Raw genomic sequence first — 61,811 nt, forward strand, 5'->3', positions numbered from 1 at the left:
AACTCAGAACACATTATGTCCATTCATGAGATATCATGTAATGGTTAAATCTGTGTCTCTTACCCCCCTGGAAGGTTGTCTGTCTTCTTTACTGACTTGTTATCAAATATCCAAAGACAGAACTTGAGAATTTCCCAACTTGAGTTCAGATCCTACTTGACCTATGATTTTCTGGGTGTGGACAAAATGTACCAGCTGATCTTTCAGTGAAAAATTCAAGATATTGTTAGAATGGTGTCTTAAATACATTCCAATGTAAATTTAATTCTGTACATAGCAGTAATCTTGAAAAATTTCTTAATTGCTTTGACTTCTGATAACATGCAAACATTGTCGCTAGAAATGGCATATGCTATATTTTGAGTAGAAAAAAAAATTGTCTCCTATCTTTGCACATGTTTTTGTGCTGTTAATCATGGGCTTTTTAAAAGCTCAGCTTGTTCTTCTGTAAGACTGCTCCTTCAGGATTTGTTAGATTTGCGTTTATGAGTAAATTTTAGACACTACTGATACTTTTTTTTATTGCATGGGGAGAAAGCTAAGAATGTAGGGGAATTTTAATTTTTTCAGGTTTTGTAATTAATTGAAGAATTAGTTAATTTTTAAGTGAGAATTCATGTTATCTTGAATTCTAGAACTGTTGCACTGAAATTTCATGGAAACCAGTAAATCTGTACTCTGTCAAACTTTGCAAGCACACAAATCATTGAGACTCTGTTCTCTCATTCTCATCTTAATCAAAAGTAAATTCCCCTTCATAATCTCTAGTCTACAATAGTAAGCTAAATAGCAGATCATTAGAATAATTAGAATTCTAGTGGCAAACAAACAAGCTCTCATTATTGTTGCATGTGAAGTAAAGCTCTCAACTCATAATTCACTTAAAATTCTTCAGATTTAAACAGAATATCATGATGTTTTCATGAACAAGAGAACAAATGAAGCCTGACCTCTCAGCTATACAACCTTTATCTTCTCTGTTCACCACACCATGGCTGGGCAGGGTCTGGCAGTGCTGGGAGTAGATGGGAGCTGACTGGCCAGCTGACTTCTGCTAAATGGAGGAAAGTATTGTGTCTGCCTTTTCTGCACATAGTAGAGATGCTATAGAGGTCTTTCTTCATACAGCTAATTTTCATGAAATCTGTATTGCTATAATTACCTCTAATTATGCTGTGTCACATAGGGCAATGAATCCAAAAGTGATTAGGGAGAAAAGGAAGGTTGGGCAGTTAACATAGGCTATAATTTCATTCAGTTTTCATCTTCAGAATTACTACTTTCTTGCTTCTCATTTTACCTCTGTTTCTCTTACAACACTCTACCAATTTCCAGCTACGTTTATGTTTTTGTTCTTAATAGTCTTTTTTTCCCATGTACCATTTTCAACACTTTTTGTGTTTGGAAGGTCCCATCCCAGATTGGATTCCTGATCCTCCTAATCCTCCAGCTCTATGATCCTAAACCCTCTTTATTGTTTTAACAAGCCATGAAAAACTAAGTTGCTTTTTCGTTAGCTTTTTCATTCCTCTGCACTTAATTTTTTAAAAATAATTTCTCCCCATCTTTACTGTCATTCTTACCAAGAAAAGTTTCCTGCCAGCAGTACTCTATTAGGCACTGCTCTGGTCATAGAGGTTGGAATATGCCATTAGTGAAAAAGGGCTCCCATTGCGGGATGCAGTCATAGAAGAGGAATTTATCTTCTCCCTGGCTGATCTGATCCAAACTTCCTGTGTTTACTGTGCTACAGCTGCAGCTCTCGGTCCAAGAAGGGTGGCTCTGAAGAAGAAGATGAGGTACACTATTTCTCTGCGTACTTTGCAAATGTCAGGGCTTGACCAGAGGAAGATTTACTGATGCTCTTTATCCTTCTGTCATCTTGTGAGTTCTCTGATACTGCCTGTCCTCATTTCTGCTGTGTGAGAGGACTGTGACTGAAAAGTGTTTCTTTTATGAAATACTCTTGTCTTGCACTTATGTGTTCTGATGTCCCTCTTGCCAGGAGCAGGGAATGGTTGGGTGGCCTTGCTCTTCAGAGAGGAAGGGAATGTTGGAATTCAGGACTTTGAGAAAGGTGCTCTAAACCACAGAAATGCTTGGCCTAAATGTACAAACTTCTTACTGTCAAGTATAAACAAGCTGCATTGCCTTGCAATGAGAGCATGCTGATGATCATGTAGTCCTGCATATAATGACGTTCCTAGGGCAGCCTGGTCCATTAGGAGAATTTAAATAAAAAACACAACAAACAACAGGAAACATTTACATACAAGCCAGCACATATTAGTCAAGACGTGTTCAGAATACATTAGAAATCCCAGTTTACTGGAGTCAGCATACAGCAGTGAAAATTCACTCCTAGGTACTATTTTCACACAGCCCCTTTGTTATAGCAGCCAGCTCAGGCTGGGCACAAGGCTCGTGCCACAGCCCCCCTGACTGGGGTGGGGCATCTGGAATGTTTCAGGTTTGTCCAGATTTAATACATCCATTGACCCTCTTACAGCTATCATTTGGTGCAAAATACTTCAAGACAAGGAATGTAAACACAGACTGTTCTGGTCATGTTCTGCTTCAAAGTACCTGAGAAACAGAGGCTGCTCCCATAGCATCAGCCTGTAACTGTGGAAAAAAATATGCACAGAAAATCTGGGGCCCTTGTTCATACCTGGATAAAGAATCCTACCTCTGGGTTGGCAAATGCAGTGCTAAAAGCTACAAAAGAATATGGACTGTGTCTTTCCCTATGAGATTCAAGGAAAAATGAACTGAAAATGAAAATAAAAAGTCTTTTGGCCCTCATTTGTTATCTGTGGCACCTTTTCCAGGCCTAGCATCCAGCAGCTCCTCTTCTTAGCCAAGGACACTTGCTGTTCACAACAGGGCAGTGTTTCTGCCATGACTCTCCAATCCTGGCAATAGGGAAAAAGGAGGTTAAAATGGGTTAGAAAGGGTCTAGTGGCATCCAGTGTGGTGTCAGGTTGCTGTCTGTGGTTTTAGCTATCTGACTACTCCCTCCCAGTGAATCTGCATGTCTGGGTACCAAAGGGAGAAAACCCAACTCCCTGTGCTTCTAAAGGTTCCCCTTGTTTTCTCTGAGTTGCTAGAAGGCCTGTTTTGGTGTCTTAGGTCACTATAAAAGGTCCAAAAAACCAGATCCACATCCTGCCTTCTTATAAATATTTCTTAAAGTAAAAGAGAATGACACTGGCAGGGGGGATATCACCAGGAAATGTTTTGGATCAAGCCCTGTAGTCTTGTGAGCCCAGGGTGATTTTGGATGTTCAAAGTCCTTCAGAGGGCATGTAAGGATTCCTAGGCTGTCTTGAGTCTTCCTAATGATTCTTCCACCACTGGTGATGCTTCAGACCCCTGTGGATAGGAAACATGAACTGCTGAGGGATTTTTTTTTTCCTTTAGTAAGTTAAGACAATGTAGATGCAAGACTTGTTACAGCTTCCAGGGAGAACGGGGAGGAAGGAACTATCTAAACTGAGGAAAAACTGCAGTAGCTAAAAGGAAACCATTTTAACAGATAGTGAGGAATGGAGTGCCTACTCCTAGCATTGTGAGCAGGAAAGAAAGGATCTCCGATTTGATGATTAGTGACAAATTTGTGTGAGTTGGCAATTCTTTGAAAATGAAATTTATTAAACTTGAAATAAAATGTTCACCCCTGAATGAACACCTCCTTTTGTGAGGTTCTAAGATTTTGCTCATGGGCTTTCTTACTGCTATTCTCTTGTTTGAATGAGTGTACCCTTAAGGCCAAAATCCATATTGCTGAGTTATTATGAAATACAGACTTTGTCTCCATGTGCTCCTTGACTTTACATAGCTCAACAAATGACACCTGTGTGGTAATTTTGAAGAGAAAGGCTGAGGAAAGACAAAAAGAGAAGAAAGATATAGCTGGTGGGCTGATGTTGTGATCATTTGAAGGCACTGCAGCTTTTTGTGTATTCCAGTACATGTGCACCTGTAGGTGTTTTTTGTTCCTGCCATTATCTATGTTGATGTGGATAGCAATAGTAGTTTACTTACAATTTTAGGGATTGTATGTACTTAAACACTTTGACCAACAGATTTTACGTGTGTTTTTAAAATCTGTTAAGGAGAAATGTGATTAGGAAAAAGCAAATTTTCTCACATGGTGAATTTTTTAATCCTAAAGGTTAAGTTCAAGCTTTCTCAGCATATTGACGCGAGGAATTACCCATTAATTAAATAACATGAGTCATATTCTACCATTGATTTTTTTATATATTTCTTGCTGTTTGATTTTAATTAATGGGAGTTCTGTACATAGAGGATTCAAGAAAAGGTCCAGTGTTTAGAATCAGAACTATAAAGTAAAACATGAATATGGTTGTGTGGTTTGCTAATTGCAGTAACGATTGCCATCAGAGCCTCCCACGCTGTCTGTGCTCAGGCAAGATTGCCATATGTCACAGGAAGCCTTGCCTGAGCAAGGACAATCAACCTCAGAGATGATTCACTGTTATTAAAATGAAACACAGCTTTTAATGTCTTTGGAGAGTATTGAAAACTTGAAGGTAGGAAAAAGTAAGGTGTATTTACCTCCAAATTCAACCTGTATTTTAATCAATAGGTTTGGCATTTTCATGGAGGACTGCAACAGCCAGCAGCATCAGGAAAGTTTGAAAGAAGGCTCCTGCTCCTCATCATCAGGGCTTGATGCACTAAGCTTTGCTGATTTCTCACAGCCAAGGCAGGTAAATGTATTTAAAGTAATGTCTGCAGCCCTGGATCAGAAGCAGGGCTGCACTCTGCTACATATAATTTCAATGGAAATAAGGCAGTGTTCTCTCCAAAGATCACACACACAGTCTAAAATAGTGTCAGTGCTGAATGTTTGTCTGTGTGTGGAGGCTTTTTCATGAGACAGAACTGTGCAGTATGGTTCTTTTCATAACACAATGAACTTTGCTGCTCTGAGAAAGTACCTTCAGTGCTCAAGAATCAGGAAAGAAAATTTAGACTGGCAGGGTAACAAACAGGCATAGTCAACATACAGTGCTTAAAAAGATACTTGAAAGGAAGTTCATAACTGCTGCTTTGCTTATTTTATTGTATTCTCCTGCTCCACTCTGCAGTTCTTTATCTGGGTATACAGAACAGTTGACCTTATTAGAAAACAAGAACAGCATATTTTATGGCATCAAGAGGCCACAGAGACCAAAACCTGAGATGCCATCTCCCAGAAAACTGTGATCCTCCCAGGATGACTCCTTGGCTGGTGTATGCAAGGAGCAGCCTCCAGTCAGCCAGCCTGTGGGACCAGTCATTAACTCACTCTGACCAACCTTCTGTCTTAAAAAGGATCAGGATAGCTGGGCTATATCTGCCACAGTGCCTGCATTTTTTTCTTTCCCTAGTTCTGTTTGTCTTGCAGGATCGAGTCCTAGTTGCATAATTACGCTTTCCAGAATTAAACAGATAAATTTGCCTTAAAGAGATAATGTTAACATTGGGAGCAGCATCAGGTTCTTAATAAATTGAAGGGCATCAAAAGTGGTGATTTTCTAAACATTAATTTCCATAATTGTAATTTTTTAATGAATTTTCAAAACAGACTGTACATTCAGCTGAAAGTCAGCAGCTTCCCTCTGCAAAGGCTGGTTCCCTCTGTCTCTGCATGCTGCAAACATGCACATTACAAGCTGTGGGTAAATTTCCTTCCAGCCCGTGTCACAGCACGCTCTCCATATCTTTGTATTGCTCCCCTCAGTATATTTGGGATTAACTTACACCACAAACACATCCCACTGTATCGGGGAATCTTACGTGTATGATCTGCTCTGGTACGGTATCGCACAATGCAGTCACCGCGTAAGGCAGAAGCAACAATTAAAATTGATGTTATCCATTTAAATATAAATGATTTTAATAAGATTTACTTTGAAAGTGTAATGTGACTGACAACCAGTGATTATTTTAAATAACTTTTGAAGCTAACAGCAGTGGACACTGTGTGTGTGTGTATGCAGGGGTCTTTTGTAATGCTTGGAGGTTGCTTAGCTGACACCCCAAATCAGGGAGCATTGTTTTTCAAACTAATTTTTATTGTCATCCAGTTTATTCTTTTTCTCATGCCATGTGTCCCTTGTATCAATTCTAGACTAAAATAGTGCAAAAACAAAAAAAGGTAATGGCACTTTCCACAGTATTTCAAAAGGTTTTTAAGTGGAAAAAGGTATTTAGTATTTTTAATAAGCATCTTCAATACTATTGAGTTGGTTTCTTTGTTCATATCACAAGATTAATTATGCTGTCAAGCACTTTCAAGGCCTGCTTAACAAAGATTCAGTGATATAATGGTTTGCTTCGCATTGCCTTTTTTCTGCATAGCAATCACAATCAGCATTAGACAATTTAAAACCCTTTCACAAGCCGGAAGTTCTGAAGAGCCTTTTAATCAACAAAAGTAATTTTGCAAACAACTAGATACAGCGTTTTTCATATTAACTAACTTGTATTAAACTCTGCTATGTGCTTGAATCTCTGTTTCTGGTAATGGATTATTCAGATTTGCGAGAGACTAAAAGTGGGGAACACAATTAGCACAATATGCAGTTTGTACCCCATGAAAATTGTAATCTCATGCCATTCTCCAGCTTAATATAAGCATTGTATTAGTACTTCACTGCAGTTCCATATATTTTAATTTTCTCTTAATATGTTGTCCTTGTATAATTACTTATTTTTTCTGAATGCCTGGAAATGTAACCCTTGTTTTAAGGGAGACCACTATTTCTATAGGACAGTTAGAAATCAAATCCTAATACACTACAAGATTCTGAAATTCAAGTTACAATAGGGAAATCTGTTTAGAAATACTTGTCTTCTAAAATCATCGAGCTCAAGAATGCTTTATTCAGTAATTTTATTGCCATATAGCATTGAAAGAAATCCCACATGATTTAAAAACACTTATTTGATGGAGAGATTGTAAAAGCAAAAACACACTACGATCACTTTTTTTTTGTCAAGCACATATATAAATGAAACTAACCTGTTAATGACACCTTTAAAACACTCTTTTTTTTTTTTCTTTTTTTTTTTTTTTTCCCTAAACTGCTAGAAGCACTAATTTGTACCGTTGCTGCATGTGGTAATTAGCAACTTCAGCAGTGATTTTCTCTGCCCTAAACCTTTCGTGTTTGACACTATTCCAGCCCGGGAGAGGAGTGACCCTGGGATACAGTGCTACAGGACAAGTGGAGCAAATCCTGTCACAAGAAATAACAGGGTCAGAAGACATTGCTAATGAAGTCATAGCAACTGGTTTAAAGAGCCAATCAGAGAAGGCAACAATCTGTAAATGAGGATATAATTAGCAGAAAAAATAACATGCTTTGGTTGGATTCTAGGGGAGCCAGTAATGAAGGCAATGACTGGATATTGAGAGAGATTCCAAAAGATTAGAGCAAACATTGTGCAACAAAGAATACCTAATTAGCAAAAAAGTGAATATGCCTTAATTAGAAGAAAAATGTATGATTGAAAGACATGGAGTTGGCTTTTAATATGAATATAATAATGACTATTAGCCCAAATATCCAGGATGAAAAAAAAAGTCCAATCTTCACTTTTTTTGCCTTTACCATTTTGATAAATGGCTGTGAAGAAGATGGACTGTAAATTCATATCATGGCTGGGACATTAATACTATTAAAACAGACAATTTTGAGACAGTAATTTAATGGGTTTCCACCCAATTTACACATTTACTACCCCTAACACAGCACTGCAGACAAAGCAGAGCTGTGTCTTTTGGCTGGCCTTAATGTTCTTCTGGTGTGAGGAAGTAATTAAGGAAAGAATTTCAGGTGGGTGTCCTGTGGCATGTGAGCTAATGCTTGGTCCAGATATCTGCTAATAGGAAGGAACCCTGGGTGGCTCCTCATACAGAAAAAGAATCAATGGTGCTGAGGCCTTGATTGTGTGTGCATAACCACTACACTGCTGCAACTTGCATTTATTTGTTGCTGTTTGGTTAATTTTTCTTTGGTTTAGTTGGTTTTTTTTACTTTTTTTTTTCTTAAAGTGGGGACTGATCCAAAATTCATTAAATGCAAAGGAAAAGCTTCCAATAAGTTCACAGGCTTCTAGATGAGAGTCAGAGTGAGCAGAAACCCTGGAAATTTTATTAGTAAAAATTAAACATGTTATTATCCTGAACATAATAGATCCAAATAGAAGAATCCCATAATGGATTGTGCCAGTACAGTATATGCACAGTATTTATGGCTAGCAGTGATGAAAAGTATAATGTTCTACTGCTTATCATTTTATTACAATAGAAAAATCAGGACTCTAACTTGTTAATAATTTTTCACCTTTATAGACATCTAAATGATATTATATTTCCTCCCTTTTTTCTTTTTACAAAATGGTTCTAGGATATTGATTGTCATTTATTTTTACTCATGATATTTAATTGTCATAATTAGCAATCCATGTCTCATTCTCTATCTTAAAAATATCCTGTCAATTTTATAGCATATTTATAGATTAATTTAAATGTATAATTTAATTTATTACTGCATACCTTTGGTTTGTCTGTAACATTAAAATACTTATGGTACAGAATATTTTAATTAAAACTATTCATCAAATGAAGTCCAGGTAGCATCCTTATCCTTGTTTGCAGTAGGGGGTTCTGGCAGTGAAAGCAAGCAAAATAATGGGTCAATTAAAAAAAAAATCTAAATATAGCTTTTTCAGAGATCTGATTGCTTAACTCAAGGTTAAAAAATAAAAAGAAAGAAAAAAATAAAGAAAGAAAAATGTGTTTGCCAGTGGATTTCACAGATTAAATAATGATTATTTTTTTCTTCTTGCAGACATCAAATCTGCTAATGTCATGGCCAAAGCAGAAGTAAAACAATACAAGAAATGGGCTTGAATTTTCATGTGTGACATATCTCAATTTGACAGTGTCTGCAGGAAATTGGGATATTGTTTTCAGAGGGTTCTTCTTGTGAAAGGAGCTGTACTATTAATTTTTTTCTAACATAGAGCAATTCACCCTCTATTTATGAGAATCAAACTATTTACCCTTTTGGGTCAAGTGTTTCTTCGTATTTAAAAAAGGAAAACTTTTAATGATATTTCTAATAAACTAAGAGTTATTGGTTTGCTGTGCTAGGGAAAAAATACAGCATAACACTGTGATGAAAATCCCACCTCCAGCACAACTGAATGAAGGTTTTACTGCAGCTCTCAGTTGACAGAAGGTCTACCATTCTTTTGCCATGTATGCTATTAATTCACTTTCCAGAACTGTCAGATACTCGGAAAGTAAGAGAAATATACTAAAAATATCAATGTATTTCTCTTCTTCCTTTTGCTAATGTATCTCCACCTATGCTATTTTAAATTAAGCAACGAAATAGTGTTGAAAGTTCTGACTGGCTCTGATAACAAAATAGATTAAAAAATTAACCAGTTAAACAAGAAAAATAAGAAGAAATAGAATCAGCTGACAACTTAATTGTTCAGCTTGTATGCAAATATTCTGACAATAATTTGCCAATGCTTTTGAATATAAGTTTAGAAACACATAATTATAACATTAATTGTTTCTTCTGCTTTAATTCTAGGTTTCTGTCACAAAATAGAAGGCTTAACTGTAATTCATGAGGAAATATAAAAAGTATATTCATTTTGTATTCAATTAGCTTTAAGCATATTCTAGTGCAGTGCAGTATTACAAAAATTATTTATGTTAATCTACAGAGGAAGATACAGTATGTTGGCATAATAAATTGTCTTTATGCTGTGTAGCAATGCCTTTTGAATCACCTTCTGTACTCACAAACAAGAGCATCTACCTGAATGGAGTAGTTGTCAGATTGTAGGATAAAGACAATGAATTAGTGGCATGTAGGGAAGATACAGCCCTACAAAATCCACCATTCATATCAATATTTAATTTTTAAACTGTGTTATAGTAAAATTGAATGTCTGAATGTGAGTCTGAAGTGAGAGGAGAGGACATGATGCTGGAAGGCTGGATTGGAATTTGGCCTGGGTTTCTTATTCTTATTCCAGCTCTGAATGCTAAATTAATCACTGAGATTTATATGAAGATGAAAGCTGCACAACATCTTCATCAAGGAAAAATAGTGTTACAATTCAATAAATTGTGTGGTAATACTTTATTGACTAATGAATATACAGCTCCTTCTAACTGCAGTATTTTACTTTTGGGGACTGTAACAGCGTTGCAATTACATTACTAGTATTTGCTAAAAATATGTCTGTCTCCTCTCCTGATCTTAAAACATGCTTTGAAAAAGGGAGTAAAAGAAGACCCAGAGAGCAGGTTATGCACCATCCCAGAGTCTTGTGGGGAAATAAGCCATGCACAGATAATAACAGTGCAAACAAGTTGATGCTGCTATTTTTAAACAAGCTATTATTATTGACTAGCAGAGGTTGCTGGAGGTGGGATGCTGTTAATGACAAAAGCTCTGGAACAGTGGAATTGCTACTAATCCATGTGCTAGAGAGCCTGATAATGAGAAACACCTAAGAGCAGAATTAAATGGTCCTCTAAAATAATTTCTGCTACATACTTGATAAGGAGTCATAGCATCCTAAGCAGACCCTTTTCTTTTTCAGAAATCTCTATCCACAGAGATCCCATATTACTCCATTCACAAATTAGAGAGATGAGGAAATCTTCAGGGGGTTATTAGTGAAGCTTTCAAAAAGAGAGGAACCAAATCACTTTGAAACAGAAGAGAAACATTCTGGGGAAACCTATTTTAGGGCCCACCCAGGGAAAAAAATGTCATGACACAGAAAAAATTGGTGACCAGTGATAGGACCTGAGGGAATGGCCTGAAGGTGTGTCAGGGCAGGGTTAGGTTGGATATTAGAGAAAGGCTCTTCCCCCAGAGGGTGGGCACTGCCCAGGCTCCCAGGCAATGGGCACAGCCCCGAGGCTGCCAGAGCTCCAGGAGCCTTTGGACAGCAGGGATGCACAGGGGGATTGCTGGGGGTCTGCAGGGACAGCATTGGACTCTCGACCCTTGTGGGTCTCTTCCCACCCAGAATGTTCTGTGATTCTCTGCTATATCCTAAAGCACATCCATAAGTGTGCAGCCTGAAGTGCTGCAGCTGATGGAACCCAAGTGTTGTGGGACACTTGGCATTTTGCAGGTGAATGGTCTGAGCTGAGCAGCTTTCGTCTTCTTGTTCTCAGATCCCATTTTGTTTTTCCTGGTGGCTGTCCTAGCCCACAGAGGCATGAAGTAAGAAGAACAGCCTGCTCTGAGATTCTGAGTGAATTTGCTGGATCCTGGAGTCATTTGGAAGCTGGCAGGGGAGCTGTGATTGTTATTTCCTGCATCTGGTTCTGAACTTGTGCCTGCTGACCACATCTGCCTTAACAGGAGGTGAAAAATGCAATCATAGAAGGGTAAGAGCTTGGAATAGACCTTAAAAATCATCTAATCCCAACCCTCCTGCCATGGGCAGGGACACCACCCACCAAACCAGGTTGCTGGAGGCCTTATCCAACCTGGCCTTGAGCACTGCCAGGCTTGGAGCATCCAGAGCCTCCATCCAGAGGGCAACCTCTCCAGTGTCCCACCACCCTCACAGGGAAAAATTTCTTCCTACCATCAGAGGCAAAGGAACTGTGATGTGTTTATACCTACATAAATTCAGGTTATAGACATCTTGAGTTTTGGCCCATGGGTTTCTGCAGTTCTCTCTTTCTGTATGTATTTGATATATTTAATGACTAGAAACAATTTGGCCACAGAAATTACTCCAGAAATAGGCAAAATGCGTCAGTTTTATATTATCAGATTTCCTTAAAAAGAACTTGCAACAGTTTGACATGAGTTTGGGATCTAAATTGGTTTTTAAAACAATTTTTGAAAATTTGTGACATTAATTTATGTGCTTCTTTAAATCATAAATATCTCCAAATCAGAATTTTCCAGAATTTGAAATCAAATTAATAAATCAGTCTACATCAACTCAGCCTTGGGTTTCTGAAAAGATTTGTGAACTTTAACAGCTCTTTCAACAGGCCTGTTCTGCATTTTGATTTTCTAGTGCAATGCAATCCAAGTGAGATTTATATGACTACACATTTTGTTGCAAACATTCACAGCTCAAAGCTATTACCTGACTGTCTTCCATATCAGGCCATTTATGTATCTAAGAAAACACTGGCATCTGTTTAATATTTTATTGCTTTAAAAATATCTTTGTTGTTCAGATACAATCTCGCTCTAACATTTTCATGAATAGAGCCTTTATTCTTTCTGTAGAGCAGAGGACATTTACCTTCATATAAATAATATTAACTATGAGTTGACCCATAATCTGCATTGGAGGAAAATCATATAGTAAGATTTTTTCCTTCAGAATGGGTTGTGACTTTATTTGTTTTTTTATTTTTTCTTAAATTTTCCAATATTTTCCTTGATTGCAAACAGGAAACATGCAATGCTTTGTGACGCTTTGTATTGAACTTCAAAAAAATACATTAAAAACATCCATAACTGCTTTCAGCTTTAGACCCTAACAGTTTATAATATTAAAGATACATTAATTCTTAAGAAGCTTGAAATGTGTACAGGTCTATCCCCTCGTTATTAAAAATGCATAACTTATGTACCCTAGCAATCCATATATTGTAGATCACCTTATCAAGGAAGAAAATGTAATTATACCTATTTTACAGACAAGTTAATGCCACAGTGAACAGTCATAGAGCAAACAGAGCTCCTATAAAAAGAAGACTGACAAAATCAAAATTCTCTTGCCTTTTCCATTTTGATTTGTCTCAAATTACCACATGGCTAATTTTTTTTTTTTATTATTCTTTCAACACAGGGCTGCCAAAACAGGAGAAAATTAAGTGGAATCAAACACAAGGTGAACATCTGCAAATCAAACCTCTTTCAAGCAAGCTCTGAATCAGAGAGAGAGGGATGACCTTAAAGCAAAACCTTACAGCGTAGGACAGAACAGTTTTTCATGATCCAGCACTACACAGAATAGAAATAATACACAGATAAGAGAGAGACAGAGATTGCTCTCTTTCCACAGAGGGATGGCTCAGTCAAATAGGTAAGAGGTTCATGGCACCTGTCTGTCTGTGGGTGTGAAGTGGATCTGAACACAGCAAATTGCTTAGTTCCCCCTAGGAGAAAAAAGTTACTGACACCATTGGAGCACCTGGAGCTCAGGAGAATTTCTCTGACTTCCTCTCACTTGGATATGGGCTTTGTAGTGCTGTCTAGCACTGATAAGCAGCATTTAACAAATGAACACTTTCCAGGGCTGAAATAACCAAGGACAGCTTGAGGAGGCTCAAGGTTTCTAGTCTGCACCTGCTTATGTCAAGGCTCAAGATGAGCAGGAGGGAGGTGGATGAAGCATAGCTTAAACCTTTCCTTTTCATGGTTTTATCAACTCCAGCACTCTAAACCTTGTGCTTTGTGCCCAGGGTCTAATCCAGATCTGTGTGTCCTTGTGTAACCTCTGCTGGGAGATGTATTACAACTTGTGTGAGGTCTTCTCTGCTTCACAAGCTCTGGAGAAGGCAAACTCAGCTCTCCCTTCCCAGATCTCTGCGGCCCCCAGAGCTGCAACCTGGCTGCCAGCACAGGGGGAGCAACAGCTCAACATTAGGGACAGATTTTCATCTCTGCCTGAACCAACATCTACCATGTGATGTCTTTTCTTTACATCAGGAGTGGAGGAGGAGAGGGAAGAGAATGAGAATGAAATGGGTAATTGCTGAGAATGAAATGGGTAATTGCTGGCAAAGCAGTAAAAGCCATCAGCTAACACAGGTGTAAATGATAAAGAAAAAGGAGCTCCTGACTCTGTAAGACTGGGGGAATCTTCTCCAGTAATCACTGCTGTTTTCTGCCTTTCACCAAACATTTGGTCTTCTGGGTGTTGCTTTAGGCAGAGCTTTTAACAGACAAACCCACAGTGTGAGAAGAGGCTGGATTCAAGTGTGACTTCAAGTGACTCCATTGGACCAGTCAGAGACAATATGCACCCAACTAGGAAAGAAGTCATAGGGAATTGTGTGATAGAAATGGAATTACATGGCAATTGAATACAAAGGGAAATGCAGAACAAATGAACAGCTGAAATGAAAAATTTGAAAGGGGACTCAATCAAAAACAAGATTAAAAATTTGTTGTAAAATGCTAATTTGTGAAATACTAAAATAGAAGTAACTTATTAATTTTAAGATAGAAAATATTTTGGTTTCAAATATAATTTTTATTCATAATTTGAAAATGATAAATTGCCTAATAATTGTGTGCATTGAAAGTGCAGTGAAGATGTTTTGGGAAAATTTTAGGGTGAGGAATGCAAGGGAAATTTTATGAAAATTCACAAAAATATGTTGAAAATAAGATCACAAGAATAATTGATATAAAAAATTAACCGTCTCTGGTACCATGGTTATAAGTATTGACACTGTAAAAACAAAAATGGTTGAAATACAATCTAATTGTCTGTTTCCCAGGAACACAGACCTTTACAATAATACTTGGGGATACTCTTTCTTAAAAAGAAATCAGATCTGTGTGGCTGAACTGCCAGTGCTCCTAGATGAAGAAAATAAGAAAGATTTGTGTAAAACAGAAAGAATTCCTGTGTCTAGTTTTTGAACATGACCGTAGGAAACACCAGCACCATGTGCCTATTTCTTCAGGACAGCACAGTTCACATTTTTTAGAATACACAGTGAGTGAAAAGGTGCTCAGATGCACAGTCAGTAGAGAACTCTCCATTCCTAACTGCTTATCTGCATGTGCTTTTACACATCCTTCAGCTAAATCAGAGATCCAAATGGAAAATTAATTACTTACAGACATCAAGTGAATTTGTGACACTCCCTGGAGACTTTGTGCCCATAAAACATCTAGGTAGTCTTTCTTTTCTGACAGATATAAGATATAATTTAAATTTAATGTATACTTCAAGTATTGTTAAGTAATGAATCAATTATTAAATGTAAGTTTATAATATATTGCAATATTTTGTATTTTCTTTTTTCTATTGTACATCTGTGATTAACTAATATAGAAAATACTGGGGCAAAAACAACATATAGAGTGTATGCAAATTTGTACACATTGCCCATACAGTTGTGCCAAGCTGCTTATTTTAGAGATGGAAATCTTATAGAAAAAAATGTTTTCTATTTGCTGTTATAAGTCATGAAAACTTCAAATAGCAATAAGCATACAGGTGTAAAGGGAAGCAGAGATGGCAGCATTGAAAGGAAGAGACTAAAAAATATTGTGGTGTCTAAATTAAAACCATAAAATGTTTCCACAGTTAGAATGTAAATCTATGTGGATGAATGCCTTCACTCCTGGTCTTTGTTTCTGCTGAATTTCCATCCTCCTACAGAGATGTGATGGAGGGCAGGTGGCAGCTCTGTTCTGGATAGCAAGAATAAGTAGGCAAACATCCTTTCTTTTACTTTTAACATCATTTAGTGAAGGAGAGGAGGTGAGAAAAAAGAATTATTGGTAGGATGAACTTAAATGAGAAAAACAAAAAGAAATATTTCCCTGTAACTGTTACAGGAAAATTATTTTATTTTAAGCAACTATTGGCCGAAATTGAAATAAAAAACCTGCCCTTATTAAAGATCATTTCAATGCATATAAGTCTTTCAATAATTGCATTATTATCAGCAAATTTCTACTTTAATGCCTGGAAGAATATTTTGTATGCATATTGATTTAAAAATACTATGTGATGTCATATTGAAGGAAGTTGTCTGCATTTGGTTTTTTACCAGTGTATCACCTGTATCCTTGTTTGTTGGAAAAGAATGGATTGATGTCTGTATTCCCAAATCCATCTTTTAATTTTTACAATTCCTATTAATTCTTATTAATTGATAAGGTGGTTTTACACAATAGCTGGGAAAAGACTGTTGACTTTTCTTCTACATTGTCATTTGGACCAGACTGACTTTTCTTAGACAATAGTACATGAGGAATCAGGCAGCTCCTCATGTTTTTTTCTTAGTTGATGGAAAAGAACAGATAAAATATTTATAATTCTTTCCAAACATTCCTTAAATAAACATTTTTATAGATAATTCCCTTCTGTTCTTTTTTAACAGAATGTCAGTGCTGCCCATTTGCAGGATTTAAAGAGGAAATGGATGGAGAAAATCGAGTCCCCAAGCTTTGGGAAATTCTAGCCCAGGATCTTATTCAGTGGATGAACTTGCTGTGAGCTGCACCAGGTAAAACAATTCCTGTTACAGTGAAAGGGACCAGCATTTTTATTGTTCACACATTCCACTTGAGGTTTTACTTTGTGCATCGCTGTTATTACAGCAGTTATGAGAAAATTTTTGTTGTACCAGTTAAGCTCTACAAATAAATTTTTGTGATGTGTGAAATAGTTAAGTCCAAGCAATCCTAAATTTTGAGATCTGACTTCAAATTCAGCTCTGAACTTATTTATTTGCTCAAGTATAAAATGATAAAGGTGCCTGTCCAAGGCTCTTAAATCATAACTTTTTTAATTATATGGTCAATTAAATTAGCTTTAACCTTAACAGAACTGAACTCAGTTCCAAAGGAATTTACCATTGCTTTTCATCCCTTCACATCTCAGAGTCCCTCATCAAACAGATGAGGCCCTTAGTGTGGGATATTTTGAATTATAAGGGGGAAGTTCTAGTCTAATAGGCTCCAAAGAGAAAGCCATAGACTATCCTGTTCCATGCAATGAGGAAATTAGTCTAATTGTTTCAGCTAATTGCAGCTGTTATAGGGTGGCAGAGAGAAAGAAATGATGGCTGGTCTCAGTTTTCTTGGATATCTTCTTGGTTATGCATCATATCTCACCCCAGGTGAGTGTGCAGGGGGTCAGTGAGAGGGAGATGAGACATTCTTACACTGCTCTTAGCAAACTGTTGAAGTTCTGTGAACAAATGTCTGATTGTACCATGATGGACCTACTGATATTAAGGTGTCACCTGGGAGAAGTGGCTCAAATCTCTTATGTGCAGACACAACACCTGCTAATGGTGACCTGTGGCCAGGGGTGGTGAGCATTGTGCATTTCCATGATGTCCATGGGAACCACTGGGTTCTGAACTCAGTTATTTATACAAATTCCCTGTGTTTCCTGTGCTTACTCCTATCCAGAGCAGTGGCATTTCTCTGAAGATTCAAAGGCTTTATGCTCTATCTGCTGATCTAATTAGCTTGCCTGAGAAGCAAAACAGATTAGCTGTCTTGAGCCAGAGGCACATGCTAATGGAGCTAGGAGATGGCTTTATACCACACAGCTATATCCTCAGAGCTAATCCAAAGGTCTTGAACACCCACAGAATGATTCCCATTTACTTCAGCAGAAGAGGGCTAAGGCCCTGAGCTTTGAAACTGTTTATCTCAGGATGTAATGTACATTGGTGTCAAGCATGGCTATGCCCTAAGAGCAAAATATTAACCTATAGTAACAGTACTTTGCACTTACCTAACAGCTCTCAAATAATCATTTCTGTTCACTTTAATTAATTAACCTTTACAACAACATGTCTTTGAGGGTTAGCTAAGGATCAGAACTGAGTGACAAGTTTAAAAAGTCTCCAGTTATTCATTTATGCTGAGACTATTTTTGATTGGAGTATATTTTTGTCTTTTTTCAGATTTTCTTTCTCATAGCACTGTTTTTAAAAGCATGTTTTAATCATAAGCACTTAAATATTCGTCAAGTAAAAATGAGTGTTCGTACTTCTACTGGCATCTATTGGGTAACAGTTCACTGCTTCTGCCTTTTACTGCTTCTCCTTTCACTGCACCTGCTGCCTCTTTCCCCATATCCCTTAATCATTTTCTGGTGTGTCCTCACCAGTCCCTATTAAAGCAATGCTGATTCTTAAACCTCTTTGTTCCAGTGTGAAATCCAAAATAGTAAGACAGGCGGAATCCTTTATGTGCTGTATTGAGCTGGTGGGCTAAGATAGACAATTAGAGGAAAACACACCAGACCTCCCAACTCACTGCATTGAGGAAGGCTCCGAGTGTCATTAGCAGCTCTTTAGGAAGTTGGTCTTAAAGAGATGACAACTCAAAGACATTTGTGAATATTTTTCCATAATCAATATATTTCATTTTCTGGTGAGTTTTAAATTCCTTGGATGTTATATGAATAGTAGATATGTACAGAGTGAAAAAGTCCTGATAGTTGTTTTCTACTCTTTAAATGGGACTGTCTCTCTTACCCATGGGCTAAAACAATGCAATATGTAGACTTTTCCAGAAGAAAAAAATCCTTACTCATGTTTGTTAAAAGTTAGGTAATGTCTAAATATTCTGCTGGAGACTAAAATTTGGAGTGAAAAGAGTACAGAAATACCAGACTAAATGGGCTCTGTTGGATCTAAACCAGTAACTAGTCAAAAAAAAAAATGAAAAATGATCTTGATTCTCCGTCTCCCTTTTCTGTGACCTAGAATGAGGAAGTTCCTTTCCCTCATGAGTATATTGTTATTAAGTTTGTCAAAAAATTAAAAAATTCTTTGGGTTTCTTTCATTTGCAATGCTTGCTTCCTGGGAATCATTAGTTAATGCATCTTGAGCTACATTAGCTCATTCAGGTTTGTGGTTGATCTGATAGCTATGTTCCATGAATCCCATGTGCCATCTGGCTGCAGTTCCATTTGGATCATGTTTAGTGATTAGCTGCTAAAACGATCTCTGGTCATTTAGTGTAGTGAATCAGAACTGGAGTTTAGCATTATTTTCATATGATACAGAAAGTCTTTTTTTCAGAGATATATTTTTTAAGTTGGCTTATTGTATTTTTTAATTCACTTTCAGGGTAATATTTTTAATTGCTAGGTTACATAGATTCCATGTTGTTTGTTTGTTTATACTGAGTCATTATATAATGACCGTGTGCTAGGATTTCTCTTGAAGCCTAAATGTTCCTTATTGTTCTATTGTTTCATTTAAAAGAACAATCATTGGTGACACGTAAATGAGTAAAGTTTTATAAAAATAACTTGGAATAAATTTTTAATAAGACGTATTATTATCCTTTGACTCATAGCAAGTCATTCATAAACACCATTAAATCCTGATAATTATAGCTGTAGCTGCAGGGTTACTACCTTTACAGTCCTTATGCAGACTTCATTTAGAGGTCCAGTGGGGACATGCACACAACTGCTACAAAATGTTGCTATTAATGGTTTCCTTTGGAACAGTATTGTGCTAGATTAAACATTCACTCATGAAACAAAAATGTTTATAGGTCATCTAATAGCTAAGCATTCTGTGGCTTAAAGTAAATCCTTTCGCATTGGATTCCAGATTTTAGGGCTTGCACAATTTTCTTTTTTTTTCTTCTGTACATAACAAGAAATATAGAGATTTTGTAGTGGAGCAAAAAGCTCTGTAATTTTCTCTGAATAATGTAGCAATCACCATTTTCCCCAAAGTATATTGGATTATTTTGGTCTATAAAGCTGCCTAATAACTTTTGCAGTACCTCCTTTTCTTTTTTGCCCTCTTGTTGCTCAGTTTCAGAGTTACCTTCTGGGATAGAAGGGATGCAGGTACTTACTGGATATTGCTTTCAGCTTCATGTCTTATGAAATACATGCTAATATATTTCCAGGAAATTTTGGGTTTAGACATAAACATCACAGGTCTCATTGTTCTAGAAAATAATCTAGATGTCGATTTTGGAGCTGCATAGGATCTTTTGAGTATCTAATAATGTAAATCCCTTACAGGAACATTCAGCAGAAAGGATTTTTAGCAACGTCAGTAGTGTTACATCTCAAAACTCTGCTCTGTCCTAAAACAAAAATCTCCCAAGATATTTTTAAACACCAGTGTGCAGTAGAATTTGCACCAGCTCCTTTTGCTAGTTGCCATTTTCCTTTTCCCAGTGCAGTTCACTCTTCATTCTGCCCAGTGGGACAAGGTAAGCACAAAGCAGAGTGAGACAGTTCTCAGGACATGCTCAGCTCTGATGACCTTTCCCCACCTGCTCCATGCCAGGGATATCAAATATCAGAGATATCAGGGATATCTATGAGGAACTGGCTGATGTCAGCAAGCTGCTGTTGTGGTACCACACCCTTAGAAACTGCTTCCACCTTGGACTGATTTCACTTGAACACCACCTTCTTGCAGTCTTCTCACCACTGTTTGGCTTCCTTCAATGGGCTTTACTCACTGAAGACCTCAGAGCTGACATTTTGCATTGTGTCTTAAAAAACAAGAAGGAAAGGAAAGGAAATTGGTTCATCAATGCTTTAATTGAAGGCTAAGCCAGCCTTTTGCATTCTGACAGGTGTTAATACTGTCCTACAATATTGCAAATAATCTTCCATAGCTGGGGGACCCCAGATGGACAATATGACTTTTACAAATTATATGGCAATTAAAGATATCCCAGCATATCACGAGATATGAAGAAATGTTTGTTAAACAGAAAAGGTGTTTTGAAATGCTGTGATGATCTGATATACAAAACAGCTTCTAATTTGTTCTCCTGGTACTAATTGCCAGTAGTCACTAGATAAGATTAGACTGATGGTAATTCACTGTATTAGGCAGCAGAGAGTTATCTTTGCAGGTATATTTCTCATGGCCATCAAAGTACTTTAATAAAAAAGGTGAATATTGTTAAAGAGCAATATCAAACCAAGGGCTAAACCCTTTTTTTTTCCTCCTTTACTGCTGACCCTCACTTTTTCCAGAAGGGTGAAACACTGCTAGATATTTTAGGCATTAACACAGGAAATCTTGCTATAACCCCAGTTCCTCAGTCTAGGAAGATTTTTCCTTTTTCTATGTAATGAAGATTCCTAAAATCATACCTCAAGTACTCCCCACTCATCTTTTAAAAAAACATTACCTGGAAAACAGCATTAAAATATTATTTCATAAAAGTTATTGAAAATATTTATTGTGGAAATTTTAGAAACTATGAGTGGGAAAGGAGAAAAAATTAAGGCTAAGGAACATAGGACCAATTACATGTATTCCTTAAGGCTTCTTTAAGGTCTCATGCTGGATACCCAGGGAGCTAGAATATAAGTTTCTGTCTTAGTAAATCAGCATAATGATTCTTTTTAGTGTTTTGGTGTGACTTTTAGAATTTTTGGGTATTAATAGAAAATAATTCCTCTACATCCTTTAGGGAAAGTTGCCTACTTTTAAGCCTTTTGCATGGGCATATATTGCTAAATTTGTGGCTTTTTGGTTTTTTTACTTGTGCGGATTTTCAGAACTTTTGAAGGAATCTCTCTCAGGATTCATAACAATGGAAACAGTGGTGACTGGAGACTTCCCAGTAAAATTTCCTATTGTTGTCAATTGCCCTTAAGAACATCTCATCACTTTATTTAAATGTACATGCTGGTTTATGGTGTATTTATAGTTGCTGGCAAATCCACTAATAACAGGCTCCTGAAATCTTGGGGAATGGAAGGAAGTTTAAGAATAAATACCAAGTCTACTCTACTTCAATTCTCCCTGCTTTTTACTTATTAAATAGCAACACAGTGGTCAGCCAGTATGAATTACAAATAAACATTGGCCATTCAATTCTTCACCAATAAAGCAGGTGTTGCTAACACAAGTGACATAATGGAAATGTTAGGATCTTGCCCTAATTACAGAGAACCCCATACCAGAAAGGCATAGCAAAACATAGCTGTAACATTGTCTGTAACCTGCCAACCCTTTCCTTTTCTGACCAGACTCCACTGATACTTGCTCTGCTCTGAATTTTAATTAGTGATGGGGTATTTTGGAGATGATACATCCAGAAGTGCTGATAAAGCAGAGAGATGAGCAAATGAGTGCTGCACATCTACACAGTGACCTAACATTTGGTGGGTGTCGTACAATTATTTTCCTCATGACAGGGAGTTTGAAAACCTGCAGGTAATTCAGTGTTGTTCAGCATTTCTATGTGACTTGGATTTGTTGTGGTTTTATGTTTCTGTTCTTGGTTGATCTTTCTGGCTTTTTCTCAATGGTTATTGAAAAGGGTTTTTTTGAAATCTGGAATCTGAAACACATAGTGGTTCACCACAATTTTCTTAGTGCTGCTTTTGACATGTAGAATCTGCTTAGGCTAAAAAAATAATAATTTATAGTCTCAGTAAACAGTGTTCAGTGGTGACCTTTCTGCACAAAGGCTGTCTGCTCCAGACACCCTATTAAAGACTTCGGGATGCCTGAGACAGTCCCTGTGTGCCTTGGTACTACAGCAGGTCAAGGAACTCCTTTTAGTCAGTATGGAGATTCACTTTGCAGTGGCATTTCAAAAAGGCTGGGAGAGTTGCCCTGTCCTTTGTAATTGCTAATTTCAGGTCTTTTCAGGGTAACTGATTCTGTAATGTAAATAAAAAATTAGGGTTGTGTTTTTAAACCAAGGCATAACAGAGAAAGTGGAAAATTTACATTGTACTCACAGAAGATATTTATTAAGACTGAACAACAACACAGAATTTCTGAAATGGGCTGATTTTTATTCTTGAAAAAATTAAAATTTATATTTAAAAAAAACCAAGAACCCTTGAGTTGTATTTAAGAATGCAAATATCAAGGGGATTTTTAAAATTTTACAAGTAGTTAAACCTTAATTTCTTTATATAACAGAAATCATAGCAGAAAATACATGTAAATTGATAAATAATTTGCATCCTTAGATTTTAAAAATAATAATTGCCATGAAAATAACCATTTTAGTAACTTTTTAAATATACATTTATATTATATATAGATAACTATTTAATACACTTTACACAAAATTTTGGATGGGTTTATACATTGTATACAAAATAACCATTTTAACAACCATTTCATATTTTTACATACGTGTAAATCTAAAACACCAATTAAGTGCAGGGAGAATTCTCCTGAAGAGATTTTGAAATGTTTAAATTATCATTGTCAAGTAGGCTCATTGAAAATTTCACCAGCAGCCATGGAGGCAGAGCAGGAGCGCATTGTGTGATGTCTGTGAATCACAAAATAAATCTCACTCATAAGCACATGCGTGGAGCCCTGCAAGACACAGAGCACTTTGTGTCTGAGCCACTTAAATCCCTGCTCACCTTAAAAGCAGGGCAGGTGAGTGAGTGCTCTGCTGGCTCGGGGCCAGCACCTGCAGGAGTGACCTCAGAGGGCTGGGATCCCCTCCTGCCTCTGGTGCGATGATGCCCTTGCTCCCAGCAGAGTCCCATGAAGCAGCACTTCCTCAGCAATGCCCAGCCTTCAGGTACCATGGCAAGCTTAGAATACTTTGAGTTTTTCCCCCATGTCTTTCTGGAGGAGAAGGTGGAGTGCTTGAGTCTTGAGGAAAAGGTGTGATGTACACAAAGGATTGTGCAGCATTTTGCTTCAGAGTATAGGTTTCACTGTTTTCCATTGTTCTGGATTTTTAGTGGTTTATTCAGGTTAGGTGAAATGAAAAAAAATATTTTATGAGGACTAGAAAAATTTATAGGAGCCTTGTGTTCTAAGCATGTTTCAATACCAATTAAGAAACATAGGACAGGGTCTGTACTTGGTCCTTTTGCTAAAGAAATATATCACATTCTTGTTTTTATTTTAATTTGTCTGAGACAGAAGATACTGATTACATAGTGGGTCATTTCAGCTTAGTTGTATGCATCAGGTAATTTAGGTTTCAATCTTTCCAGTTCATATTTCCAAAATGTTTCCATTTCTAGGAGAACATTGGCCAGTTGCAGACCTCTTAAACTGAACAACAGTTCTCAGCACAGCTCAGAGATACAGGAAGAAGTGTTCCAGCTTTTGCACAGAATTGCATATTATCCCCATGGCCTTCTTCATATACATCATCATTTGTAAAACTAGAAAAGAAAAAGTGGCCAAAAATACTCAGATTTAATTGCACCACTGAGAGAATAGAATTTAACTCATTTTTTTGTCCCAAATTTTGTGGTTTATATTTGCACTCGAGGCTTTTTTTCTGCATATAGTTCAGTTGGTGTGTGGAGCTTGCTGACTCATATAAAATAGAGTTTATTATACAAAAATACAGTAAATATATCTCAAGGCAACAGGAAAAGCTCACTGTGCATTGTGTCTAATTGTTATTTATTGACGTGGGGGCCACAGCAGGCCTTACCGTTTTAAAAATTGTCTTCAGGAAAATATCTTCTTTTAATTTTTGCAAATCACATTTTCAGCTCTACATTGTGAAGTATGCAAAGCTTTAGATGATACCCGAAGACTTGACAGTATATTATGCCAGGGAGTGACAATTTAAAAAAAAAAAAATCCAGTTCCAAGTGTAAGTTTAAAAATGTAACTAAAAGCCTTCATCAAAGTTTAAAGAGCTTCTTGCGCTTTTAGCATCTGCTTATTCTGATTTATTGACAATGACACACCTAGCAACAGTCATTCCTGCTGAAGCAGTGAAGTAATGGACTTCAGGAGAAAAGGGGAAAAACAAGTAGGTGCTGCACACAGGAGAGAGGCCGCTGATTACAGACCACTAATTTGTTATGCACTCTGGCAAATCAGCAGTGATTCATATGACAAATAAGGAGAAAAAATTAACAGCTGTCATGTTGTGATGTGTTAATTTCCTGACAGTCTCTGCACTGAAGCCAATTACTGATTTAAGGGCAGGGAGAGAGAGCCCTGTTCAAGCTTCTAATTAGGCTTCTTCAAGACTAAAAGGATAAAAGCAAAAATAAGAGCAAGAGAATGAAGCAGGTAGCCCCAGCTTCATAAAGCATACATGCTTTTAAATCCTCAATTAAATAGCTTTAAGCTTAAGTGTGTTTAAGATAAGAATTTAGAAACATTTATTCACTTTTATCCACGACCCTGTGTTTTAGTCCTTTGTGTAGTAATTGGGAGATTCAGCAAGCCCAGGGGTCTGCCTTGCCCTCCTGCTGCAGCCGTGCAGGTTCTGGATGTGACCTGCCACTAAAACCTTTGTTTAGCAATGGCAGCACCTGCACATCAGCTTCAGAGCCAGCCAGTGCAAAGGGACATCAACAAGTTCTTGCCCTTTTGGCCCTGAGAAGGGTCCTTGTAACTTAAGGGAGCCATAATTGCTGGTTAAGGGCCTGGCTCTGACTCCTACCCTTGCATAAGCAGCCCTGACACTCATGGGAGGGCTGAGGAGCCTCTGGGCCACGCAGGAAGCTGAGCTCATTCTGTGAGTGCCTTCACTGGGAAGGCACTAATTGGAAAGGAGAGCAATCAGCATCCAGCCTGATGGAGTCCAGTGAGAGGCAGGAGCTGCAAAGAAAGAGCCGAGCTGAGGAAATACCGAGGCACCAGGTGATTCATGCTATGCTTGGGAAAGGAGCCTGACTCAGTCCTGTAATATGATGTACAGTCCCCAGCTGTCCCTAAAACAGGCAAATAAACTGGGTATGGCATGAGGCATTCCAGTAAAGTAGCTGATTTTGTAAGAAATATTTTATTTTCTTAATGTAACACTTAAAAATTAAACCCAGGTTTCCTGTCGACCTGCAATTTAAACCTAGGGTATAAAACTACCAACTGACTGTAAAGAGCCTTTGCCTCTTTTTTTTGGCATTTACTCAAAAGTGACGTGTGATATAAAAATCAGGAATTAGTCACTGAAAGGGAAGCATGGATTTGTTCCAAAAGGAAGGAGCATTTTCATCCACATAATATTTTAAAATTTTTATCTGATATTCAGATGGTCATGAGGAGTGACTTTTACAAGTTGTTACCAAACTTTTTCTGGACTCTTTTCTGCTTTATAAAAAACAATTATAGTAAAAAAAAATTTAAAAATCCACTTATGTTTTAAAATTGGCATCCATGTCTTATATTTACATTATGGCTCCCTTCATTTGGGTTTAAAATGCTTCCTTGCTTCAGGAATGGGAAGAAGCAGAACTTTACAGAAGAAATTCAGCAGCAAATATGATGTGAATTCCTAAAATCACTGAATTTGCACTGAGAAAGAAAGAAATATTTCTAATAGAGTTCTGCAGCCTGCATGGTAGGCCAGGCTTTCCAAAGAAAGTATGATCAGCCCCAGCTTAGGCACCTGGTTGAAGCTGAGCTGCAACTCTACAGAGTTTAGGATATCTAAATAATCCCCGACCAAAATTTCTGTGTGTTATTTGCATGAGACTTCAATCACTGCTCTAGATATAAAATAGCAGTTCTGATGAGTAGATGGGATCAACTAGAGAACCAAGTGCTGGTGGGAAAAAAAAATTAAAATATGTGTGTGACACATGCCCTAAATTTAACACTATCAAATAGAAATAAACACATATGAAGTCAATGTGGTAAATAAGTGACAGTGGAACAATACACAAGAGACTGGCTTTACTGGGGGAATCAGCTCAGAGGCATTTGAAATTCACTGCCTGCAATTCTTTCCACCTTTATTTGGCAACTTTAATTAAATAATAATTTTTGATGGTTTTGAGAAATTATGTAAAATAGACTTTGTGCTTTTATTCTTTGTGTTTGAAGGATTTAGTGATCTAAATTGATGTCATTGGTTCTTAACCTACTGTAAGTTTTCATGCTAGTAGGATGGATGTCCATTTGTAATAGTTATTAATAATTTTTGTATATTTCAATATAAGTGATAGTAGTTTGCTGTTGTAAGAGCCAGTAAGACCTTTCTGACATTGATTTTGCTTGCAAGTTCATCCTTATTCTTGCTGGGATGGATAAAGGTAATTCAGTCTCTAGGCTTGCTCAATCCAGATCTACTATCAATTCAATTGAAATATGTCTACATTGAATGTATTATCTTTTTCAGAAGGATAGCTAAGTGAATTAAGCACATGCAATACTTATCTTATCACTGTACAGGCTAACTTATACTTTATTGATTTATAGTGCCCTTCATAAGCACAAAGGTGTTCTGCTCTATTTTATGCCCATGGACTTCTTCAAGCACCTTTGAAATGCAGCCCCTTCTGTCATTAATTTGCTTTCATGGTTAATTGTGCCCAGAGTCAACTCCTGGCTCAAAGCACAGTCTTCAAACCCTTTTCAGGATTCCCTATTACAGACTGGACAGGTGATGCCTTTGTTGGGCTTACCTAAAACCAGAGGCCAGACAGAATAAAGAGAATAAAAGTGGATATATTTAATGAAGGGCCTTCAGGTACATTAAAGGCAGATGAAGTCTCCCCTAGGGGCTACATCCAAAACGGATGATGGTCACAAGTTTTTCAGACAATTATCAATTTGGTCCATTTACATATCAGGGGTTAATCCTCCAATTACAGCTTCTGGTAATGAAGTCATATTCCCTCAGTTTGCTCCTCCCACAATTCATTTTTGTTTATATTTCCAGGGTCTGAGGCTGTAGGGTATCCTTGAGCTTCATGTCTATAGGGTGTGTTTTGTCTGACCAAAATGTGAAGATAGTAACTAACACTCTAGGTGGAGTTTAGAGTTACACCCGAAAGCAGTACAAGATTTGAAAAATATAAAAGCTAAAATCCTAAGGCATCACAGATTATAAGAGGTCGAATCCTGGAGTCCTTCCCAAGCATTGCTGGACTTGGGGAGCCCTGCAGCCCTGCACAGAAGCACGATGAGTGTTCAGTCCTGGTGTGACTCTGGCTCAGAGTCACTCTCTGCTCTGACTTGTTCCTCGCCAGGTGGTTTTAGATTGCACAGGGGCAGTGGTGGAGCCAGGAGAAGGAGACCTGTATAATCCCCCACAGGCTCCACACAGATGCAGGAGGGGCTCAGATTCCTGCATGATCTTCCCAATTTCTGCTTCTGTAGAAAAGAGAGGGGCAATCTGACTCCTGGGGCATATTTAGTCCTCATCCCAGGAAATCTATCACTGAAGTCAGTGGGTGTTTTGCCTGAATAAGTATTGAGTAAAGACTGAAGGCTTTGGCCTAACATTTATATCAAATATGGCCTTCCCAAATTCATTAATTTCAGTTTTAAAATTATATTGTCCATATCTCTTTTTACTGTCCCTGACCCCTTTTGCACACTCTCACCATTAACACTCCCAGCCACAGATATCTGGGAATGTATTCCATCATCAGTAATACATTCAACCTGACTCATATTCATAACCCACTCCAAGTTACTGGTATGAAGAGCATGGCCATGGGTTACTAAACACCGGATTTATAAAATGTGAAGAAAGAAATATGCTGCACTTAAAAGTATCAGAGCACATTTTGCAGTGTGCTTGATCTCTTACACGTGGTCTCGTGCCACAGTCTGCATTAAAAGCAATTAATAATATCAACTCCTATGTGAGAAGCACTGGTGGATTTTACCTATTCTATATATTTTACTTTTCATGTGATGATGAATAAATTAATCCCATTAATATTTAATTAACTTTAAGTTGAAAGGTGACATCTAACTTAGCCAACTTACTGTTCTGTAGCTAGTTTAACTTTGGGTCATGTGATTTTAATTCTTTCAGTATGACCAGGTGACTAAAGGGAAAAAGAAAAAAAAAAAAAGAAAGAAAGGGAAATGCACAGATTAATTTCATTCTTTAACCTTCCTAATGCATCTGCTTGCTTGCATCGAGTTGCAGACAGCAGATCATCACATGATTTATAGTAGTGACCGCTGCCTGCATCTCTCAGGCTAATGACACATACACTAAAGTCATTGATTTGTATGAATAGCCTCCGCTCTTCATTTATCACAATTTAATGTAAGAGTTTGCAATGCAGAAAAAAATTTCACATGGGAAGCATGGCCCCACAGGCCTGACCGCTAAGCAGTTATGAATCATTTGCTGCCTTTTAATATATAGACTGTTCCATTCCTGAAAATGCCCTGTAAGGTCGTGTTTCTTTACAGAACACCACTACAATTAAAAACCAAAAGTAGATGTTTGAAGATAAAGTGGGTATGAAGCATGGCAAATTTAAACCTTTGTCAGCCTCTCTGTTTTCTCTTTTCTTAAATGCAACCTAAAAAGCCAATTTTATCATTGATGTAAGCAGGGACAATCCATTTAACTTTAGAAGAGTTGTACCTGGTTTTGTTAATCCAAATTTGGCCCATAAAGTTTATTGATCTGCCTGTGTAGTACATAAAACTCCAATAAGAATACTGACCTAAAATCAGAAAAGCACCATGAACAAGTAGGATTCGGTAAATTGTTTTTTCCTCAAGATAAAAAAAAAATCAAGTTTAAGTTAGATGAGAATTCATAGTTTTGCAAATATATTCATTAGGGAAACTTAAAATAGTTTTTTTGTTTGGTGAGGTTTTTTGGGTTTTTTTGTCTTTTAATAGAAGCTGAAAATCCCCATTAATTCCAGTTCCTACATTGTTTGGTATCATAATTTTAAACAGACATGACAGGTCAAATGTAAATTAAATAAAATCTCTTTTTAAATTATTTGTTATATTTAATAGTATAGGTATCATCAAACCATTATTTCAAAATTATAAGTAAGAATGAAGAAATAGTTAATTCTTTAGTAGTGTTCTCAAAGCAAAAATGAAGTACCAGATGTTGATTTCTGATTTATCTGTAATTGAACGAAAAATAACTGAGAGGATTTAACTGTTTTCCTTATAGAAGAATAAGTATAACATAAATAATCAAGTCTGGTATTTGAAAGTTAGAAAAAAATCTGCTTTTTTTAGTTTTACACATATGCTTGTATACATATGATCATTGTTGACTTTAAAAGGTGTTGTGTCTTCCTGGGGACAGCTCCTCTTTGTACAAAAATTAAAGGTTTAGCTGTTGGTTTAGGGGTTTTTTCTTTCTTTTTTTTTTTTTCTTTCAAACATGAGTTCAAAAGCCTATCAGTGTTTTGGAGTTCTGAATGCAATTTTGCTGGTCACAAAATCACTGTTTTTACTGGAGAAGAAAACTGAAGGAGTTTTTGTGGTTCCAGAAATAGGTGCTTAACAAACAATGACAATAACTTCTGAGGGAAATATGTGCCTTATGTTCCAGTACTTGCAGGGGTCTCAGTCCACATGACATATTTTCATTTTTCTCAGGTAAAAAAATCATGAAATGAAAGGAAAATATATGCAGTATCATAAGACAAGGGAGCCAGGTATCCCAAGCAATTTAAACTTTTGCCTTTATTTCGTAAATGTTAAATACTGTTAAATTCTAAAGAGTTTGGCAATGTTTTTAGATGTGCAGAAAAAGTGTGATAAAGCTTCTATTGTGTCAGCCACTGACACTGCCAAGTTATTTTCCCTTAAAGATACACTTTGTATGCAAATGTATTTCAAAGATTGAAAACTAGGAATTTTCTGAATTTTCTTCCTCTTGTATTGCTTGACAGGGACCATGTGTTAGGCTGCCAATATTTAAAGAAAGAAAAAAGGAGTATTTTAATGATGAGACTGAAAATTTTCCATTTTGCCTCTAGATATTTTGTACAACCAATCTTAATTTTTTTTTTTTGTTAAACATATTATTCAACCAATTCCCAGCACAGCATGGGGTGAAATATAGAAAAAAAATCCAAAGTAAAAATTGAAGAACTTCAGCTATTGATAAAGCAGGTAAGCATAATGACAAAGCCTCACATCTCCCAAACTTCAGACATTTTTAGCAGGGATCAGTTATCAGAATAAATCACCCCATGGTGGACATCTCATAGTTGGGATGAATCAGTGCAATCCAAGAACATCGGTCAGCCTTGAATATTCCACAACAGCTGGGTTTGTACAGTCTGTCATGCAATAGAACATGCAATTTTTTGTATGTGGAAGAGGTCAAGTAGTCCTGGTGCAAGGTTGGCTCCTGGTGAGGGTGTCCCCTGGCTTTTCCAGGAGCTCCAAAACCCAATCCTTACACCCAAAGCAGTGGCAGAGGTTTTCACTCCAGAGCTGAAGCTGGGCCATGATAAGGTTCTACAGCTCCTCAAGAGGAACAAAATGTTCCTCTTCTCATTTCTGGTAGGAAGATGATATTTATCTAACAGGGATATTGGATATTTAATGTTCTGACATGTTAAGCTGCCATGTCAGCAGTACTTTTATACATGGCTACAATCTGTGTAGTTATTTATTGTCTTTGTTTAAAATATGTCTGCAATTTTAAAGCCTGCATTCAGTATTTTTCAGATGCAAACCAATCTGGTTTTTGTTTCAGGATGTGGCAGTACTTTGCACAGACTGTTTAGCTGCTGTAGGTGTAATGTATTAAATTGTGTATGTACACAGTTTATACACACATATTCATAGCAGACTGAAAATTATGTTAGAAAATTGTAGAAGAAAATATTGAATTTTGCTGTAGTGTTAGGGAAGTACTGACAAAGGCCCCAACATTTATTCATGTTTTATATACCTTTTTACTCTGCCATCACTGCAATAATATAGTTCCAGTCCATTAGTACCTGCCACATCATGTATTTTACCTATAACTTCTTGGCAAACAATTCAAGAAAAAACCCTAAAATTAGAGATAACCTATCACAGCCTGCAGGGTCTTACTTGCATGTGTAAATATATAAACAAATCTTGTTTTACTGCAAGGGAATATGCTTCAAAATGGAACTGATGTGTCTGCAAGAAAATATAAATATAAGAACTGGGGAAGTGAAGGTATTTTGACTTCATGCATGAGTTTGATATGAGACACCTGCTTAGTTCCTAAACTATCTAAAAGGCAGTGTGGAAGCAGGATAAGCCTTCCATGTTTTTTCAAGATTATGGCCTTTTATCTATATGGGGAGGTAGCTGGCACATTTCTCAGGCTTCTGAAAAACAAAATAATGACATAATGTAGAGTCCTGGGATTTGGGAGATCCAAGCAGGCAGTCTGATCTTATTGTTGCAGAAACAAGTGCCAAAATTCCCTACAGATTTCTCTTAGAGCAGAGTCTGCATTTGAAGTTAAATTTGGGTGGATGGTTGTTTCCTGGAAGATTTTATTATTTCAAAGTGCAGTTGTGTTCTGGCTTCCAGGAAATAAATAAGTATCTGTAATTGTTTTTTAATATAATTATGTGTATCATCTACATATTCTTAGGGAGTGGAGATCTAATGAAATGTGGGTGTCATGCTCCAAAATGGTTTCTCCAGTCTGCTGTGAAGCAGCCCTGAAGGAGGTGAAGCCAAGGGGCTCCTCCAGCTCTCCACTAGCCTGGCACAAGGCTGTCTGGAAACTGGGGGAGCAAATTTCAAGGCAGCCAGTGAGATGTGACCTAGAGCAGTGAGTATAGCAAATGGTTATGTTTAAAAATAATTTTAAATTGCATTGAAGATCTGTAATCCAGATTCTGGGCTGCATCTGACTTGAGAGAGGGGCTGCTGGAAGGAGCTGTGGGCTGAGGGTGACCTCAAAGGCACCAGGCAGCCCAGTCACCTGTGCCTGCTGGTTGCACAGGCAAGGGAAGAGTCTTCTGTCACAGCCTTTCCAGAAGGAACAACTGCACCAGTTGGATCCAAGTGAATCCTTTAGTTTGGAAAAGACATTTAAGATCTTAAGGTGTGGTTACTTTTAAGTTATTTTCTGGACAATCAATAATGCAAGTTTTAGTTTGTTTGTCCTATGTGTAGTGGAGCAAGATGTGAGAAAAGGAGAGGGTTTGTTGTAGTTACTGCTGACACTGCATTCATTCAGGCTGCTGGATAAAAATGTGGTCATGTTGTAACATTCCCATGTAGCCTCCATGAAATGAGATATGCTTCACTTCCTAGTCTGAACTGCAGTCCCTTCTTGTCACCCTTCACTTTGGAGGTGGCTGGAGTTCATTGTAGGTTTGTGACTCAAGATGATGCATAAATGTGGTGCTGTGAAAGATGAGTTCAGTTCTTGGTAAAAAATATTAACAGAACAAGGGAAAGTGTAGAAAAGGTTAAAAACCTAGAAAACCTTCTTTGATTTTAATTCCTTGGGATCTTTAGAGCAAAAGCACAGCAGTGTATAGCACTTCATCTTTAAAGTCATAAAATGATCTGGCTGAGATGAACATTCCCTTTGAGTTCAGGTTCATGATGCTACTTGTGAAAGGATTTCCAGAGCTGCAGAATGGCTATTAGACATTGCTGTTAATACTAATGAGGATAATAGGTCTGTTAAATGAGGTCCACCAGCATTAACTTCGAATTTTCTGGAGTTTGGTATGATGTTTAAAATGTTCTTATCACCTTGGTATCTGAGCATCGTGCCACAATTATCAATTCATTTTAATTTTCTGTTTAAAATATTTTATATAAATCTAAACAAAGCATTGTTTAGCCAGGAGATTGGAATGTTTTCTTTTTTATCAATTGCATTCTCTTGGGTGCATCTGTCTCAAAAGTCTCTCCTGAGAATGAGCACCAGAGGGTTTGGGTTTATGTTAATTATTTGAGACTTTCAGAAACCTCTATTATTTACTTGCTAAATGTGTATTTCCCTAAGATTATAATCACTTTTTTTTTCCCTCCTTCTTTCTGGGTTTTGTTCATAACATTATAATTATTCCTGTCATAGGTGCTTATTACTTTATGTCTGGGTGCCATTGGTTCCCTAAAGCACTTGTTCTAAAAAAAACCCAAGTGTTTTTTTGAACAAAAGAGCCCAAATTTTAGCCCTGATTCAGTGGGGCAAGCAGCCATTTGGCTGTTTGCAGGCACATCCTGCCAGCTGGACTAACCACATGATGCCCATGGGCAGCTCTGCCATGCTCAGTCTTGTGCTGCTGTGGAGATGCAGCTTCCAAGCTGCTGCTGGCTGGGTTCCAGCTGTGTGGCTGCACAGGAGGCACAGCTGGCGTGCAGCTGGCTGCACCTGGCTACCTGGGCATGCCCTGAGGCACAGCTGCACTGCTGCAGCCTGGGCTGCTCCTCAGAAAGCTGTCCTGACCCACCTCAATGGACAGCTGACAGCTGGTCCCAGGTAAGCAGTGCCATGCCCTGGCTGCCCTTGGGACAGTCTGGGCAGGACATTTCACACAATGAAAGATGCCAGAGACATCTAGAAGTGAGCTCTGTCCTACTCCACATCAGGTTCTGCAGGGCACTGTGTGGACATGCATCACACAAGCTGTACAGGGAATAGAAGAGCTCCTTACCTGTGTCCAGAGCAAAGAGGGAGATGTGATTTGTAACAGGAACCTGTCTTCATTCTGTTTCCTTTCTCTGCTCCTACAGCTCACAGGATTCCCTCTAGCAGTATGAGTAGGGACATACAAAAACTGATATTTTTCTGTGTTGTAGAAGAGGAACATAGGAAAGTATCACGGGCCACGCCTATTTTGCTGTTTCCTTAAAGCAAATACTCATTGCAAAATATCTAAATTTTACTTAATTTAATCAGGCATCTACTTCATACAGGTTTTGGGGCTTTTTTGTTCAGTGCCCAGTTCTCTTTCCTGTAGTCCATAGCTGTGTGAAGAAATAAGTTCCCAAAAATATTCAGGATAATCTTTACAAAGACAATTTCTTTCTACACAGTCATATTTTTTTCTCAAAAATATGATAGAACTCTCTGATGGAAAAGTATCATGCCTTTCTTCACTTTATTTGTACACTGTCCTCTAATAGACATTCTTATCTGTTGTAAATTTTTTTACTAAAATAGTTAACTTTGTCATTTTTTTCTTGTAGAAAAGTGTTAGCCACAGCAGAACTTTCTCCCTTACATTTAGCTATATCAGAAACCTATTTCTAGAAAAAATGTTGAATCTGTGCATTAATTTCCAAATTCTAAAGATCAACCAAAATCAGTGTGTGTTTTTCCAACAACTTTTATAAACAGTCTACAGATTCAATTTGCCATTATAATTATACGGTTGATTAATCCTTGTCTGAAAAAAAAAATCCACTTGGAAGCTTTTCACATTTTAGCATGGGGTAGTGTTGTCCAAGAAGCCGGGTAGAGGAATTTCTATTGAGAAGGTGTTACTCTGGAGCAGTGAGGTGTTTCAGGGGTGCAAGTAGGAAGCAGAACACAAACCCTCCCAGCCTTGGGAGCAGGAACAGTTCCAGGCAGCTCCATCTCATCCCATCGTGCCCCCAGCCCTCCTTTCCCCTCATATTTGCCAGCACTGGCTCTTGGGTAGCCACGTGGTCACTAGATCACAACATTTGCTCAGCTGAAATGCTTGCCCTCCTTTTCCCTCCCCAGCTTGTCTCTATACCAATCCTCCCTTCACTATTTCCTCCCTGCTACAATTTTGCCCCAGTCTCCTCTTTTCCCCAAAAAACCTCTGCAAATGCTTAAAAACTGTGAATGTATAATAGACTTCAGTATATGTTCATAAATTACCTATGAAAATAAAAACACATGGGCTGAATCAGCAATTGTTACTTGCAGCTATTTGATCCTCTGTAGTTGTGATTATTATACATAACCATCATAAAGGAAATAAAAAACATTTGATGTTCCTTTTCCAAATTCACTATCTGTATACCTTGCTTGCTGAAAAAAACTCTAAAAATCCCAATCTGCTGTAATATTAAAACAATTGCTGGGCAAGTACTACAGAAACAACCATTGTGGTACACTATCAGTTGTTTTTATAGCCCCTGCTCAGAATATTTCCTAAAGGTTCAGAGTCCCAGTCTGGAGTCTGGAAATACTTCATGGAAAATAAGAAGAGAACCAAAATACAAACCAAACTGAAACAACAAGAAAAAAGAGTAAAAATATATTCTGCTATCTAGTGATTAGTACTAGAAGATCTGATTGACACCTGGTCTGTTGAGTTCTTAGAAAAATCAGCAAAGGCAGCTGTAGCAAAGATGTACAGAAAAAAATTTCATTCTTTCTCAAAATATGAACACTGCTATGAAATCAGAATCTGTCAAACCTCAGCCTATCCCCCTAAACTGTTTGGAATGCTACCTGAGGTAAGTTACTCAGCAAGATACATTTTTAGAGAGATAATGATATATTTTTCTTACATCTTTGGGTTCATATTTTTTTACAGTTTCTCTTCTGTAGTCTGATACCTGACTACAGCAGGTCACCCTAGGCCCTACCAATAATCTCTTCACCAATCCCTTCCTGCTGCAGTTTTTGTCAATGCTGCCCATAAATCCACATAATCTCATCTCCTCTTTTATACTTGACTGTCTTTTCAGCTATCCTAAAACAATCTTTGCTGAGCCCATGTTCAGTGACTAACTTGGCCTCATTTCCTCCAAAAGCAGTAATGGGACAGGACAGCTTCATTTCCATTTTTCAGGAGCATTATGACATGGTGATCACCCAGGTAAGAATAACAAGTATCAAGATTTTGAAACTATTGAAGGCTGTGGTCATTCTCTCTGAGGAGAAAGCAAGCTCCTCTTTCTCTTGACACCAAGCATAGCATGGGGAAGCAGGGATGCAATTCCCAATATCCTTCTGCCTGTTTTGATGAGGTTGCATAAGAATCCATCATGGTTTATTTTGCTAGTGATCGAACCTTGTCTAAGACCTGTACAGACAGACTTATGTGTAGCAAAATTAAACACTTTGAAGATTTTCTTAATTAACTTCCCCCCTTCCCCCAAGAGACTCATCTTTCTTCATCTCCTCAATGAAGAGAATAAAAGAATAGGTTTTCTGGCCCCTAGCTCTTTCTCTTACCTACCTGAAGACAAGAAACTCAGGTGCCATTTTACTGTCCAATATTAACTGTGAGGAAAGTGCTGAGAAGGTGAATTAATTGAGTGTGGGCTGCAGATGAGTTGAATAACATCACACACTGACACATACTGTTCATTAGATTTCTTGATGCAAAGGTGGTTTCTGCAATAATGGTACCCATGTTTTAATCTTATCTCTCAGGCTTGGGGAAGGAAGATAAAGCGCTCTGCTGTGTAACTAAACTGCTTCATAGGTGCTAGAGTCCTGAGAAATGTTCTTAATACCCTTCCCAATGGCTCTAGCACATCTTAAATTGCGTTACGAGAAATTCAGCTTAAATTTCATCACTCCCAAGGCACCTGGTCATTTGCAAAACCAGGTTGGTGTACATCTATTATATAGATTAAAAAACAACAACCAAAAAAGACTAAGTAAGTTTAGGTGTATATAATTAACTACAAGGATATTGCTCATTTGCATTTCCCTTACAAACACTTCCTATATTTTCTTTGCTTTAAATGCAGAACCCCTTGAAGAGGTGGAGAAAAAAAAACAGTTCTCACCCACTGTTCTGAAAAATGGATCCTGTTCTGTTCCCGTGGCACTGGCTGATGCTTGTTTCAGTTACTCAGCATGATGCTGTAATGGAAGAACTGTTTAGACTGAAGCTCCATCTGCTTATCAGCGAGAGGCTGCAAGCCTGATGCCACACTCCACTGCGTCTATTGGTGTGGAGAGAAGGCTCTGCAATGGTGTGTGGGAGGAGCAAGAGTCATGGCAATGAAAGGAATGCGAGGTAGAGCCCTCTCTGTGGTGCTCTGGTAGGCAGACTGGAGTAGCAGCCCCTCTGAGCAGGTGTGGAGGGAAGCAGTGGCTGCTTCTCACTGTACCAGGCAGCAATCAGACTTAAGTTTGTGTGGAGGTGAGGCAGGATGAGAGAGAGTTATAGGGGATGAGATAGGATCTGGTATTACCTGAGGATAAAGAGAGTTTGGCAAGACAACGTACATATATGGAATACAGCAATGCAAGGCCTATGACTTTACAGAAATTCAAGTAAAGCAGTTTAGTAAGATGAGACCACATTAAGCTGACTCATATGGGACCTGGGGAGAGAATAGCCTGTCAGAGGCAGTGAAGGCACAGCAAGGTTCCATGGGAAAATATGGAACATATTGGAGAGTGCAAGGTGTGAAGGAGGGAGATGGAGTGTGCCAGTCAGCTGTGCTGAGTCTGGAAGAACAAAGACAGCTTTGGAACAAAGGGAGTGGATGAGGAACAGTGAGCAGGGGAAAAGCATCCCTGGCACGTGGGGTTGACCATGTGCCCCCTCTGGGTGCAAAGGATGAGCACAGTGGTTTTATAGCTGCTCAGGAAAGGGAGAGAAGCAATACAAACATGTGGCATAGGCTTTAGTTGGGCTTTTCCACATTTTTGGCAGTGAAAGGCTTTGCCAATTGCCCAAATAGGCATGACACAGAGATGTGTCTTCAAGGTACCAGTGATGAAAGGAAAACTGAGTTTCAGCTGTAAAAGATGGCAACAGGAGGAGCTGGGTGCTTTTAGAGAGCTCACAACTCAGAGATCAAATTTGTCCTTACAAAGGACCCAAAACTGCAAGCAACCAGAACCTTGTAACATTACCTTGTGGATATTCTTAAGATGCAAGTCTTAAGGCTGTAATTCTTGTGTAATGAATCTAACTCAGACTGGGAGATTTTTTTTTTCTGGTTTTTTTGATATTTGAGGTGAGAGGAAAAATATTTTAATCTTTATTTACAAGCAATGCTGTAAACTAAAATTTAAATTTTAATTCTACAAAGTTAAGGCATCACCATTTGTGCAGAATTTTCTGCTGTTACCCTATTCGTCCTTATTTAACAGGAGTGCATTTGGTAACAAAGATAAAACTTGCACAGCCTTCATACTCCTTGTCTTGTCTCCACCAATTTCATGGCATTGCCATAGGCACTACTATCCTGTGTGTCACTCCACCTCATTCTGTGCTTTCCCACTCTGCAGATAACAACTGGTCTCTACTGGGATTGATTTACATATTAAACATTAATTATTTTCCTGTCCTTAGTTATGCAACATCTCTGTGCCTGGCCAGCAGCAAGATGTGGTGAAAACTTCAGTGCTCGGGCCTGGCGTATTTCTGCTGCTCGTGTCAGCCCTCCTGGGTAGTGCAGGAAACAGTATCTCCCAAACCTGTCAAATCTATCACTCTTCTAGTTCAAATGTTGACAGGCCTTGGTAAAGCACTCTTTAAACAGATCTGTTCTCTGTCACTGCCATGACAGTAATACATGAATCCACAATCACAATGATTTTAGAAACAGACAGACAACATGAACTATAAAAGCCTGATCCTGTTAGAGCTTTCTTGGATGAGTATTTTAAAGACAATATTTTTGTGCTAACATTTTTGAGAGTAGTGCATGTCTCTGATCCTGAATCTCTTGTTTCTTTTTGATATCTTGATTCCTTATCTTGACTCTTTAAATATTCTTCATTTTTCTTGTGGCTACCTCAATCTATTTGCTAGATATTTTCAAAGCCTTTTACTGCAGATGTTACCATGTTGTATCTAGATATCCAATAATGTGGTCAATGACTACTCCCACTGAGCTGAATGCCAAAGTCACAGCAGATGTTGTTTGACAGAAGGAGGCATTTATTATCTCATTGGACATTAAAGATAGAACCATATTTTCTGTAAGAAGAATCTGATGGCAGAAGAAGCCTCCGAGTGCTAAAAACATCCCATAACAAAACTGGGCTGGAGATTAGTGATGCCAACAACATCTGTGACCATGGATGGCCAATGGTATGTGGAATTTCTGATTTGACTGTGTAGAAATTCACTTGAAGCACTAGCTAAGTCAAAAAATATGGGGTTTTAAACCCTCTGGTCCATCGTACACTTCTCCTAGTAGGTACAGTCTAAACTTCTGTACTGTTTTTTGATCCAGGCTCTTGAATATTTTTAGTGTAGATATTGTTAACATATGTTGCAAAATGAAATTTCTGACTCATGAATGACCAAAGGGAATAAGTTTCTGTTTGGGTAAGGAAGAACTGTTTTGACACCCACCATCTCATGATCTGAGTGTTTACCAACTGGGCCTTAGTGATCTACCATTTTAGGTTAGTAAATACTAATATTTATCTTTAACAGACCTGATACTAAAGCTTCATGAGTAGGAACAATGTGTCATTATGATTAAGCTATGTTTTCTGAATTTTCACAGTTCTGTGAACTGTGAACTGTTTCTGATGTTGTTGAGGACTTGTTACCTTGAATTGGATGTGTTCAATATGGGCACCCTAATGGCCAGATTTAATGTTCTCATTTTTCTGAAAGAGTTTCTTAAAGTTTGAACATCAAGAGCACAATGCTTCAAATACAGAGATAATTTTGGTCTGAGGATAATATGTTCAGAGGAATATTGGTTTGAAAAAAGTTGTGGATTTGTCTAAAAGTTCAAAGGATCCTTTAAATTGCTATTGTTTGCATTCTGAAGCTTTTAGGGGTTTTTTTGTGTGACTGACTATGCACCAAGTTTGAAATTCATCCTGGCCATAGCAATGGGCAGACTAATGTCCGAATTGAAATATATGACATTATGGTGTCATTGTTAATAGCATTACAATTGTTACCAAAACGTTCGTTGATTCCTTGTATCTATTGTATCTCAGGCTCTGTGCAGATGCTGCACATTTCTCTCTTCATGTATAATGCTAACTTTTCACAAAAAAGATTAAAACAGGAATAGAGGAGCATTTCTTTGCCATTTTCTCCAAATTACTTTAAAATTTTAGGTATTTGAAATATAATTACCAAAAGAGTATCAGTAGCATTTCTAGTGGGTAAGCAAATCTAGCTGTTCCATAATGTTCAGGTGCATAGCTGTTATGAGATGAAGGCATAAGTAAGTTGTCAGTTCCTTTGATACCATAATGTTTCCCTAATGGAACCATGGAACAACATTAGACAGGTTTCCCAGCACCTCCCATCCAGAAGGGTGGATAAAATACAGTTTCTCATGATAGTCTTCTCTGTGTTTTAATATGAACTCTTTTTCCTGTAGTACCAGTAGCCTATATGCAGTGTTTTCACCCCTTTACAGACTGATAATGAGTGAATGTTCATGTGGTCTGTTGCACAACACTAAGCTCTTATTTCACTGTCTGCAGTTATGTTCAGTAAGTACAATATGAACATCATCTCAATTAACAGAGTACCTTCAGGGCTTTTCTTAGCCAACTATTCTAGCACGCTTGTCCATACTGTCATCAGCACCTAATCAACTAATGATGGCTGAAAATGAGGAAGGCCAATCCCAATAAATCCAAAGGATAGTAATTTTTCTCTTTTAATGCCCTTCTCCCTCCTTCTTCCTTCTTCCTACGGCACATTGCAGTAAATTAATGTCACAGTGGTTATTACAGTAGCGCTGCTATGGCAAGTATTCAAGCAACGGTCCTCGAATATTTTACCTCAGCATTTATTTGTCCATAAAATAAAATAGGATTTATTGCAGTACTCTCTGGTTTGAGGACTGCATGGACAGCAGCTGTGACAACTCCTTATCTCCACTGCAGGTAAAGATATAGGGGATGTTTCCCCGAAGCTAAAGAGAAACAGGGAACATGAAAGTCAGTCAACTGCACAAGCACAGTGTCACACAAATTGGTAAAATAAATAAATATAAGCATTAAAAAAATCCTTATTTGTACCTAATAAGAACTCTAAGAAAAATAATTCAGTAATTTTGTCCTTTAAAGGTCTCAGTAAATTAAAAGGGTAATCATTGCTATGAAGATTGCTGTGTCCAGATCAGTTATAGGATTTTGGGACTGAAAGATGGAAAGGTAAATGTGAGGAATTATTGTGGCAAGCCTTATTCAGAGAAGGAATTACAAATAGAAAAAAAGATCTCAGTCAATACAATTTTACAGTGGTTTATTGTTAGTGTTGTTCACTTAAAAAATAGATGGTTTTGACTACTTAAAAGTCTCCACCTTAAAGAAAAAAAAGCTCCCAGATTATAAAACATAGGTTCTGAAGCCAGCCCTGTGGAGATGTGACTGCTGGCTTAGAGATATTCATATTTTCAGCTGCATGTAAATTTCTGTGTGTCATTAACATCTCTGAGCTCTGTAATTAGGTCTCTCCTGATCTGGTTATAGTTTCTGTACATTATGAGTGTGTAAGTCTCTCCAGGGAAGCACAAGGCCAGCCTTACAGGGTTTCCCCTTTCTGTGCCACAATTTTGCTCTTATCTTTAGCAAGTACATCCTAGCAACTGCTTGCTTGGAGGTTACAGTGAGATCCCAGGGAAGGGCTATAAAATATTATCAGTCTTTGCCAGCACGAGTCTCTACCACTACACCAAGGCTAGAGCACCTCCTTCCTTCACAGACTCTCTACTTTTCCCTACCTGGCACTCCTCATTTTAAACATATTCTCTTAGTTTTTTGGTTTTTTTATTCCCCAAATTGCTCTCCAATTTCCAATTATAGTTATGATCCTATTTTTGTATCTCTTCTTTTTTTAAAAAGATTTTCCTACAATGTGAAATGTGTATCCAAAAATCTAGCAGTGTTTGAAAGAATGTTCCTTCTGAATAAATAATGTCTCAGGAAATGAAATATAACATATAAACCAAACTGTTTGTCTTTCTGTTCTGCTTCTCACTGGGAAGCACCAGAGAGTTCAAGTACAAAGAGAAAAGTGGTTTATTAAAGGATGCTTGCATTTGGATTAGTTTGTTCTGAAAGCCTTTTCTTGTAGCATTATATCCAGGAAATGCTGCTCTCAATATAAGGAAGTGCTCATTCCATGGGCCTGACTCTTTTTTGATTTTTCTTGAATGAGGTTTCTGCTTAGGTATAACAAAATATTGGATAATGAAGATAGAAAACCGATAAAGAGTAAAAAAAATTATAGAGAATTGCTTAGAATGAATTCTGTGTGTAATTACTTGCATTTTTGCTAACTACTGTATAAACAACACTTTTAACAAGGCAAATTGGAAACGTGAAGACAAATCAGCTTAGGGATAGAGCTTCAATTTATTACACAATGATAACTGAAAACTTTGTTTCTGCTGCGTTGCAGTCAATTTCTACTGAGCTCACACTCTGAATGTGTGATTAATCATATGAGCACTGGGGTTGCCAATAAATACCAAAACCTTAAAACTATAACAACTTGCTCATTTTGTGCGGTCATTCCAAATAGCTAAACAACCAGAAATTGTCAATGTACACCAAGATCAATGCTCTGGGGTCTCTACATAAGATTGATTTCCCTCTCTGAGGATTTTTATCTCTCTCATCAACAAAAACATTTTGTCCTCCCTAAATAATCCAATCGAATGCCATCCTCCTGTGGAACAGTGAGAGGTTTAAATTGTTTGGATTAATCTCTGCTTTGAGGTGGCCTGGAAAGTCTCTGTAACTTTGTCAAATATAGCCTGGAGGGAGAACTGCTGTGGTTTGATATGTGCTAAAAATAAACAAATAATGAGAGTGTCTAAAAATCATGTTGTGCTTTAAAAATAATATGTGTGTGAGATAATATTTTTTAAAGCTCTTGCTTCTAATACAGAAAATAATAATTGTTGGTGTATTCCTTCTTGCTAAGGCCTACCAGCTCCTCTCTGCTGGAGATGGGGAAGGAGATTGGGAGCCATAGGGACAGATTCAGGAGATAGGAGCCCACAGAGATCTTCCCCAGAAGATGGGTGGAGCAGATCAGAGATGGGACTAAAGGAACTGTCACCACCCACAGCCTTCTCCTGCTCTGCACAGTGAATGCACAGGTGAGATTTAATAGAATTCACATTCTGATTCTCTATGTCTCCTTCAGAAGATAATTTTGGACATATTTTTTCAAGAATGACCAAGCAGAAATGTTGTTTTAAAGGAGCCTTGAGGTTCAAAGGAACCTCAGCAGAACAGGCTGCAGGCAGCAGCCTGGAAAAGACCCCCAGAGCATGGATGTCTGCTTTCCATGGTTTGGTTTTGTCCATTATGCAAACAGCCTTTCTGTGATCTGCATAACACTGTAAGTTGGGTGAATGGACATTTTGTGATCTTTATCCAGCATGTTCTGGAAGGAAGAGAGAGCACAGACACAGGTTCCTAATTAATTCTGTGTTTGCTACAATTGGGGTGCAGCGAGGCAATAAATTTGTATCCCCAACAAGTACTTATGATATTGTATTGCTTATTTATACTTTAGGTGCTTTTGGAAGTGTTGGCCAGCAGCTCTCCATGACTGGCACCCAACAGCAGAACACCAGGGTCAAACTTTGCCTAAGCAGGTGACAGAGCAGGTGGATTGCACTTGGCGGCTGCAGACTGCACACATGAGCCAGGTTGGGAAACAGTCATTCTTGGAATTTTGTGTTGAGATTTCCTGAGCAGGGGTGGGTCTGTGTCATCCTTCATCCTTTCAGGGCTGTGGTGAACAACTGGTGTTTAAATGTTGGATTGAAGGTGCCAAAAGGATGGCCACATAGGCTGAGCATGACTTGTTTCCATCTTGGACTGGTATTAGCTCAGAAATGTTAAAGAAATGTGCTGAACGAATCTCTCAAAGTGGATTATTTTTAGTTGGGTTATGGGTTATCTTAGGCTCAAACACCAAAATGGTAAACTGGTTTTGAAGGAATTGAATATTTATTTAGAAACAGGCCAAGAACAGATTGCTCTGGAATTTCTAAATACCCTCAGAGTATCTGTGGTTTGAGCTTTGCCGTGCTCCAAATGTAAACTTATTTTTACTCTTCTGTTGCAAAAAATTCCCCTTTGTAAAGCTGTAAAACAAATCTTACAAATGTCATTGCATATACCAGTGTACATTCAATTTGAAGACAAAAATATTTTCAATGAGATGAAGCATACATTTCTCCTTTGTAGACATTTGAAAGGCAGAAAATGCTATGAAGGTAATGACTGAAGGAAGGAAATATCACTTCATTCCATTGAAACCTAAAAATAAATTTGAAGGGATATGCCTACTACTATGAGGAGTACATATGGATTTCTTGCTGACATTAGTCTCCAAATTGAATGTCAGACTCACCAAGAGTGAGGGGAGAGAGAGGGGTGTGCATGGCGGGGAGGCCAGGACACTAAATTTAGTATTAGAAGGGCAAGATGAAACATCATGATTATCATTAGGAAAACCTCTAAACCATATTTGTACTTAGTCTTGGGGCAAATACAAGCGTCACACGTTAACAAAAGGCAAAAATACCACACCATGCTGTTGTGCCCTGAGGGCCCTCTCTGCTTAACAAGATATTGTGGAGTGTGCATGCACTCCAGAAATTTATGATTTCCTTGAAAGGCAGAGATAAGTATTTTCAAGTCTCTCACACACAAAAGAATAAAATGAAGTATTAGTGATGAATGTTGGTAGATGACTGTGTCTGAAAGTCCACCCATAGTTTTTTTCAAGTACATATATAACAACAGATGAGTATGTAATGCACTAAGATTCCATGCTTTATAAACAAAGGAATACATAAATAGCCTACATCTATTTTGGTATCATTTTTAAATTAAGTCAGAGGGTGAGGAAGACACTTGACAGGCACTCAGATTAATGTATTCACCTGGAGGCCACTGGAAAAATTTAAAAACCTCCTAAGTTTGCATCAGAATGGCTAGAAAATGCTAGAAAATGGCTAAAAACATCTGCCAAACTGCCAGAGGGTGCTGGTAGCAAAACCACTTCACCCTGTCATATCTCAGTCTTGAGCTTCTAACAGAAGAACAGTACAAGCTAATAAGTAATTTCTTTTTACTTTAGGGAAAGTAAGCATCTGACATGCCTCACAAAGTGGCATAAATGTGAGCCTAAAGATGGGGATTGGTTTTCTCATTTTACAGGACACAGGTCAGAGGGTGTTCCCCCTGTGTCAGGATCCTGCCTGCCAAGCAAACCCAAACGTGCTGGCCGTGCCCTGCCCACAGGGAGTGGAGCAGAGGGGTCCACACTGCCAGATTGCAGAAATTTGTGGAGGAAAATCAAACCCGTATGAGGCAGAAATAGTCTGTGGGAGTAACTTGATTTGTCACTAAATTTTCAAAGACAACAAAATTTGCAAAGTAACAAAGCTTAAACTAACCTATGAGTAAATTTATATATAAATCTATATACAAATATTCACATATAAACATCCTGTAAGTAATTTTATGCAATTATTAGAAATTAAATAAGATCTAATTGCAGAAGAATTTTGAGAACTATCTGAATTTTTTTTTGTTATAACTTATAAAATGAAAAAAATATAGAAGAGATGTCTTTGTGGTACTTGAAAATTGACAAGAAAGAAACTGAAAAATCATACTGACAGCACTGAAAAACCTAGAAACATTTATATAATATAAACCACTATTTGAGACTACAAATTCTCAAAGAACCCATGCAAGAGATGGGTTTTTGCATGCACACCACATATGTGAGTGGTTAGAGGGTCAGGATCTAAGAACCAAGTGTTTGGCTTTATTTTTTAATAAATCATGTGAAAAAAAAATATTTGAGGAAATAAATTTGCAGAATACAAGTTCAGGAATGCTAATTACTAAGAGTTCCCTTATGTACTCCAATGTGTTAAAAGATGAATATTCTGTGGTTTATTAAGTTTATGATCAGTCATGTCCAAAGAGAAACAACTATTGTAGAAAGGAAGAGAGGACATCAATACTGAGCCTTTTATTTTGACTCCTTTAGGAGCTAAACCTGTCCTTGAAGGCATCCACAGAGCCCAACACAAGGCTCGTTCTGGGAGGGGCAGGGCTCCACACCCTGTGTTTATGGCTGTAGGAGGCAGGTTTGGGCTGGAGCATTCTCAGGGGGCAGCTGGCACAGTGGAAAGGCAGAGCAGTGCTTGCATGTCCCCCCTCAAAGGAGCTCCTGAGCTCAGAACCACTCCAAGCCACATTGGAATGGTGCTGGCCACCAGCTCTCATGGAAGGGGGTGTGGGTGTGGGTGTGCCAGGCCCTGAGCACTGCTCCCTCAGAGGCTTTTAGCACCTGCTGGGGGTGGGCAGTGCCACCCAACAACCCAGGCTGTGTCCTCACACTGGGAGTAGCTCTGTGTCTCAAAGGTTCCCCTTGGCCATTCTTCCTCCAGGGACAGACTGCTCCTTTGCCTCTCCTCCTTCAGGGACAGACTGCTCCTTTGCCTCTCCTCATTCAAGGACAGACTGCTCCTTTGCCTCTCCTCCTTCAGGGACAGACTGATCCTTTGCCTCTCCTCCTCCAGGGACAGACTGATCCTTTGCCTCTCCTCCTTCAGGTACAGACTGCTCCTTTGCCTCTCTTCCCTCAAGGGCAGACCTTTCCTTTGGCAGTGTCTCCTTAGCCCTGTTGGGTATCTGTGAGGCTGCCTTTGCTCAAGCTGGAACAAAGGCCTGTCTCAGACTATCCATAAAGGAGTGATCCAAGGAATCTCACAGAAAGGAATGGAAATCCCAATGTTTGAGCCAATATTGAGAAGTGCTTTTCTTCAGTGTCCTCCCTTCTGTAAGTAGTTCAGTGAATTTGAGAGTGAGCATTTGAGAATTTGACTAATCTCTTATGTGAGTATGTCCTTAGACCCCCTCATTATGTCCTTGCAGTTAGTGCACTGTTTTTAAGCAAGAAATTTGGCTTTCTCTTCCAGAGGTCACACCACATTTTGGAGCATCATTTAAGTCTTCCTGCTCGTTGTGGCTAAGCTGAGCAGCAGATAAATGCATAAGCTCATGTCCCAAGCAGTGTCTACTTTATGACCATAATGCTTTTATTACATTTATCCATAATGTTATTCTGTTTGTTTTCCAGTATATAAAGTGGCAGAGAGAGGCCTTTATCCTACATTTGCCCATATGGGCTGCATAAGCCACAACATGATTTTATTATTCCAGTAATATTGCCAAGTTATAAACAGCCAAACATTTTGGTTATAAACAGCCAAAACATTTTGGGTGTGACCTTTTTCCAGGACATCAGACTTTAGGTGCTTGCTTTTGGTTTCTTTCCCATTATTCATGACAATTCTTTAAATGGTTAATGGTTCAAACCTTGAAAATACAAATCCTGTGTCTGGGGAATGCTGTGATTTTTCTCTGTCTCAGGGTGATAATACAGAGATTTGCATCTAAGATAGGGAAGTTTCACTTCTGATGCCTTTCTGTACCTTCGTGCACGTTCAGGCTGTGTGGTGTCTCCATTGAAGTTATGGAAACAGAGTAACACTTTAAATTAAGGTGATCTGTATAAATATTTTATTATTTATACAGCATTCAATAACGTGCTTCTAAAAAAAAAAACTTGGGAGTATGCATTGAAACAGCAGACAAACTATTTGAACAATACTTACATCTTAAAATATTGTTGTAACAGCTTATCACCTTGCTGTGGCAGCATTTTAAGCATTTATTGATGATGCATTTTATAACATGCCTTACAATAAGTTATTAAAGGATGTAGTGGCACCAACTAATCATTTCATAAACATGAATAAACCATTTATACAGGGCACCTTAATTTAAAGTGCTTGTAGGAACTTGCATAAAATGTTTTGAACAGCTGACACGCAGTATTGGTGCTTCACGTAGTGCCAAAGTGGTGTCATGTCCTGGTTTGCAAGAATCTTATGTGGAACTGGAGCTTTATTGCTTCCAGTGATGGAGCTGGGAACTGCACAGTAATTCCAAACACAAAATGTTGTAAATCTCTTCTGAAAGAGTGTACGAGGAAGTGCATAAGCAATATCCAGGAGATTCTGGTGACAAATAATGTAGAAGCATGTTATTGCTCATTCTATGTTTAAGGAGAAAGGGAAGGAAAAAAAAATCTATTTGCTTTTAGCAATAATACAACCTGTGTGTAAGAAAATGCTGTTCAGAGGTAGGATGCTGTATTTAACTCCATGTCAAGCAATTAAAAAACCCTGCATGATGATCAAAATTCAGTCAGCATATAAATGATCTTTGCATATATCAAAGAGAAAGTATCTATACCATCAAAACAGAACTCTGAGACATGTAGAAGGTGACTGTTAAGGACAAAATTTGTACACTAATACTAAAATAATTCTAGAAATGAGAAAAAAAGATGTCATACCATTAAAAATCACATGAACAACACTGCTGCAATTCTTACCGTTGGCTATGATTTACTGGGAGCATTTAAAGCAATGCTAAAAAAAAAATGAAGTCATACCTTATTCCCCTCCCCCTGCAGATATAGATTTTATTTGACCTATTGCTTTTAAAACAGAATGGCTTAAAAAGCTCTCTTTACATGATAAAACTCAAAGACAAAAGAGAAAATGCAAATCATTTCTATATTACATATATGTTGCTCCATTTGGCAAAATCAAATTAGATCTTTTCATCTCCTTACTGTAGAACAAAAACAGAGCAATATTATGAAATTTTGCAGGGCTTTATTTCTAGGCGTCTTTTGTGTCCAGTCTTTTAAACTCAGGTTTTTCTGCCTTTTTTACTGACAAGCCCACAATTTTCAGAAAAGAAAGCTAGCATTAATTAAGACAGTGCCAGCTGTAATTTTCTTGGGAAGTAAATTTCTGCACAACTAAAGGTTACAGAGACCTTTTCACTGTCAAAATTTACTACAGCCTGTGAATGTTAATGTTTCTAATGAAGACATGTTCTCTGTCCCTGAACTTAAAAGTACCCTGAGAAGAAGGCAAAGAGAAAAAAAACTCTATTTGACGAATGTATCTGGAGTCTGTGCATTAATGCAGGGTTATGCCTGCTGGTGCATATTGTAATTATAGTGTTTGGATAGCCTTGTTTTCTAAACAAGGAATATTGCTATAAATTGGCAATTTTGCATGAAGAGTAGGCTTGTAGTAGGTGCCTTATGTTACAAATAAGACAGTGGTATAATAAGCATTTAACCCATTAGACTTGGGGATATTCTCAGCTAAGTCTGAAGAGGAGCTGTAATATAGAATGTGGAATGAAAAGGTACTTAGGGTCTTTCTATGAATGCAGCAGAAGAACACATTCATTATCTTCTAATGATCATTGTACTTCTAATGATAATTTTTTCTCCATTTTTAGTGAAATCAGCTGCTTCTAAAAAGAAGTATCTAGCTTTGCTCTTTTTTTTTTCTTTGAAACTGATTAAATAGTAAACTATATATAGTTATATAGTTTTTGTTGTTTTGTCAATGTGCATTTTTTCCCTATCCCTACAGCATTTGCTGCCAGCCAGAGTGGCAAATAAAAAGAAAACTCAACATCACAGAAAGGTTGATGTTCTTAATTTTTTGTTGCTTTGTATTTTATGGGATATTTTATTTTTCTATTCTTTGTATTTTTTTTCCTAAAGCAGAATGAGAACCTTTAGAAAAAAAAAATCTTGTTGTCTTATGCATGAAGTTCTCAAAACAAAAACCCCTATTGTGTGAAATTACTCTTGATTTCCCATGCAGCGCCATGGTCAATATGGGTAGGAAAAAAATTAGCCTAATTCATTATTATGTTGGTTAAAAATGGCAAAATCAGAGGAATGCAGGTCTTGCAAAATTTTAGAAATATGATCCTAATGACATGCTCCTAAAATCCATGTTTAATATGGAGCTGTTTTTAACATGGGGCATTAGATTGCAAACTGAGTGATTTTTCTGCATCAGAATGCTCAGGTATCTTTCTTTTCTCTTCCTTGCCCTTCCCCCTCCCAATTTCCAAGACTTTGGAGCTGAGGTTTTCAACACACTGAGCTTTATGGTCAGAAATGAGCCAGCCTCTAATATTTCTTGGGAGAAGTAGTGAGTATCACAAGATTGCAAGTGGCTATAGCAATTCCATCTGAGGAGCAGTGGGATGTCAGATGTGTTTGTGTCAGGCTCTGCATCAGGGCCAGAGCCCCCAAGTCACTGGAGGAGTGTTTTTGCCATGATTTATACATCAGCTGCATTGATGAGGGCTGGCTTCTCGTTCTGCCCATCAGCATTAGGGACTAGGAGGGAGCACTGGGACAAAACTGTGGGAAATCAACGTCTTTGTAAATATCTATATGGACACCAGGATAATCTATTAAAAGCCATGACTATCCTGTACCAATGGAGATATCAGATCTCATTACACATCCAATCCCTTTTTGCAACATGCAAATTGGACTTCATTTTGACTCCCTCCCAGTCCAAAAGATGCATGTTACTGCTGAGCACCCCTTCAAGATACCTCAAATGCATATTATTTCATGTCTTCATCAGTTTAATGTGCTACATGGTCAGGAGTTCAGAACAATTATTTAAGATCGGTTGGCTAATAAGTCAATATATGAGATACTGTAATTCCAGACAGACACCTGGTATGGCATCATTAACAGTCTTGGAGCACTGCACAATGAGATAAAAATGATGCAATACTGGCAGACTGTAGGCAACAGTCATCAGCAAGGTATAATGGGCAAATCATCTTTTTTTTTGTGGTAGTGGCACGGTTCAGCATCTTAAAAAGCCATGCTTATGCATACATAGGCTGTAGTGGGAAGGATTCTCCCAGGGCATTTGAGCTTTTATTTATAGATTGCACATGGATTTGCACAGATTTTTGTTAAACTTAGACAAATCACCAGAGATGACATTATTGCCTTTTAAAATCAGGGTTTTTCACCTTAATTTAAACCTGTTCCTAATTTACTTGATCTGAGCCCAAATAGTTCTTGTTGAAGTGAAATAAGTACATCACCCATTTCCTGCTTGAATTGGTTTCAGATCTGACCTTTAGTTAAACCAGTGTAACTTGGTATGAAGACATGAGCCTTAAGCCTTGGACAAAGCCTGGGAGGTAGCTTTAAATTCCTTTTGTAAGCAAATACAGATAAGCAAAATACATAAGCGATCTGCCAAATGGAAATCATGTTTGGAAACATGATCTGGAGCAAGTGTCATACAAAATGTTACTGAGGTAACCAATCCCTCTCCCTGTACATGCTTGAGCAGCTATCCAGTGTCCTTTAGACTATTAGGTCTTGACAGAGATTATGGAGGAAGGTATACAAGGAATCAGAAAAAGTCCTCCTAAAATTTGATAACAAACTAGACCATCTGAACTGCTAAAAGTTATTTAATTGTTCTGTGTTTTACTATGAAATACAGGAATATTAACAGCCTTTGTATTCCTTCTCAGGTAAAAAGCCTGCAATGTCATTGACTTCTGTCCTCATCAATTATTTCTGCTGATATGTTATTTTAAAAAAAATTTAAAATTCTGGCCTACTGTAGTAAGGAAATATGCCCCAGTCCTTTTTTGGCTGAGTTTTTCTCTTAGTAAGCAAAGAGAAATGCAGTTTTGGGGTAGGGTTAGAGAAAGACAGGGATCTGAACATATATACAGTTGAACTATTCCAGTCCCTTTTTCTTTTTCTCTCTGTCTCTGATACTTCTAAAATATCATGGAGAGGGACAAAATACTCGAATTCATTTTAGTATATCAGGGACACCATCATTTTCAGAGCAGAAAATCTGTTAGAAGAAAATCTCCTGCTGTGTTTTCTCTTAGATGTCCTCAAAAATAAAGATGGGAAATCAAGAGAAATGAAAAAAGAAAATAGGAGCCATCTATCCTGGTTTATTTTCTATGGCTTTGTCTTATCACCTAAATTTCCAAATGGTACAAATAGCTGTTTTTTAAAAAAAAGAACACTAGAAAATCCTTGTTTCTTGAAGGGAGAGGGGAGTAATCTTTGGCAAGTGGGTTAAATATAGGTGAGAAAACTATTTAGATCGAGGCCAACTGAATGAGCACTATTTTTTAAAAATATGAACTAGTATAGAAGATTGGTGGAAAAACCAATTTGGCTGAGCATATGGAACAGGCACTGTGGAGAAGGCAGTGGAAGGTACCATGGTCAATGCTATAAAGCCTAAAACTTGTGACTAAATCTCTAAAAAAAAAATCAGATCACAATCCAAAAATCTTGACATAAATTGAACCTGAGTCTACATTTTTGAGTAATTTTTTTTCTTTTGGTTCCTATGTAATTCATCCCTTCAGCTCCTGAATCCTTTTCTTTGTTGCCATATATGTAGTGATGGACAGCAGCATGCTGAGAAGTAAAATTTCTATCATGTAGTTCCTGAAAAAACAGTGCAAATAATTCCACTGCAGTTCTAGCCCTGAAAGAATGCAATGATATATATATATATATATATATATATATATATATATATGTATTCAGTATTTCTTGCATAGCTGAATTCAGTAGGCACAGCAGTAGTGGCAGGGTGCTCAACAAGGCAGTTTAATCAGGGGCCATCACCCACTTCATCAAAGGACAGCACACAGGGATGTGCTGGCTTCTGTGACAACTTTACACAAAGACTCCAAGAGCAGTGAGAGCAGAAGGCTGGGCTGGAAGGCACTAGGAGAGATATGAACACATACAAGGCTTCTGTCCATCCAGAACACAAACTTAGTGGGCTGAATGGCTACATTTTTTCCCAAGAAAAATAATACCATCTGAAAATACTAGAAATCTTGCTAAAAAGAAAAAAAAATAGGAAAAAAGCATAATAATTCCCTTAGTGGTCTTCATTAGTTTGGCACTTAGAGAGGGAGGTAGATCACAAAGCATTGACTGCAACTAGGAGATGAGGACATGATTCACAAATATGAATGTGGGCAGTGCACAATCCCTTGTGACTCAGAATGAGTATTTTACATGTGATTCATAAGGAAAAATAATTGTTTTATCAGATGCATTCCTTACTTATGGCTGAGGTTAATATTCACCTTATTTAAAATTGAAATTCAACTACTGTATCAGCACAGTGATTTCTTCCAACACAGACACTAAAGAAAAGAAAGAAATTGCTTTATTCACAAACATGACACAGTTCTCTCCTCCACACAAGCTCATTGATTGGTGATCTGCAAAGGAGCCTGATGTGCTTTTTGCAAGGCTGCTGGTGTACATTGTTTATTAGAAAAGATTTTCTGAGTAACACGAATAGAATCTGGACATAATGTCCATACAGGTTTGTGAATTCTTGGGTCTGAGGAAGTAACAAAAATAGCAGGGGGTTGGTGGTGCATGAGCAGCATGCAGACTGCCAGAGTTCAAATGGGGCCAGACTGGGGAGCTGGCATCCCACCTCATGGACCATTCCATCTCAAGAGATGGATCAGCCATAAAATCCCCCTAACAGTCTACAATATGGTACCTCTTGTTCATTTTGAATTTTTTTTCTGAGTCACTGAGGTATTTTTAGGGAATGCTAGTGCTCAGGAACTTACCTTCAGCAGAAGAACAAATACTAAAGAGATTCACATTTAAATGTTCTCTGGTCATATTACAGAAGTGTTCAGCAGAGATTAGGGAGGTTTCCATTAAAATGTTTCTGGGCTCTTTTGCCTATCAGAATGGTTGTACAGAAATGTAATTTTCCTTAAGTGATCACTCTTCTCTAAAACATCCTGAAGCTCCTTTTCATAATATGGACACCTGCTTCTCAGGAAATGTATTTAAGTTCAGTGAAACCCTATCTCCCAGCATTGAGTGTTTAATCCAAATTCTCTGGTGTGAGCAACCTGCAGTGTAAAACTCAGTGTGTATGAAGAACAGGTGATGGGAAGGAGAGGATTGTGTTTCTGAGCACCCAGAAAGGCAGAAGGCAGGCACCTGTGTCTGCACATGCAGGAGAGTCGTGCTTTCCTGAGATTCCCAGGAGCTCCTTTGGTGTGAGGGAACCCAGCCACTGCAGCAGTGTGCATGGTGGCACAGGGCTTGGCAGCTTTCTCCTTGTACTTCCCCCAGGGGATTTTAATATTTTCTATTATTACTGATATCTAGCATCTTTTAAGTTAATGTCACTTGGAGAAAAGCAACTCTTTGCTTGCATTTTTTACAAATTATTCAGCTTTTTAATGGTTTCAATGAGGTTTAGTGTGGAAATGTTGCTTAGTGCTATATCTTGGTTATGGCTATTAGGAAATGGTTTTTAGTAGTCCAGCTTTTAAATGCACTATAGCTTTATTCTTTCTTTGATTTTGTAAAGAATCTATTGTCATTCCACTCTTGTATTTATTTAGTTAATTGCATCACTCAATGTTTCCACAATTAGCTCAGTGTTTAGCTAAAAAATATTGGAAATTTAGTAACAAGAGCATGGATCCTCTCTTAACATTGGTGGTTCTGTTTTGTGGTCCCTTTTTGAGCACAAAACTTGGAAAATCCCTGAATGTCAGTAACAGCAGCCATTGCCTAGTAGAATTCCAATTCCCAGCTTGGAATTTCAAATTACATGATAAGACTGAAAGCTAAATACAATGAAAACAGAGAAAAAAATTGAGAAAATTTTTGATTATGCCTGGATAATAAATGGAGTTGCTGGCACAAAACCACGTTATATTTACTGATGAACCAAGCTCTAGTACCAATAGCAGAATTGAATCAAAGAATGAGAGCTTTGGGAAGGCTTGAGGATAATTTTAGGGAAAATGAATTATAAGTGAACTTAGAATTAGTCTCTGCACCAACAGGATAATCTAGAAGTGACCTTAGCAGTCAGTGTTGAAAGTCAAAAGGGTTCATCTGAGTACAACAGTTGTCCAGAATTCTTTCTGGAAAGGGTGTCAGCTGCTGGGACAACCTTGATGTTTGCAGAGTTGTTGTAATTTAGATTTAATCAAAGAGGATTGATGTCTGCTCACAGAGGAAATGATGAATTTCCAGCTCTATGGATTTCCACCCTCTAATTGTGATAGTTTTTGTCATTTGAGTCTCACTGCAGCATAAAGATATTGAATACTGTATGAATTTCCATTACTCAAATCTTCAGAATAAAGTAAGAGTGGGAAAGAAATGCCTGGGAGAAATTAACCTCCATCTTTTCTACAGAAGAGCTGGAGGCATCAAACAAGGCTAGAGACAGGTAAATGAGTAGCAGAACAGTGTAGTAGCATCAATATTTAGTTAAACTGTGGAATTCTTTGTGAGAGGATGCCATGGGTGCTAAAAGTTTATTTGGGCTTAAAGCAAGGCTTGAAAGACAAAGAGGAAAAATCTATTGGGGGTTACAAATAACATCACCACAACTGCCTTACAAAGTCCTCTAAGCAGAAAATAGTTGGAGGTTTGAAGAATTAATAAGAAAATGTCATATACATTTTTCCAGCTCTTAAACTTTTTTAGGCATCTGTCTGAATACTGGAAATACTGAATACTAGAAAGCAGATACCAAGAGAGAATAACATTGGATCTGGCTCAGGAAGGGAGTTCTCATGAACACACTGCTGATAGTGATCTCTTCAAATAAAAACAGCAATTTAAAAAGTTCTACTCCTTTGTCAGGCAGAGCATGTATCCACCCAGGTGGGGTGATCTGCTGCAAGCAGCCCATGCATCTTCTCCCTTTGCTGCACTACTGGATTTCAGCTCACATGGCTCTAGAAGAAGGCAGTATGAAAAAGTGCTGCCCTTACAGAGATCTGTGTCCTCAGGGGGACACAGCAAGGGGGGACTGGCCTCAACTCACCATCCTTTTGTTCCTTACTGGACCCAGCCCAGGGGGGTCAAGAACTTCATCCTCTTTCAGAAGCCACTGTGGTGTTTACAGTCACCAGCTAGAAGGCCCCAGATCAGCTGCCATGGGGTCATCAAGAGGGGAAATAATCTGAGGAGTAATGCAAGGAATGGTCCAAGGCCTGGGAAACATCCTGGCAGAGTCCTGCAACCATCATCTACCCCAACAATGCACATCTTTAACAAAATGTGTTCTTTTGTTTTTCGTTATTGAGACATCTAAAGGGGTGTTCTGGCTCAGAAGCCACAGATTAAATTTCAGAGGAAAAAGGACATCTGCCTGTCCTCTCTGGACCAGTCCCAAGGTTTTTCTGTTTTATCACTGGGAAAAGCATTTTAGAAATGCCAGTACTGAGTGAGGGCGAGGGAGTTGCATTCATTTCTGTGTATTATTTATTGGATTTTTGAAAACAGACCTGAGAAAAATATTTATTTCAGGTATTTACTGCAAATTATATTGTTAGTGTTCTAGAACAAATGGTCAGTTGATAGTTATTTTGCTGGCAAAAATAAAAAGCCTGGACCCCACACCTGTTTAGCTGTAACTGACAAACAAAACAATCATTCAAGTGGAGTGAAAACAAACCAAATGTCCTTGAATTTTCAAAGAAAATATAACTCCTCCATGTAGCCCTAGGACAACATAGTCTGTTTGTTGGGAAGCATACTTAGCAGAGAGCTACAAATCTCTTTGCTGTGAGGCTGAATGATTGTCATACATTTTGCTCTCTTTGTCTCAGTTGATAGTGTCTATAATACTATTCAGAGATAGAAAATTTGTGCCTGTCACTGTACCTGTCAGAAAGGAGCAATACCCTCTGGCAGCAGCAGTCAACTTTATGGAGTTTTATTAGTCTAATGAATGAAAGCCCAGTAGCATGCCCTGTAACACTTCTAAAGTTTGGGTTTTAAAAGGAATCATTATTAACAGTGAAAAGCAACTAGCAGCTTGTTTTATGTATACTTTCTTAAAAGCTCCACAAATTTTTAAAGAAGAGATTAATCTACAGTAATTTGTCATCAGGCTCTGAGTGACTGTAATATAATCCATACAATTGCAGGAGGTTCTGCAGGAAATTTGTAAACATAATGCAATCATGTGTTTGCATTTGTGACTCCAGAGTCGCTGGTAGCAGCTGTATAAACTTCTGCTGCTGCACAGAGGAGAGACTTGGTGTGACCACAGCTGTGCATTGTTAATTGCACGGGCTGCTTTCCTTGGCCACCATCTATGCTAATGACAGGGCTCTGCAGTTGCTGTCCCTCTGTCTCTCTTTCTCTGATTCTTTTCTTCCTCTTAACTTTTGCTCCCAAAAGGTCGATAATATCTTATAAAAGGCCCTGATTACCTTGCAGCATATCCTTTTTGAGCTCTAAGCACAAACACATTCAATAAACTGTGCAGGAAATGTTTCTCATTTACTACTTCCAGTAAAATGAAAACGAAATAGCAAAGACTGCTCTACATCTTTTCAAGGTCTTGAGATAATTAGTTTAATAAAAATTCACTTTTATAAGGCATGATCCAAGTGTGTTGCTATCTGAGGGAAACTCCTGCTGACTGCTGTGATTCGGGCCCAATGGCTTTCCTATGTTTTCCCCATTGTTTTATACAATGTTAATTTTTCAGCTCACACAAGCTTATTTGCCAAAGAGGAAACAGAACATTTTCTATCTTACAGTGGTGGGAGATTGCTGGAAAGAATACATTCAGGTAGTCAGACTGTTCTTTATTTGGTTCAGTCCATCTTGAACATTCTGCAGCATTTACCATTATCACTCTTTTCTACAGGGCCAGCAGCAGTCCTGATGCTCCAGCATCCCATCCTGCAGCAGTAGGACAGCTTCCCTGGAAATGGAGATGTGCTCCAGGAAGCTGATGAATCAATTGATGGGTCACTCAGGAAATAAACATGCGGGGCCACATGCTGTGATCTGTGCAGCTGAGATGTCAGCAGAAGTTCACAAACACTTCTATGGGATGGATTCAGCCTGGTTCACCCTGAATGTACATTATAGTCATTAAGAAACCGAGGCTAATAAATTCCTTTACAGCTGAGTGTAACACTATACATGCATATTAGCATATTTAAAACATAATAATACTGTGCTTCTTTTGTGCCAGCACAGTTTCATCTGTTTGGCTATTTCTGTCCCTGCAAAGAATATGCATTTATAGCTCTTCTCTGCCTACTGATTGTCCAGAAACATTGAGCTGAACCTAAGTTTCCATAACCTGAAGTATGGGAATAGTCATCATAAACTTCATATATAAGCAGCAGTAATGGATGCCAGTTAGCACATTATTTTAATCAAGAATGAAAATATTACTTCTTAATTCTAGAAGAATATTTCTTCTCACGTTGTTCAATCCCATAAATTCAATTTATTCTCTCTAACAACACATCTCATGTTTAGTTACAACAATGAGTACTCTCTCCCACATTAAGAAAATACTAATCAGCTTATGTATTTTCTTGGTGGACCACTCAGAGTGTGTCTTATCCTCTCTTTTCTTCCTCATGATGTAATTTAGATGAGATATGTTATAATACTGGACATCTCACTGTCCCTGTTATGGCACATGGAGATGAGCCTGTTGTTGGTTTAGTAAACTGGCATCTACTGGAAAAAAATATCAAGACATCAATGTCTACAGGTTGTGTGAGAATTTTACATACCAAGTAACTACATTGCAAAATTTCTCTCTGTCCCAACCCTCTACAAACTTTCAGTACCTTGCTAAGTATTCTTTTCTCTCATTCCTGCTGCTAGATGAGTACATTGACTTGCAGAATCCTCTCAACCTATTTTGTTGTTGTTTGGAGTTTGCTTTTTTTTTTCTTTACTGAGAGGCCACAATTCTGATTGAATACTGGTGGCTTCTACAATCTCTGCATGCATGCATGTGTCATAAATTACCTTACTATAGATATATATATCTAAGAAATATGTATTCTCCTCCCTTTTGTCTCAATACTTTTTTTGCTTCTACCTTATTTTCCTTGCCTTCTTTTTAGACCACTCAGTCCATTATAAAGAAAAATGTTAATACTTTAAAGATACTGTCTCAAAAGCTATTGCAATTCCTGCCTTTTCTTGAGAGGAATGAGCTTACTATGGCAAAAAAAGGGAAAGGTTACAGATTGCCATATTTACCCTTCTGCCAGAGTCTTACCCAGATTGTGCATGGTGACTAATGTTAGGCCTTAAATATTGGTGAAAATGTCTATATCCCAGCTCATAGTCTAATCATAGAATTTATCCCTTCTAGGAGGTCTTGTTCTGGGAGATCTGAAATTTCTACTTTTATGAAAACTGTAATTTTTCTATATTTTGAGCAGCAATATGTCATTATTGAGCTGACCCATAGACCTTGTATATTAGTACCCTTACTGGAGGATTGCTGAATGCATAAGGGAAGAGATCAACTATTCTCAATGAAAACAGTGTCTGTACAATGCCTAAAGAAATGAGAGGGTGGAAGTGATCAAGGATGTGTTTGAAAGAAATTACAGCTGAGCTGAGGAGAATTTATTTGCCTGAGTTTTCTTCCTCTTGAAGAGGAAGGCCATGGAGTAGTGAGTTTTTGGAGATTCTTTCTATTGCTTTCTGTGTAGATTTCATGTTGTCTTACAGCTGTGGCTTAGGTTCCCAAAAACCAATACCAGCCCTTTTCAGAAACTAAGAATAATACAGAAAGAATGCAAATATAGCCAATACACATATTGAGCTGAGAGCAAACAATGCAAAAAGCCCACAGAAGAAAATAAATAGATGGCCCAAGACACTCTTCCTGCTTGGTCAAAGCTTGCCTGTTCTGCTCACAGGCAGGGCCAAATAGTGCTGCTTCTCCATCCTGCACCTCTCCCTGTCATATCCTTTAAGCTTTATAAATTTGGCTCTTTTTTTCCTTGTTTTTTTTAAGAAAGTTTTCATCAAACCTTGTTTCTGTGCTTCATATCAGCAGACACCATATTTTGCTTTCTATTCTTGCTAGAATTCTCACCCATTTCTTTATTACTGTCATCTGAGCTACCTTGTTACCCTCCCTTAACTCTCTTTTCCACTGCCCCATTTTTGAAACCCATCCAAAAAATTCCTGACCACAGTCTGAACATTTTTTCCCCATGTATTGGATGGAGCTTTCCTCATTTCTTACCCTATCAGGGTAGGATTTTCATCTTATCAGGCCCCAAATTCAAAGTTCTCATTGCACTGAGAGTTTTCTCAGGATGCATCTTGGCTCAGCTGTTTTGCTTACAAAAACCTGACATCGTTGTGATAATAGGTAATTTGGTTATAGTGAATTTTATTAATCAGAATTTGTTTATTTTTTAAATATTTGGGTGGAGTTCTTGTCTGCAGTATTTTCTTTTTAGAGAAATGAAACTTGTTTTCTTTGTGTATTCAAAGATTTTTTAAAAATGTATTTCAGTTTAAGTGATGTTGTCTCCTATTGCACTTTTGGAGTGATATTTTCAGTTTAGAGCATAATGTCTGGTGAAACAAGAGCTGTTCCTCCTGATTGTTGGACAGTCAAAAGGCAGGGATGGGAGAATTCACTGTGCTGGCACAGGAGAATTTCTTCTTCTGACTTCTTCTGAGAAATCCTGGATCTGAAGAGAATTACTGTGGAGCCAAAGGTGAGATGATAAATTTGCCTATTTTTACCTACATGCAAACTGTACAGGTTAGTACCTGCTTGAGGTACCACTTCAATGCACTGGGAAACTTTGTATTTGCATACAGTTTTGTGTAGAATACAGTTGCCTGTGTACATCACTTGTGTTTCATATCTCCTCTCTGTCAAGATAACAAACTTGAGTCTGATTACATAGAAAAGTAGCTTAACTTTTCAAGTGCACAATGATGCTCTTTATTAACCATCCCTTAAATCTCCGGAGTAGTCTTTTTTGGTACTCCATGCTAATTTTGGTTATTCTGTGTGGTCTGTTTTCAATTCAGTTGCCTGTATGGTGAGAAAGGTTTTATGTGGATACCCCAACCCTGGCAGATCAAGACTGGGCTGGATAAGGCCTAGTCTAGTGGGAGGTGGGGGTTGGGACTAGATGAACTTTAACATCCATTCTAAGCCTTTAGCATTGCATGATACTGTGATCTTCTCTAAATCCTGTAATCCTCTGCCTGGACAGAGCTGGTGGACATTGTGACAGAGAGCTCCATCCTTACCTTTGCTGTGACTGCAGGCAGCTCCATCCTCTGATCTTGACTTTTGGTCCTATTAAGCCAGGCAGAACAGAGTTCTGACCCCTCCTGAGAGAGCCATGGCCATGGTTCTGTTGCACTTTTGGAGATGGGGACAGGATGCAAACTGAAGTCCTGTTGAGTGGCAGACCCTTTCCTTGCTGTGGTGAAGGTATTGATGGAAGCCCCTTGCCACCCCTGCCTCTGCTCCACACTGCTGTCAATCGATTGGGCTTTTTAGCAGGGAGCCCTCCTCCACAGTCACACAGCAGGCTCCTAGATGAGCTTTGATGTCAGGTAATCATTGCTGTATATGGTAATAAATGATGTGTTTACCTAACAGAATTCCCTTGGCCTTTGATATACCCAGACATGTTATCAAAGTGGTGCAATGACATCTTGTACAATGAAACAATAGGAAAGTGCAGAACTGTACAAACCCAGCAAGCTGAGCCCAAAT

General features: G+C 38.0%; 1 long non-coding RNA gene across 1 annotated transcript; it reads left to right on the forward strand.

Moving 5' to 3' along the window:
• Positions 1-12,761: 12,761 nt before the first annotated feature.
• Positions 12,762-58,098, forward strand: LOC139596133 (uncharacterized). Its single transcript, XR_011681256.1, has 5 exons — positions 12,762-13,128; positions 16,172-16,297; positions 43,223-43,400; positions 43,823-43,958; positions 57,936-58,098. It is a non-coding gene; the product is annotated as an uncharacterized lncRNA (long non-coding RNA).
• Positions 58,099-61,811: the final 3,713 nt, after the last annotated feature.

This window comes from Agelaius tricolor, unplaced genomic scaffold (genome assembly GCF_023055355.1).
Source record: "Agelaius tricolor isolate 1412-34295 unplaced genomic scaffold, bAgeTri1.0.p SCAF_15, whole genome shotgun sequence".
Lineage (NCBI taxonomy): Eukaryota > Metazoa > Chordata > Aves > Passeriformes > Icteridae > Agelaius > Agelaius tricolor.